Source organism: Astatotilapia calliptera, chromosome 15 (assembly GCF_900246225.1).
Source record: "Astatotilapia calliptera chromosome 15, fAstCal1.2, whole genome shotgun sequence".
Taxonomy (NCBI): domain Eukaryota; kingdom Metazoa; phylum Chordata; class Actinopteri; order Cichliformes; family Cichlidae; genus Astatotilapia; species Astatotilapia calliptera.
This window is the reverse complement of record NC_039316.1, coordinates 4,111,539-4,183,627: the sequence shown is the minus strand read 5'-3', so window position 1 is coordinate 4,183,627 and position 72,089 is coordinate 4,111,539. Positions and strand designations below refer to the sequence as shown.

Genomic DNA, 72,089 nt, shown 5'->3' with positions numbered 1-72,089 from the left:
AATGAAGTATCTACTTTGCAAGTATTGCAAGTTGCCCTGTTGTCATCCGTTCTCGTAAAGTATAACCAAACTTTTGAGCGTTTGAGCCGCTTAGGCACCGTGTTTCCTGCCAGGTAAATGACGCTCCGCAACGTGGTGACGTCATTCGTGGCGACTGAATTCGATAAGGGAATCGTTTGCAAAAATGGCAAACGATTCCAGGGAATTGAAACAGTGGGAACCGGTTCTCAACAAGAACCGGTTTTCGATACCCATCCCTATGTTAGTGTGTGAAAAAGAATCAAGCATCACTTAAGTCTACACGTCACTTTGACTTTATTGACTTTAATCTAACAAGCAAGTTATATATATTATATAAGCTATAATATATAACTATGATCTCTGTAATCATATTATAATGCATACTAGCATTAGATTGATCTGTGAAAGCAATTTGCACGCCCTGCGATAGATTGGTAACCTGTCCAGCATGTTCCCCGCCTCTTTCCCTATGAGAGCTCAGGTAGGCTCCAACCCTGCACTGGATAATATGAAGAAAATGAACGACTAAAGAAATCCACATACCGACTCCTGACGTATGATGGACTGGAAGCAGTGGAAAGTCCCACGATAGAGAGGTTTATCAGCATTCTGGACCTGCAGTCTAACCTGAAAGACAAGATGTTTGGAATGATCACCTCAACACTGGAAGACTAGAATCATGCATGTTTTACACATTATAAGCAACTGATTTCACTTTTAAAACATGCAAGGAGAGAGAGTGGGGGGGAAGAAAAAAAAAAACGGGAAAAAATGGCAATAACGTTGTTATTACCTACCTTTACTGTGTCAAATGGGTGTCCAACCAACACTCCAGCCGCACCTACAGACAATGAAACAATACTGGAATAATCATTTGGTTTTAATCTGGAGCAAACTGAAGCAAAAATAGGAAACCCTGAGAGAGGCACTCTCTGATTACACATGAGATATCCTGCAATTCATATGTAGCTATTCATTTATTATTCATATGTTTCTATTTAAAGCAGTCTTTATAACCCATATGGCCCACTTGACCAGTCTTTGAAGCTCAAAAACTCTTGCTGCAGTTGTGTCATTTTAGAGTCTACTGCCATCGCCTCTTCAGAGCCACCTCTCTGAGCATCAACACTCTCTAAAACTCTCTTCAGCATGCCTTTGAATGTTGCATAATCTGGGCCTGTAAAGCACATACCAATGTTGTGATGCCAGCTTGAACTTTTCACCTGAGCCTATGTTGTAACACGTGCTGATTATATCTCTTGAACTGGTGACAAACATCATTAAGTTTTAATATCGAAACCTTCACTAGATAACGTACCTGTACAGCAATCCAAGACGGTATCAGTAAAAACAAAATCTTTTTTTTTTTTTTTTTGGGGGGGGGGGGGGCCTTCACAAAATATAAATAAGCAAATACTTGCTTATTCTATGGTTTGAGGTTAAAAAAATGCAATTGAGAACCAGTTTAGCAAACATAATACTATAATGACTGTTTAGAAAACACACATGTATGTTAATCAACCATTTGTAGCACCATGGTAAACAAACAGAGTGTACTAATCCTGCATAATCACATGCTTTGTCACTTGACCTGTTTGTAAAATGAGCCCCTGGGAGCTCAGTTCCAGTTGTAAGCTGGGAAACACACCAAATCAGACATAACACAATGATGAGCAGTCACTGACCTCAATGCAACAAGGATATTAGAAAACAAAAAAACAGTAGGAATGTGTTCATAGTTTTAGCTTTTCTTTCCAAGCTCTTTAGACTACGATGACCTGGATGACTGAGAACCTTCACAGACATGCAGATATGATCTTTTTTTTTCCAGATAAACTTGAACACAGACATTCTGAAACTGCAGTAGCCAACTTCCAAATTTGTTTTTAGACGGTTCACTAAACATGGAAAAGCACATGATTTTCCACGTGACTCACTTTAAACACAACAAAAAATAGAATTGGACTGTAAAAGGTTGTGTATGGGTTGGAATGAGCCAAGCCCTTTACAGCAGGAAAAACTGGTGGTGCTTGTGTCACTGCTTGGATGCTTTCACTTCTCACTGAGCTAAACAAGTGACACAAGGGAGCCGTAAAGAAAGTTGGCATACATTTATAACTAGAATTTACTTGCAGCAAAACGACAAATGTTTCTCTGTGTTTCAAGCCTCGAAAGGTTCTGCCACACATTAATTAGTACAGAATAAGTTAATTTAAGCTACTGAATAATAATTCTGGAACACAGTGAAGTGAGTTAACCACATCTACATCCATAAATGAACCCAATCAATCGGTGGAAGAGCCATAATAAAATGAGGCTCAGTAATGCAGTTTCTTAGAAGCGAAAGCAAACTTCAGTGTCATACCATTAGTGAAAGTGAAACTACAATATTTCGTGCGTCATATAATCACACATTATGTGTGTGCATGCAAACAAACAAAAACATCATAGTAAGTTAGTTTTTTTAAATGTATATATACATTTTTTACACACGCACACACACACACAGATAGATAGATAGATAGATAGATAGATAGATAGATAGATAGATAGATAGATAGATAGATAGATAGATAGATAGATAGATGTGTGAGTGTGTGTGAGAGAGTGAGAGTATATAATCATATTTTTTAAATACGTTTTACATACACATGTTTTTATGTATGATAGTTTTTTTTAGCTGCTCAGTGTTTTGATGGTTTGCTACCATGACAAATATCAGGAACCGCAGTGGGTATCTGACACGGTAAAAACGAACAGAAGTGATGAGTGACTTACCTCCTAAGCATCCAGCAATGAAGTCCATCAATAATATCTAAAGCACACCAAAAGGTTCTCGATGTCTTTCTGTCTTTCTCAGCTTTTCCCCAAACAACCTTTACTTTAACGTTTCCGAAACGTGTACCTAAGCGTTTTATCTAGCTGATGGATCACTGCTAAATGATAATATCAGATAACGTTTGTCTTAGCTATCATTAGCTAGCTTGTAACGTGCCTCTCTCTGTTACAGTCACGAATCCTGCTAATAGTATTTTCTCTCTTTGTGCTGGTAAACCTCTCCTGTTGACCTACGCGCTTTATATGAACCTTTGCGATGTTTACAGTCAATGCAGACTTCCTCCACACTGTCTGTAATTCAGAAGTTCATTACATATGTATGTCAAAGGAGCTTGCGTCACAGGAAGTTGCAGGTAACGGTAGGACGGCCCGCATAGAATTGCTATCCAATCAGGGGAACAGACACCACCGCGTATCTTAACATTTAGAAAACAATAAATAAATAAATACACACTACAGCTTGATGCTACGGGTGATATGAAACTATATGTTTTTACTCATGTGGTATATATCGCATTTTGCACATTTTGAATGCTCTCTCGTTGAATAAAACAGAATTTCTTCTTTTAAAATGTGATAAACACGTTAAAGCGCGGTTTCCCGCATGGTAAGTTGCATCCACAGAAACTGGCAGGCGTAATCCGAGTTGGTACTAGTCAGCAAGATTTTGATTTACAGTCAATGCAGACCTCCTCCTGAATTTTGGCTAACTGGGTTTTCTGTACTACGAACGTGGTTCGCTTCTTACCGAGGTATATGGTAACTTGTGACCCAACCTGCTCCGGAGATGTTCTCCAGAAAATAGCGTCACCTGTCCTGGAAGGTCCCTCGGACCTCTCCGAGGAGCAAAAATTTTTTTTGCTTGTGTTTCTTTTTTCTGTTTGTTTGTTTTTTAATCGCATACAAATACACATATTTGTCGCATATTTGTCTTTGTGTTTCCCCTTTGCGTTTTAGTCACAAATAATATCGATATTTAGACGCAACTTTATTCCTTATTTCGTTCTATTTGCAGCAAAACAACTTCACAACAGTAGTTGCTCTTAATATTTCATAGAACAGGACTCCTACACTGTTCTTGCTGATCTGAAGTTTCATTTCTGCTCTTATGTTTCATTTTTACTCTCTAAGCCTTAAATACCGCAGTCTGCGAGAAGAATAAAGCTGTCAAGTTATTTTCCGTTTCGCTTTCAAATCAGCCGCAAGCGCTACGTCATTTCTTCAAATAAAGCATGTTTATTATAGAGTCTTTGCTCTGCGAATACTTTTACATGTGCAATTTGTGAAGCTGTACCTTATTAAAACTGTTGTCACGGGAATGTGCCCGTATTAATATGATTATTCAATCACATTGATTTCACGTTGTTCTGCGACAAACAGAAGGGATTTCCGCGTCTTCCTTATCAGACTCTGGGACAGTAAGCTTCAATGTTAAAATAAATCCAGTAAAAAAAAAAGCTTCAAAGCTCTAATGTGCAGCCCAGGGGCGTTTTTAGCCCATTCCTTGTTGACACTGGATTGCCCAATTATATTTCTAGAAGATCTTGTTTTCTTAGAAGATTTAAATAGTTATAAAGTATTTATGTGGATATTTTGTTGGCTCCATGCGGAGTTTCACATACTATACTGCAGTGATTCCTGAGATTAGGGACAAAACAGGTTTCAATTTTCAGGTTTCAATATTTACATATAATTGTTACACAAAGTTTTGGCTGTCTCACCATGTTTTGGTACAATCTCCCAGGTGTAAAAATTTTTTAATAATTTATGTTTTTGCTGGAGAAGTGCAAGGTTTTTGTCAACACCGTCAGACACAAAGAAATGCAAAAATATATATTTTAAATTAAGTTGTTTCAGCTATTTTGACTATTAGCAGATTCTCTATTCTATTGTTTATGCACATATGTTTTCAAAGCAAGTATACCACATTTAAAAGTAAGATTGTTTTGGCTTTTTATTATTAGAGTTACAGTCATACATATTTTGGGACTTTGTGAAAGAAAATCACAACAAGATGACATTCAGGAGTATAAATTGGTGTTTTGAAGATAAGAGTACAATGACATTGTGATTGAGCTTTAAAACAATTTTAAAAGCATACCAAGAAGGCCTCGACATCAGACTCTGCATGCTGGGGAGATCGCAAAGCTGTGTCGTTTTGTGTGTTCTGCCGGAGTGGCGAAAGGTGCCGAAGCGGGGGCATTATGATGCCTGCTGTCAGTGGGCTGGGGGAAAGACTGTGGAGTGGTGAGGGCTGTTTTAAAAAAGACCTTGCTCCCCCTTGTAAAATGTTGTAGATCCGCCACTGAGGTGGGGTAAAACGCTGAGAGAAAACAATAAAACGAAACTAAAAATAGATGCGGCACAATGTGACAAATTAACCATCATGTTAGATGCTGTTATAGCTGCTGCACCATGACAACAGTATCAGCAACAACTAGTAACCAGGTCTTACACTCAGAGGAGGGAAGATGAAGTTAACGTGGTAAAGAAATGGATGGAGGGACATCATTAGGAAGGGTGAGATTCGAGGATTCAGATAAAATGAATGGCAACTTCTACCATGAGTCACTAATAGCTAAAGTGTAGCTTTTAATTGTTGTCACATGTGCACTGTACAACTAAGAACTAACCCAACAACAGCTTTACCAATCTGAAGATATTTACCTGTGTATGTTGAGCGAGCTTCACAGTATAGCGCCCCACTCTTTTTTAAAGAGTTTTGGATCTCATAAAACCGAGCAGGACTGCTCCTCCGTGTGTTTTTGTCATTGTTTATCTCAGACAAAGTCATACTTAAAACACTCTCTTATTTCTCTGACTAACCAACCCTAATCGCAAGAATCAATCACAGCCAAGATTCCATCCATTTCAGGAAGAGAGTGACATAGAAAGAGAGTTTAGAACTTAAAATCAGTTTCAGCTGGTAAGACTGAATTTGAAAGTTCATTTTGAAAACTTCTTCCTGTGGTATATGATGACAACTACACAGATTATTCAGTTCAATTGAAATCAATTTTATTTAAGGTAAGCTAAAGACCCTGCAATAATACAACAAAATTCCCAACAATCAAACAGCCCTCTATGAGCAAGCACTTGGCAACAGTGGGAAGGAAAAACTCCCTTTAAACAGGAAGAAAACTCCAGTAGAACCAGGCTCAAGGAGGGGCGGGCATCTGCCGGGAGGGGAGTAAGATGGGGCAAAATGCACACTGTGCAAGAGAGCCAAAGATCAATAATACCTAACAATTAAATGTAAAGTGGTGTATAAAAGCAAAGATTGAAAATGCTAATTAAAGTAGGATTCAGGATCACTGGATCCAGCCCTAACTATATGACTTATCAAAAAGGAAAGTTTTGAGCCTAATTTTAGAGAGTAGAGGGGGTGTCTCTATCACAAATCCAAACTGGGAGCCGCAGTCACAAAAGAGGGGCCTAAAAGCTGGAGGCTCTGCCTTCCATTCTAGTTTTACATATCCTAGAAACCACAAGATATGCCTTCAGTCTGAGAGCGAAGTGCTCTGTTTGGGTGATATGGTGCTATGAGGTCTTTAATACAAGACGGAGCCTGATTATTCAAGACCTTGTAAGTGAGGATTTTAAATTTTATTCTGAATTTTAAAGGGAGCCAATGAAGAGAAGCCAGTATAGGTAAAATGAACTCCAGCAATGAATATTAAAACAATAGTCCATCCTACAAGTAACGAATGCATGAACTATTTTCAGCATCACTCTGAGACACAATTGTTCTACTTTTAGAGATACAGTGCAATAGCAAGAAATCAGTCCTACATATTAGGTTAATATGCACATTGAAGGACACATCTTAGCCAAAAATAAGACATGAGTCAGAGACCATACAAAGATCATTCACTAATGCGGTTTCGAAACTGTGATGAATTATGAATTCTGAGTGAAACTCTTCCTCTGCAGATGATCAGTTAGCTGTTTGACAGCTTCTCTGTTTTTGAGGTAAAAGGAAGGAGTCCTTGAAATTTAAAATGAAGTTGAAATGTAAATGAACTTATAAAGACATGTACCCTGTGTTGAAGGGTTTCAGTTCTATTCAGTCAGAAAAACTCCAATCATTTCACGGTCACCAATTAATTCTGTCAAGTCTGCTGTGGCAGACGTGTGGAGGGGAGAGAGAGTGTGGACCCAAATGCAGACACGAGCAATGGACTGAAACTGAAAACGTGCCTTTTACTGAGGCAAAACAAAAAAACACAAAAAAATCTCAGGAAGACTGACAAAACCTAAACAGGGAGGAAACTCCAAACAAGTATAAAGAAACTAAAAAACCTGAGATGTGAAAACTGGACCATGGGAAATGCAGTGGGTGAAATACAGAAAATCCAGGAACAAACAGAAGAAGACAATGGGCTTAAATACACAGAGAGATAAAGAGGGAAGGAGATACAGGAGGAGAGCTGGGGATAATCACACACAACAAGTCCGGGAGGAAGCAAAACTGCAAACACTAACATAGGACGTAAAACTGTCAAAGTAAAACAGGTAACAAGAGACATTCACAAAGGCAAAGACTTGACACTGAGACCTGGAGATATGACTGGGGAGGCACAGGAGATGCACAAACATAGAGACCGGGGTGACTAGACATGAAACATGAGGGTGTCCAGGATGGATGGGGTGCCCACAAATAACACCAAATCAAATAATATAAATTAAACAACAAACACAAAACACTGGGTCATAGACCCAGTATTGTGACAGATACTAATTGTTAACATCTGAACTATCTGTCTACTGAAGAGAAATCCACTCAGTCCAGTCAGAAAGAACCTCAAAGTAAAATCTGCCAATGACATGATTTATCTCTAATACAAATCTATTTGAAATTACCAACTGAAAATAACTATCAGAATAGAATCACAGATGAGTTGAACTGCAGTTATTGTTCCCACGGTGTTATCTCCACTCACTGTCATGCTGAAAACTGAAAGGTTTTGCTGTAGCTTAAAATTGCTAAACCTCCTGTAAGCCAGTTTTTACAATAAATGAAAGCTGATGTTTGTTTTTAAATGTAAGACCCTTTGTAATGTCTACTTTTAGAAAAAAGAAAGAAATATGGAAGTGTCAGTTAAATTCACCTAAAATAACCAGCTGGAATTGTTTCTAACCTTTAGCTGTGTTGTTGTTTTCATTTTAAAAACCCACAGTGGGGACTTGGTAATCAGCTGTTTGTATGTTATAACTTCTGTGTTTTTTGCATGGCTGGATAATGGACCAAGTACAGAACAAGCAAAAGCGTTGCAGTCTGCTGGTAGTCCAGGAAGGAGCCATCTGCCAGATTATAACTGTTGTTGATGGAGGCAGTGTACAAAGTATATGGCGCTCCTAGTCCGTGGAACATTCTTGTCTGTGCTGTTTTGTGGGCCGTGCAGAAGAAGGAAGTTGAAGAGCTGAAGTGAAACCGAATGTTAAAAACAAAGAAATTTTTCTACTGCAGCCATGGGTACTCTTAATGCTGTACTTCTGTTGTGGTTTTCTCGTTGACCTCCACTTTTGCTCCTTTCCCATTTCTGGCCCACATATCAGATGACTAACATTCGATCAGAATTCATGGTTCAGAACAGATGGTGCGTTGGCAGTCTGCTGAACAGTCTAGTTGGACCTGCTCAGATGAATCTGTTCTTACCATTATGGTAGATTGGTAACACAGATATGGGAGTGTTTTAAATGTGACTTTGCAAATGATAAACGGTGACAAAAAAAAACACCTGGATAGTCTTCTCCTTAAATAAACATTTGTTTTATGACATCCGTGATTATTTAAAGAAACATCCGTGTCCCCACCCAGGGATGCACACATGGTGAAAATAAAAATGAAAGCAAAACTAAAAGGAAAAAACCTGCAAAAACATTCATTAGGCTGCAAAGGCACACAAATCCAGTAGGATTAAAATGCAAAATAATCTGATTGATGTACATTCTCTATTCTTATTATCATCATTTTTATTTATCTATTTGTCTGTATATCTATCTATTTATATCTCTAGATGGATCTGCCTACATTCACACATACACAAAGTACACAGCATGTACTTGGGTATGCAAGGTATTGTACACATACTCTAATTACATAATATGTAATTATGTATGTTGTTTTGTTTGTTTCAGTCTGTGCCTTGTTCCTGCCATTTGTTTTGTTGTAAGTTTGGTGTCATGTTTACTATAAAATAAAAAAAAAATAAACAAAAGATGTAATAAAAGAAAAGAAGTGTTTTCTGTTTATTCGTTTCAAGCAGTCAAAGCAACATATTCTCAAGAGGTGGGGTATAGGTAAAATAAGTATTGAACATATCAACAATTTTCCAAAGTGCTATTGACATGAAATTTTCACCAGATGCTGATAAAAATCCATATGATCCACACATACAAATAAATCAAACAACAGATGTCCATAAATTGATTATGTCTAATAATGAGTCACAGGGAAAAGGTATTGAACACGCTTAAAATAATTAATTTAATACTTTGTCACAAAGCCTTTGTTGGTGATGACAGCTTAAAGACACCTCCTTATGCCTCCTTATGGAGGAACTAGTCATATGCTCCAGTGTGATTTTGGCCCATTCTTCCACACAGTCTTCAGATCTTGAAGGTTATTTGTGCCCCTTTCATAAACTCTGAGCTTTAGTTCTTTCCATAGATTTTTAGTTGGATTCAGGTGATTGGTTGGGCCATTATGGCAGCTTTAATTTCTTTCTCCCAAACCAACTGAGAGTTTCCTTGGTTGTGTGTTTGGGATCATTTTTTGCTGAAACGTGCACCCTCATTTCATCCTTATCCTCCTTGTAGACGGCAGCAGATTTTTATCAAGAATGTCTCGGCACATTTTTCCATTCATCCTTCCTTCAGTGATATGACACATGCCAGTGCTGCATATTGAAACACAGCCACACACCATGATATTTCTGCCTCTAGACTTCACTGCTGGTATGGTGCTTTTGGTATGACATGCAGTTCCCTTTCTTCAGCACACTTTAAACATTATTCAACATGGTTTTTCTTTAGCAATGGAGTCTTGCATTGTGAGCGTGGCACTTAAATAATTTGAAGTAATTGTACCTGCTGATTTGAGGTCTTTCTGTAGCTCTCCACATGTTGTCCTTGACTCCTCGACAACCCCACGTACACTTCTAGACATGCACTAAAGAACATGCTGGGGGAAAAAATATGAGGAGGAGAACAAGGCCAAGACTAAGCTGGAAAACTTAGAAGGAGTAGCCTGACTATGGACACATATCTTGGAGTTATTTGCAATTATGTGCTTGACAATGCAAACGTGGCTACAGTAGTTTCAGTAGTGTTGCCCCTCCCACAAGATGACACTGCTGAAAACATTGCAGCTGCTAATGATAATCACACCCTGCCCTAGTTACACAAACACCCCCTTTCTTTACTGCATTACATAAGTTTACAGAATCAACAGTCTGAATTACCAGTCAGTGCACCTTTCCAAGAATGTATTTATATAATTCATACAAACCCTATTTACACTCAGCGCATGATTATTGAGACACCATTTTGATGTCTTGTGTTTGGCCACTAGATGTCATTGAAACAAAGCTTTCAATGATAAGATAAGATAACTCTTCATTGCACAGGTCCTTCAGGGAGTGAAGAGGATGTCCCTTGACCCTTTGAAGTGCCTTTTTGTGTGCCATGTCGCAGCTGAGAACCGTACAGAGATGCAGCATGTCAGCACACTTTCAATGAAGCAACGGTAGAAGATGATCAGCAGCTCCATCTTCAGGTACATTATTCTGAGGATTCTCAGAAAATGTAGATGCTGTTTGGCCTTCTTTAAAACCGCTGAAGTGTTTGAGATCCATTGGAGGTCTGTGTCTATGTGCACACCCAGGAATTTAAGGCTGGAAACCCTTTCCGCGCACTCTGTGTTGATGCTGATGGGCTGCAGCACGATCGTCCTCCATCTGAAGTCGACTCAGTTTTTTTTTGTCTTGGTGGTATTGAGGTCCAAGTTGTTGTCTGCACACCAATCCGACAGCCTCTGAACCTCAACTCTGCATGCTGCCATTGTCTGGGTTGGTACTGATGCAGTCATGTGTGTACAGATTGTACAGTAGGGGACCTGGTACATAGCCTTGTGGAGAGCTGGTGTTAAGACTGAGGGCTGAGGACCCACTCTAATTCTCTGTACTGAGAGGAAATCTGTGATCTTGCGGCAGGTGGTAGAAGGAAGTCAGAGTCCGAAGTTTTACTAGCAGTCTATCCAAGAGTATCATATTAAAAGCAAAGCTAAAGTCAGCAAAGAGCAGCCTGGCGTAGCGCCCCTGTTGTTCCATGTGGGAGATGGTGGTGTGGAGAATAGAATAGAATAGAATAGCCTTTATTGTCATTGTACAGAGTACAACGGAATTGGAGTGCCACTCCCTTGGTGCAAGTTTCAATAATAAATATAAATGTAAAATATAAAAAGTACAAAAAAAAAATCGTAAGTACTCAAACAATAGTATGTACAATATATACAGGATAGCAGCATTAATATAATGACAGTATGAATAGCAGCATAATATAATGACAGTGACGGTATGGAATAGGTTCAATTGTTTTTGTGCTTATTTACTACGGTGATAGCTCTGGGAAAGAAGCTATCCCTGAATCTGTTTGTCCTGGTTTTATGTGACCTGTACCATCGGCCTGACGGTAATAGTTCAAACAGTTGGTTGCTGGGGTGAGAGTGGTCCTTGATGATATTGCCAGCTCTGCTGAGGTACCGAGAGTTTGCAGTGACCTCCAGGCTGGGCAGAGAGCAGCCAGTGATCTTCTGGGCTGTGTTGATGACCCTCTGCAGTACTTTCCTGTCTGCAGCTGAGCACCCTGCATACCATGTTGTTATGCCGTACGTTAGGATGCTCTCTATGGTGGCTCTGTAAAATGTCACCAGCAGCCTCTCCTCCAGGTTGTTCCTCCTGAGCACTCTCAGAAAGTGGAGACGCTGCTGGGCCTTTTTAACCACCGCTGTAGTATTTGCAGTCCAGGAGAGGTCATCAGATATCTGCACGCCCAGAAACCTCATGGAGTGTACCCTCTCCACACAGCTCCCGTGAATGTAAAGAGGGGCCGGGTCTGCTCTGCCCTTCCTGAAGTCCAAGATAAGTTCTTTAGTTTTCGTGGTGTTCAGTTGGAGGTTGTTAACTGAACACCACTCAGTCAGTCTGTTGACCTCATCTCTGTAGTCCGACTCATCCCCCCTTGAGATGAGTCCAACCACTGTGGTGTCATCCGCGAACTTTATGATGGTGTTTGAGAGATGGGTAGGGGAGCAGTCGGATGTGTAGAGCGTAAACAGGAGGGGACTCAAAACACATCCTTGTGGAGACCCGGTGCTGAGTGTGATGGTGCTGGACCGGTGGGGGCCGAGTCTGACAGACTGTGGTCTATTTGTCAGGAAGTCCTTGATCCAGAGGCAGATGGGGGTGGAGAGTCCCAGGTGAGACAGTTTCTGGACCAGGATCTCTGGGATGATATGATTGAATGCTGAGCTGAAGTCCAGAAAGAGCATTCTCACATAGCTTCCTCGGTGCTCCAGGTGACTCAGCGCAGTGTGGAGCGCTATGGTGATAGCGTCCTCGGTGGAACGATTTGTCCAATTGTAACAATGGCGTCTTCAGTTGATCTGTTAGATCAAGACAGGACATGATGTGGTGTTGGACAAGTTTCTCGTAACACTTATTTACAACAGGTGTTAGAGCAACTGGTCGGTAGTTTTTAAGGCTGCTAATATTGGTCAGTTTAGGCAGGGACAATTGTGGCCAACTTCAGTGTAGTTTGCCAGGCTTGTAGTTGGTTAGGTGCTGAACTCCCTACCATACCTGTCATGAATTGTTGATGCTTAAGTGGTCTTCCATATTCCTCTTGTGTGCTGCCTTGGCATCTCTGATACCTCTTTTCAGATCAGATCTGACTGCACTGTACCGTCACCAGATCTGAAAGCAGCTTCATGTTGCTTCAGCAGGACCTAAACCTCTTTAGTTATCCAAGGTTTCTGGTGGGAATACAACCAGAGACGTTAGTCCATAGTGACACTGTCAACACTGAAGATTATGTAGCAGAGCACTGATGTAGTATGCTCCTTGAGGTCCTGGTGTTCAACAGACAACAGTCCTGCAGCTAATGTGATGAACTTTCTGGACAGGTTTACAAAGTCTTTGTGGTTAAGGGGGGCTCTCCTCCTGACGGGAGTGTATGCAGGGATCAGCAGCATGGACACGTGGTCTGACAAACCTCGATGTGGTTGCTCTATAACTTTTTTGGATGTTGCTGTAGGCTTTGTCCAGTGTGTTTTTCCCTCTTGTTGCATGAATGAACCTATTTTCAATACAGCTGATGAAGTGGTTCAATACCGGTTCATTACTTCAATATGTACATCACAGATTTCAGATTATGACCATTATTAGAACTCAACAGTGCTCATGTAAACCTTCAGTAGTTTAGAAATTCTTCTATATCCAGTGCCATCAGTATATTTTGCAACAATAAAGTTGCAAAGGTCTTGAGAGGGCTCATTCATTTTACCCATCACAAAATGTTTCTTGTGTGACACCTTGGTAATGAGAGGCCTTTTTAATAGCCATCAGTTGGGCATGAACCAATTTGCACTAACTGGCAGGGTTGCTTCATAATTACTGATAGATTTCAGCTAGTGGCAAGACTTTCCATGCCTTTTTGCACCCCCCTTTCTTAATACGTTTAATACTTTTTCCCTGTATCATTTCTCCTTATTACATAAAACGTGAACGTCTATGCTTTGATTTGCTTGCATGTGTGGAGTTAAATAGTTATTGAACTAGCTGTACACACACACACACACACAGACACACACGCACACAATTTTATATATAATACATGGACAGTGTCCTACATAAAAGCGAACTGGGTTTATTAAGTTCACATGACTCTTTTTGGCATTTATAAATTTATCGAACAGTGTCGCTAAGCTGAGTTTGGTCATTTTGGCTAGGTTCAGGTAAAGTCGGAAAAAACGTTTTCCCTCGTCGGCATCGGCGGTGACGTTTCACTGTTACACAAATTGACGTAACAGAGCGACAGTCAAGGTTATGTAGCGCATTCAAGAGGAAGAATGGGCTCGCATATGGCATATATTTGTCGGTCAGTCACCAAATGACAGGATGCATTTGGCTGATTTCGTGTCTGGATCATTTGCAGGTGCCGGTTTACATTAATCTATCATTTTATAAATGAATGTAAGCTAACGTTAGCTGAGGAATTTGCTAATGAGCTAGCATGATATGAATTTGGACACCCTCTATAATAACAGCATATTAGATTAATGCTAACGCATATGATGCTTTGATCGCTATGTTTTGCCGTAAATTGTTAAAATAAATGAGTCCTGTCCTCACTAGCTAAACCGTCTTCTGTCCTGGTAAATGTTACGATCTTAATACTGATATGTTAACTAGACAATTAAAAAAAAAAGATATAACCTGGCATTATCATTATCATCATTATCCACAACAACTTTAAACTTTCCATGTCTAGCAGTTTGATTGCCACCTATGACAGAAAATGTTTACCCTGAAAAGCCTGTCAAGGTTACTTTTTTAAATTACACAAAACATCAGATCAGTAACTTCTCATTTCTGACCTTGCTGTCACCGTCCCCCATTTTTAAGTGTAGCAGTTAAAACTTATAACCTCAAACATCTATGTGTGTGCTATGTACTTGCACTATTTTCTTGTAAACAAACAGGGGCATGTGGAGTTGCAGTGGGCTACCCTCTGGACACTGTGAAGGTACGGCGAATATGTCTCAAAGCAATACAACATACATAATTTGTTTTTGCTTTTTTTACTAGATATTCTCAATCTCTCTAGGTTCGAATACAAACACAGAAGCAGTTCACAGGTGTATATCAGTGTGTAGTGGAGACATTTTCAAAAGAAGGGGTAAGTGGAACTTCTATAGCCTAACCATAAATGCCCAGTAAAGGTGTGGGTGTGTGATCTAATTCAAGCTAATGTGACAAAATCCAGGGATTCAGGCGGACCAGCTCAGCTAATAGAATTGTGGAAAAGCAGCACATGTGACAGATCAGTTTGTTACATTAAGTGTGCACAGCTACAGCTCCAGTGTTGGTGAAAATGGAACACTATAGTTTTCAGATCATTTAAACAACATATAAAATGTATCAAATACGGGCAGCTTGGGAGCGCAGTGGTTAGCACTGTTGCCTCACACCAAGAAGGTCCTGAGTTTGACTCCAAGGTTCAAGGTTCTTTATTTGTCACATGCATAGTTATACAAGTATAACACACAGTGAAATGTAACCTGACACGCTCCTCGACATGTGCAAAAAAAAAAAAAAAAAATATATATATATATATATATATATATATATATATATATATATGGGATAGAGGCTCCTCTTGAGTCTCTCTGTCCTTGCCCAGATGATGCGGAACCTTCTACCAGATTGCAGAAGTTGGAACAGTTTGTTGCCAGGATGGGACGGGTCCTTCAGTATCTGCGCTGCTCTAGTCCGGCATCTCCTGGTGTAGGTGTCCTGAAGCGGGGGGAGAGCAATCCTGCAGCAGCGTTCTGCTGTACGGATCACTCTCTGGAGAGCTTTTTGGTCCTTCACACAGCTGTTCCCAAACCACGATGTCATGTTCTGTGTGAGGATGCTCTCCACAGCGCCTGTATAGAAAATCCTGAGGATCTTTAGAGAGACCCTGAACTTCCTCAGTTGTCGTAGGTGATACAGGCGCTGCCTAGCCTTTTTGGTCTGGACCTGAATGTGGGCAGCCCATGTCAGGTCTGAGGAGATGTGGACACCAAGATACTTGAAGGTCTGCACCCTCTCCACCTGAGTTCTGCCAGTGAGGAAGTCCAACACCCATGCACACAGACGGCTGTTGAGTCCCAGATCCCTCAGCTTTGTGAACAGTCTGCAGGGCACTATTGTGTTAAACGCTGAACTGTAATCAACAAACAGCATTCTCACATAGTTACCCTGTTTCTTGTCCACGTGGCTGAGTGTGGTGTGCAGGACGTGGGCGATGGCATCCTCTGTGGATCTGTTGGGTCAGTAGGCGACCCATTTTCAAAACGTTTATTACTCTGTAGCATCGCCTCTTCTTTCCCACGGGGTTACGTCACCTCTTCTCAATTCAAAATGGCTTAATAATAATATAGCTGTATGTGGTGAGTATATTAGACTCCACCATCTAGCCAGGGCTTTTGTGTGTGGAGTTTGCATGTTCTCCTGTGTTCGTGTGGGTTCTCTCCAGGTAATCTTCCTCCAACAGTGCAAACTTAGTGGGGTTAGGTTAATTGATGATTTTAAATTGAATTGCCTCTTGATGTTAATTGTTTACCAGCTGTAATCTTAGATCGTTCAAGATTGAAAATGTACGTTTAGCTTTCAAAACTACAACTGCTTAGTCATTTCCATTTTCTGTTTCCAAAAACGTTGCATCTGGAGAATGTAGCTTAAATATACTCACCACATACAGCTATATTATTATTAAGCCATTTTGAATTCAGAAGAGGTGACGTAACCCTGTGGGAAAGAAGAGGCGATGCTATAGAGTGATAAATGTTTTGAAAATGTGTTGCTGTGTGTAATTCAGCATTAGTTTTCTGTGTTAGCGTTTGAGCGTTTGGAGTTACGTGATCAGTGGTTTCTCTTTTTATTCTCTAATCTCATCAGGTGCATGGCTTCTTCAAAGGCATGTCCTTACCCATTGCCACAGTCTCTATGACGTCCTCGGTGGTGTTTGGCACATACCGGAACTGCTTGCAGTGTCTGAGCCAGGCACGAGGAGCTTGTTGTGGTCCAAACACCAAACTGGAAGTCTTCCTGTCTGGAATGGCCAGCGGTGTAGCTCAGGTAATGGAGATTTCAATAACGTTTTGCAGTTGTACAGATTGTTTACATCAATGCTAACATGCAACATTTTTTTTGCTGAAGCTCTTGTGATATGCCGACCAACAGGTATCAGTGATGTCTCCAGGTGACATCGTGAAAGTACGTCTGCAGTGTCAGACAGAGTCCAGGCGAGCATTAACCAAGACGCCCACGCTAAAGTACCACGGTCCAGTTCACTGCCTGCTAACCATCGTCAAACAGGAGGGACTCATGGGGCTCTACAGAGGAGCTCTTCCTATCATGTTAAGAGATGGGCCATCATATGCCACTTACTTTTTGACATATGCAACTGTCTGTGAATGGTTTGCAGGTGGCAATAAGAAAAAGTTAGGTAAGTGAAGCAGGGGGCGAAAGCCTGCTATTGTTTTAAGTATGTGCAAATCTTCTTCAATACTCATCTGTGTCAGCTGTATCAACACAACCAGCAGTTGTGTGGTGAATTGTACAAGAACGATTTCTATAATTTGCTATATATAATTCTATAAAATACCTGCTTTAAATGTGGCTCCACACCTGAAACTAATTCAAATCCCTGTAGAAAATGTTAACCTGCTCATATGAGGAGCCTAACTAGCATTTACCCGATGATAAAAGTTGTGTAATGTTTCCTCTAGATTGGTATGTTGTGATGCTGGCTGGAGGAATAGCAGGAATGGCCGGTTGGACTATAGGAACACCCATGGACGTCATCAAAGCGCGCCTTCAGATGGATGGAGCAAGGGAGATAAAGAAATATAAGGGCTTTTTCCACTGCATAGCTGAGACTGCAAGAGTGGAGGGAACTGGGGTTTTCTTCAGGAGCCTAGGCATCAATTTGCTGCGTGCATTCCCTGTAAACATGGTGGTGTTTCTTACATATGAGGTTCTGACTGGTTTTTTCCAAGCTGGAGGTGAAGGCGTTGACCCGCCTCAGTTAGGGTTAGAGTAATATTTGCCAACCTCAAGGCTGAGTGCTTGATATGTAATAGCATTCTACTGCTTTATGCATTTTTGCATTGCAATATTTTAAAAGAAAGATCATTTCATTGGCACTGTTACATATAATGCATACATTAGTAAGTGATACAATACATTTTTAGTGTAAAGTTTAAGTGTCAAGCTACCAAGAGTTTTTGGCATGATCCATGTGACCACTAGATGGCCTCCCTGACCAACTTGTCACATTTTGGCCTTTGTTTTTCTGCTCTGCCTAAAAGTAAGAAAACAGTCTGCAGAGTCATTAAAGGACTTTTGTCAGTGACCGTATATTTGACTTTATTCAAGACCGTTTAAGTCTTCAGCTTAAAATGAGCCGCAGTACGCACAGTTTACAGCAATCATGTTACCTGTCCACAACCATGCCATGTATATGTTTTTAGTTAGTGCATTTTTATTTATTTATTTTTTTGCTGTTTCCAAAAATGTTACATGTGGATAATGTGACTTAAATATGCTGAACATAAATCAGTGTATTGTTAGGCATTTTTGAACTGAATTATTTATTAATTGAATGTCTTTAAAAATAGACTCAGGATTACATTCTGCATATCACCAAATAGGACTTTATGAGTCCTATTTAAATCTTTAAAACAAGTTATCTGTATCTATAATATAATATTGGAGCCTATCTACATTAACTCATACATTTCTGTTTTTCTTGCTTTCCCATTTCTTTCTCATTTCTGAAAATACAGCACAATTTAACTCCTGCTGGCTATGGTTTTATTTTGAGGTCTTGTGGGTGCACAGAAAAATCAGGGATCTTCAAACACTAGGAATGTTGCAAATTATGTATCTCCAGCAATGTGTTTGTACAGGTATTATGAGAATGTTCAATGTGCTTTCCATAATAAAGGAAGTTTGCAGAAAATTTGTTTTAAGTGTTGTGACAGTCTCCTCATTAATGCTAGTAATTAATTTCATAATTAAGTGTTAAAAGTAAGCGAAAGCAATTATTGCTCTGTCGCTCTGGTTTATTTACCTGTTCAAAATGTTGCTGAATTATTTAGTTATATATTATTTTTTGGGGGGGGAAACAAAAACACAGACATATATTCTCACCTATAAGTAAAGATAAGTCTCTACAAGTGGATATTTTCCAACTACTACACTCTAACAAGACTAGATGTCATGAAACCAAAGAAATCATGCATAAATATTTAAAGATATGTACTATAAATACTGTCAGTTATAACAGGAAACAAATTCACATAACTATCCAAATTAGTAAAGTTACCATAAGTATTAAAAATTTGATTGAATTAGATTGTGGATAAATGGTTCATGTTACGTTTCTCCCACTGAAAACGCTACATCCAGATGAACAGAATCAACTTTTGGAGACATGCTGTCCAAACTGTGTCTCGCCTCATGTACCTAAAAAACATGAGCTGTAAATTAGCCTTTAATTTTATTCGAGGAATTATTAGAGGAAGGTTGATATTTATTACAATAATTATACATTGGCATTATTAAATTGAAACGAAATTCATGCTTGAATGGACAAAAGAATGAACTTTGCATGCAAGGCACACTAACACGGCTTTTTAAATGTCCCCAGTTACTTGACAGAGTTCAAGTTTTTCAGTATGAGCTGTTCTTGAATTGGACACATTTAGCATCTCCCAAATGATTATCTAGAGACCTATACTACCAAAATAATTGGACAGGCTTGGACATACTTTACTCAGATTGGACCAAATTGACACATATTCTCTATTCTATTTTCAAATTGTAGGCTCTGGCATTTAAACAATGCTTACTTGCTATTATTGACCACAAAGTGTGGCATAAAAATATCCCCCAAGCTACAACCAGTCTGGCCTGTTTATACAAGGCAGGATGGAGTCATGTTTCGTGTTGTTCATGCACATTCTGACCCTATTATCCGAATCAGTGGTTGATCAGTGGTTGTTGATCAATGGTCATGAGAATTTGCATATTAATGATCAAGGAACTGAACGCCGAGCCCATTGTTTCTTCAATGGTGCTAGTTTTAGTCATTATGGAAATGTGCAAAGAGCTTGGACAGAAAAGTGTCTGGACTTCTTTAAGTTGATTGAAGATGCTTCACCTCTCATCTGAGCAGCTTTATCAGTTCTAAGGTCAAATGGTGGAGACTCCAAGATTTAAGCCCTATGGGAGTCCCATAGGACCCCCTAATGATCCTCTAGTTCAATTCCCTCACAAATTGGTACAGCAGCTGCACTGCAACCAATAAATTAAGGTCTGTAGATGTTCTTGAGTTTTAGTCAGAGAAAAGGAAAAATTAAAAGCAGGCGAGAATCAAACCTTCCTACCAAGAACCCCATGTCACAGAGTTACATCCATTTCAAAAGCTTCTTTTGAAGCTGGCACCTCTTCTATTCCCTTCAAAACTGAGTTAGGGGTATAAACAACACTATTGTTTGATGAAATGATTGGCTCAGTTAGGGCGATCGTGGCTCAAGAGTTGGGAGTTTGCCTTGTAATCGGAAGTTTGCCGGTTCGAGCCCCGGCTTGGACATTGTGTCCTTGGGCGAGACACTTCACCCGTTGCCTACTGGTGGTGGTCAGAGGCCCTGGTGGTGCCAGTGTCCGGCAGCCTTGCCTCTGTCAGTGTGCCTCAGGGTGGCTGTGGCTACATGTAGCTTGCCATCACCAGTGTGTGGATGACTGGTTGTGTAAAGCGCTTTGGGGTCCTTAGGGACTTGAAAAGCGCTATACAAATACAGGCCATTATCCCGCAAGTAATATCAAGTGGAATCCTGGAAGCATTTTAAGAGCTGAATGAATGACCATGCCGAGCAGCCCACAGACACTATTTCTGCAATAACCCCACTAATCATTCTCTCACTCTCCTTCTCTCTCAGGGTGCTTGTTGTGTGAACTGCTAATTATTCCACATGAAGTATGTGTTAAAGTGACAGTTTCATCTGTTTTATATGTGTAAATGTGTGTGGCTCATGCGTATCCACAATGGGTGCAATAAAGGCCTGTTAGAACTCAACTGTAATTATTTAATCGCAGTACAAATGACAGATTTATTCAGTGAATAAAGTGAGATCACGCTGGGTGAGACCCCAGGAGTTTTGTTTTCACTTGAGCAGACCTTTGGTTTACATCCTGCAAACATGAACAAATAAAACACATACATGCTTTCCTGTTGTGAAACTGCATGCATGTATTTACAGACAAGTCATTACACTGCCTGCAAAAACCAGTCTTAAACATGATTGATAACCAGAAAAGTTCGCAGTTTCCGTTAAAAATGACCTAACATAGCAATTATGCAAAGTTATGTGTAGTTCAATGCCTTTGATCGGCAAGGGTGAAGAGTTTAGCCAAACATAAAAGAAGGTTTTCTCAGTCTATAAGCCTTCATCTCAGTTCCAAGCCAGAGTGGGGATTCATAAACCAGGCGTTTCCACAATGAGATGATTGCTAAAATTCTAGGAACTGCCTTTCGTACTGTGAAACAAGAAAACCAGTCATGTTGTCTTTGTTAGCTGCTTTTAATTAAACCAGGCATTTTCCCCTCATGCAACAACAACACACAATTATGCAATGATTTAAAGATCTCCTTCAGTAAAGCTAGGCTGAATACTGAGTGACACCTTTTTCTTCTTCTTTTTGTGTTGCTATCTTTCAACAACATTGAAGGACGCAGGCTTAGAATATGCTGACATGACTCGATTATCGTATTTGTCAGTGATTAAAAGAAGATGTTTCTAACCTGGATTTTCCATTTTTGGATGGCACAGAAGATAGCATAACTTCTTATGCACAAAGCAGAGCATGCAAAGAGAATATTGTCCTGCTGCCACTTTACTAAGCTAATCGGTGAGTTTAGTTCTAACACATGACTCATGGCAAAGGAGAATTTCATGTATTTTAACTATATCAGAGCACATGTTATGTTTCTATGCTGAATATTCAAGGATCATAGGAGCCTGGTTTCTTTTTATTACTAGAACCAAATTATTAAGCAGCAAGTTTACTTTAATAGAATAAAGTGAATTCAGAACAATTGTTTCGAAGCAAAATCTTAGGAACTTCCAAAGGGCTGTCCAAAGTACAATGATTAATCAGCCAGTTGTGTGGGTGATTCATTAAATGATGCGTGTTCGCAAAATGTCTTGAAAGCTTCATTTTGTTGTCAGAAATGGTCCTTGGTAACTACCACTTGGGCCCCCTTTAACCAATTGCTGTTTGGGCTATTTTGGGAGCTCTGCGCTCCCCTGTTAGTGACGTGTGCTGCTGGGTAAATTTGCAGCTCCGGCGGCCTGGGCCTGCAACCTCAGATGGCATCAATCGGGAGGAAATAGAGGGGTGGGAGGGATGAGAAGAAAGGGTAAGAGCAAAGATACTAGAACGAGAGGAGGTGGACAGAAAAAACTAAAGAAATACAAATACTGTGAGATGATCCGAGGACAAGAGAGGGATGTTAAGTGAGATGCAGTTCAAAATGGGAAAAAATACAGTACACAAGATAATTAATCAGACAGAAACACTTTGGAAAAAACTCAATTATTTTTATTTGAATCTGAGTCATTTTAAATTAAGCATTGGTGAAATTCTGTTTGCATGAAAGGGAAGAGATGAAGAACACATTCATGAGGAAAAATCAACTGCTCTCAATTCTTGATGACTAACAAGTGTAGGGAAGAGTCGGGCGCAATGATGGAGGTGGAGGAGTGGGGGCGCTATTGTACTTCTTATTTGTTTGGAAGAAAGGATATACTGAATAAATCCCCTTGATGTTCAGCGCAAATTCTGTCTTAAATCATGCCTTTCAAGATCCATTTGTGGTACTTTTGCTTTATTTCTTGCACTGGGTAGACTGGGTAATTAAAACTGCATTTAAATGAGAAAGTTTTCACAATCCTTTTGCTAAAAAGTAGACAAGGAGAGTATTGTATATTGTTTAGCGAGTTCTTTAGGTTTGAAATTGATTTTAATTCATGACAGTAGTACAACGGATACTTCCACTGGCCTTACATTAGTGTCCTGATAGTGCATCACCTTCACCATCAAATCTTAAAGAGGGATGAACAGCAGTCCGTAATACACATAAATAAACATAAACCATCTAACATTTTTCTTCTTTGACTTTTCCAACAGCAATACTGGAAGCGACTCTAGAAAGTGCATATAAATAGCAGAGAAGTTCATAGAGTAGATGACAGGAGACCCAATATTGCTCCTTGGAGGACACCTTTCTGAGCTTCTAATGTGTTTGATTTGACAAGAAATCACAAAAACCATAAATTTTACAAGTGTGTAGGAACTTATTAACAGTAGTAGGTCAAAGATTAAATCCTGGTAGTTATAATGGACAAAAAAGGTTTGTGTTAAAGAATGATTCTAGGATTATAGTTAAACAGCAATGACGTCATCAGATATTTAGGCCACCAGTGTTACCATACCTTTACAAAAAAATACGACTTTATCTGATTTCCACAATGAGACAATTATCCCCAAACAGAGTTTCAGTCAGTCACACAATTGTTGTAGACAATATAATTAATCAGTGGTTGAAGTTTGTTTTTATCCCTTTCAAAAAAATTGCCTGTTAAAGCAAAGATTTCTCATTCCTTTAGTCATTTCAGTTTGGATATCCGTTGAAATCAGTTTAATCAGAAACATAAATTCAGAGGATCGATAAGTCAACCATAAATACCTTATCTCCTCCAGAGCTTCACTAATTGCAGAGGTGGGGCAATAAACACCCATAATCGCATTCCCTCGCGCACAGATGTCCTCAGTAACCTATTCAAATTCCTCAGGCTCTGGGAATCAGTACACAGTCCCCTTTCTCCCCTCTGTTCCATCAAAACACAGCTACTGTCATTTAAAGCACTGGCACAGAGCCAGCTTTCCATGCAGATAAACATCTGGTGCTGTTTTGTTTAACATCACATGCTTAAATTCCTCTTTTTTATGCAACAGTATAAAAGTGAGTTAGAATTAGTTACACCAGGAAGTGTGGGTTAAATGTCATTCCACCCATTTCCTAGAAATATTTGTACTCGAATTTCGTAGCATTGTAAAATCTGACATAAAGAATGTTCATACTTGTTGGTCCCCCCCTCCCACCATGCCCCCTCTTTTTTTTAACCGAGAAGTTTTTGCTACTGAAGTTTTGCTAATGTTTAACAGATTCACTATAAGATCGTTGCATTTAATTTTTTTATTCGAATATCTTTGTAGGTATACAGAAGGTACAGAAGCCCATTTTTAGCGACAGCCAGTCCTGTGTTTGATATGAAATTTTGTGTTACATAATGTAAGTTTATCATATTAATTGATCAACAGAAACCCCCCCCCCCCAGTTTCTACAACTGCCTTTTTGACAGAAGGACAGCAGTAAGCAGGAGAAACTTTACAAGGTGGTAGAGAGATCTGCTATGGTGTATGACTTGGAGATAGTGGTACAGGGAAAAAAATGGGAAAAGGAGTTGGCAGAGCTGAATGTGATTTCAGTCACTAAGCATGTTAACAGGTAAATCATCTATTACCTACCATCTTGGCCAATGTGATGCAGAGGATTTAGGGTGTGAAGAAGTTCTTGTTAACTCCTTTAGCATGTTAACAAAAAAAAGCTTTGATGATGGAGAGTGGACATCAGCTGCAGTGTCAGCTGGCAATGCAAATTGAGCCTGTTCAGATTAGCATCTCTGTTAAATGAATCAGCACAGTGTAAGCAGTTGTTTTTCAGTATTTTTCAGTAATATTTTAACCCCACTCCATGCCCAGCTGATACATACAGTTAATCATGACACACAATGCTAAGGCCTTTTCTTTCTGTTGAGATTTCATTTAATATATTTAGAATATTTTTTCAATCAATCAGCTGTTTTCAGATATATGTGGTGTCACAAAAGCCACTACAAATATGATGTTACAGAACATAAATCCATTGCTGGAGATTGAACAGATGTAAAGTACTTAAAAATCTGTATAACACTAATGATGCATATTCTTCTGTAGAATGGGCATTTACTTTTGATATGTTGTGTACAACCTGCCAGCAACCCAATTTTATGTGCAGGGTGTTTTTATACTGTTTTATTGATGTCACAGGATGAGTGTGTGAAAGTGAAATTAATTTAACCAAATGACTGTCTGTAGGGCAATTGAAAAAAACAAGAAGAAAACATTTGAGAAGGAAGAACCTTTTGCAAGAGAAGAAAATTAGTAGGGAAAGATGGAGAAAAATAAAGAGAGAAACAGCAGAAAGCAACAGACAAGGATAAGTGAGGGAGAAGGGATAAGGAAGAGGCAAAGAAAAACTGATGAGATATAAGAGTAAGGGTAGGTGAAGAGAACTGTCATGCAGTTCTAGAAGAGAGCCTTAGAGCAGCCTTAGTGTTGGCATCTCTGATCATCTACTCACACTGACAGCTTGGCGTCATGGTAGAGGGTTCAGACCAGGTCAGTCATCAGATGACAGATTATATTCAAAGCACGTGTTGACCCAGATATTGGCAGTGGATAAATTCCACACCCCCTTATTAGTTTCAAATGTGATCAAACTTCATAAGTTAAGGACTTTATTGCATCTTCCCTGCAGAAACTGCAATAGAAATAGGACTGCCATACCACACCAGGAACACTTTTTTTTACATAAAAAGTGCTGATAACCCTCCTGTAGGCCCACCACCTGCAAGAGATGCTGAGGTGATTCCCCGGCTACCAAGACTAGAGATTGGGACATGGAACATGACCTCTGGAGAAGTGGCCTGAGGTGTCACGTGAGGTTGAGAGGTACTGGCTAGATACAGATCAAAAGTTTAAGACCACAACTGAGAACATTCAGGGATAGATGGCAAGGGAAACACACACCACTTGGAGAAATGTTCCCATGCACCTCATGGAAACGCTTGCATCAAGTATGCCACAACAAATTTTTTAAGTGATCAACAATAACGGTGGGCCTACTCAATACTGAGTTCGTGTTTGGAACTTTGATTTCTGTTTTGGGTGGGTTTACAGGTTTTTTTGAGGTGTGGTCCTTTTGATCAGCTGCAAAACAGCCTGTTTCAGTTTAAGTGTTGTTTTCAATAAAGTGCATGCTCAAAAAATGTTTTGTCTCCCTCCCATTTCTTCTTGTTGCATGTTGATGCTCTACTTGGAAGCTTGTTAAGATTCAACCATCCAAAATATGATTTTTTTTGCCTTTTTGCCATTTTTCAAGTCGTCTTAAACTTTTGATTGGGTCTGTATAAACAGGCTCACCTCAATGCAGGCCTTGAGCTCTGGAACCAGAATCCTGGACAGAGGTTGGACTCTGTCCAAGTCTGGAGTTGGAATTTGGTGAGAGCCAGTGGGTTGGGGTGGGTATCTTAGTATTCCCTCAACTTGCAACTCTGTACGTTGGAGATTTTCCTGGTGGACGAGAGGGTTTGTTCCCTGTGCCTTCGGATTGGGGAAATGGTCCTGACTGCCATCTGCACTTTTGTGCTGAATGACAGTTTACAGTACCCATCTTTCTTGGAGTTCCTGGTTGGGGTGCTTGAGGGTGCTCTACCAGGGGACTCTGTCGTCTTACTGGGGGCCTCCACGTTCATGCGGGCAATGACAGTGAGACCTGGGAGGAACGGCCTGGCAGACCTGAACCCGAACGGTGTTCTGTTATTGGAAATCTGTGCAAACCACAGTTTGTCCATAATGAACACCATGTTCGGACATAATGGTGTCCATAAGTGCATGTGGCACCAGGACACCCTATGCTGCACATTGATGATTGATTTTTTAATCGAGTCATCAGATCTACAGCCTTATGTTCTGGACACTCGGGTGAAGAGAAGTGCTCAGTTCTTTTGGGAGGATGCTGAATAGACCTGGGGCACCTAAACATATTATGAGGGTGTGCTCCGAACACCTTGCAGAGGCCCGGTTCACAATATCTTCAACTCCCACCTCTGGCAGAGCTTCAAAAGCATTCTGAGGGAGACTGGGGACATTGAGTCCGAATGGATCATGTTCATGTTCAGACCGCAGCTTAGGCGGTGGCTGAAGCAAAAACTTGGGTGTGGGGGGAGTTCAGAGAGGCCATGGAAAAAGACTCTCAGACTGCCTCGAAGAGATTGGAACCCCACTAGAGTGGTTCACAGCTGAGTGTGAAGCGGCAGGAATGAGAATCAGCACCTACAAGTCTTAGGCCATGGTCCTCAGCTGGAAAAGGCTGGAATGCCCATTCCGGGTCAGGGACGAGTTACTGCCCCAACTGGAGGAGTTTAAGTATCTTGGGGAACTTATTCATGATTGAGGGGAGCGGGAGATTGACAGACAGATTAGTGCTGTGGCTGCAGTGATGCGAATACTGCACCAGTTCGTTGTGGTGAAGAGAGAGCTGAGCGTAAAAGCAAAGCTCTCGAGCTACCATTCCTACCCTCACCTATGGTCACACCAGCACACCACAACCCTTTCACCCTAGGGTGAAGAGTTTGGCCATCCAGGAGGGGCTTAGAGTAGAGCTGCTACTCCTCCACATTGAAATGAGCCATTTGAGGTCGTTCAGGCGTCTGACAATGACGCCTCCATGCCTCCTGGGTGAGGTGTTCCGGGTATGTCCCACAGGGAGAAAGCCCAGGGCGGACCAAGGACATGGAGAGATTATCATATCTTTCGGCTGGCCTGGGAACGCTTTGGTGTTCCTCCAGACAATGGAGGAGGTGGCTGGGGGGAAGGAGGTCTGGGCTTCTCTGCTTAGGCTGCTGCGCCCGAGACCCAACCCTGGAAAATAGATGACAAGATGGCTGGATATACATAGATATATAGCTATATAAAGCTATGTATATATATAACATTAGAGATTATAATAACTGAATACATGCTTTAACTGTGCAATGGTAACCCCATGAAAAGAATGTCATCAATGTTCTTTTACATACATTGATAAGTTATGTTTCTTTTGTGTTGAGCCTGCAAGTCTGTACTAGTTCCTGTGGTATTGTGTCTGACTGATAAAATCAGACATGGGGAACAGAAAGTGAAATTAGTCCACAGCTACTGCTTCTCATTGGAAGGTGGTCCTAATTAAATGCACTTGATTAAGTGGTAATCAGAAAATGTGGCCATCTATATAAAACCAGAAATTTTGGCACTTTGCTGACCTAGAGCACTCAGGTGTGTTAACACAGTAACACAATATTCCCAGCAAGCTCACCCCAAGGTCAGGACAGTTGTAAGAGAAATTGCCAAAAAGTCAAGAACTACATCTCAAACTCTGCAGGCTTCAGGTGGCATCATATATTTAAAGAGAGTATAATTAGAATACGACTGAACAATTATTCTGATTATTCTGAGCTTGAATTTGCAAAGTTAAATCTTAAAAAATTATAAGACTTCTGGAACAATGTCCTTTGACCAGACAAGACCAAAGTGGAGATATTTGGCCATATTGCACAGCACAATGCTTAGCAGCAAACAGCATATATAGAATTGAAATCCCAATGTATTTCTTTGTCTGTATTCCTGCTCTTGCTCTTGACGAAGGCGGTCGCACTTTTCTCTTCTCCTCCTCTCCCTTAGCTTCCTTGCTTAGCCTCTTATGTCCTTGTCTAGTCTTGTGTTTTTTGTATCACTTTTCCCTGGAACACTCTCTCACAGTCTGTTCTCTAAAACCTAAAAGAGGAATTATGGATTTGATCAACTGGTCCCTAAATGCAATTGACACCCCTTTCTCAACGAGAAGTTTGGGCTTGGGTGAGCCTGAGTGCTGAAGATATCTACCTATTCGGAACCATGGTAACAGTGTTCTTGCTGATCGGAGCTGGCTTGGCCCTGACTTATCGAAGAACTAAGAAAGCGGAACCGGCTGTTCAAACCCCCACGAGGCTGCCCGCTGGGATTGAAACGATGGGAAGAGAAGTGAGTTTCTCAAAATGGGCTCATTGAGTGCAGCACGGATAAGATCTTGGTGAGGCTTACTGCTGCCGTGAATACTCAGAACAAGACCTCTGAGTGCAAACTGGATTACATCTGGAGGGGCTCACTTGGAATAACATCTCTGAGTGCAAATTGGATGACATCTTGGGGAGGCTCACTGTGGTCGTGAGTTCTCAGAATCGGCTCTTTGAGCACAAGAATGACAACATCACAGAGGCAACGTTGATAACATCATGGAGAAGCTCACAGCTCTCCAACGGGAGATTGAGAGACCAGTGTTGGACTGTTAGAACAGCTTTGAAATTCATATGAGCTGTTCGCACTAAAGTAAAAAGCACCATCACTTCATGCGGATACCCTTTCGGCGCCAGCTGCGGTCGCAAGGCTGGAGCCGAACAAAAACACCCTGATAACAACTGTGTTTAGTCTGTTCCTTCCCATTCCATGCAAGGCCACCTGGGCTGGCTGGAAGACTGTTTACTTAGCCTAGCAGGGCGAAGGACACTGTCTCAGCTGAACTCTGGACACGCACACACATACATATACACTGATATGCACACACTCATCCCCCCTCCCTTTCCAAACGCCTTCATTGCTTGTTCCCTCCTGGGAACACGGCGGGTGTGAGCCCGCGCTGGAATGGTAGCGCTGGGCAGGATGGCTGCTGTGTTTGCTTCGGATTACTCCTCACCCCCCACCCGACCCTGTGGCTTGTTACGTGTTTCATACTGGTGTGCTGTGGACATTTATGTGCTTTTTTGTGCAAAGGAGTTTTTTTGTTTCCTGTTCTCATGCTGTCCTCCCAGGAGCCCAGCATGAGTAGAGGTCTCTTTTTTTCCTCTTGTACTTTCCCATTGTAGTGTATATTTCAGTGTTTTTTTTCTGTAACGCTACCGATCTCCGACCTATATCCCCATGTGATGTCTGTGTTGTGTGTGTAAGGTTGGGGGGGGGGGGTCCTATTTCACTGCAGGGCAACCTGCACGTGGCGAATAAAGCCTTGATTGATTGATTGATTGATTGATTGATTGATTGATTGATTGATTGATTGATTGATTGATTGATTGATTGATTGATTGTCTATCTAAAGAAGTATTATTAATGCTAACTTTTTCAAAGACTGTTTGAAAGTATGTGAATAAGACCATAAGAAGCATATTTTTCTATTTAATTACAGAAACTGTACATTTCTCCTTTGATGTGACTCTCATTTATTACAGTGGCTCATAGTGAAACTATATTCAAAACCTCCAAACTACTTGCGTATAAACAGGGGTATTGTAACAATCTAATTCTGTCCCAAAAGGTACAGTCTACACAAACGTACCATCTAAGGCTAATTGTTTAACTCAAAGGGAAATCTGTGTATCTTTTATCAAAGGCCAAAGATGTACATTTACAATTTGAGGCAGTACAGTACAGTTTCTTCTAGATTTTAAGATATAATATCAGAAGACAGCCTGTGCTCAGTTAGAAATTACGTAAAATATTATGGTGTGGGGGTGCAGCTTTAGCACTGTCACCAGAAAGTAGCAAGGTTCAGGGCTTGAACCACCCTGAACCTTCATTTGTTCTTTCTGTACCAACATTTCTGCCAAGATTTTAAGGCTATGCATATTATGTCAACTGGTAATTCTAAGAATTACCTTACCTTAGTTTTGCATTTTTAAAAGGTACCCTTAGATTTGAGTAAAAGATTGTCACCGGAGGTTCTCGACTGGCCTCTGTAAAGTACATATAGCGAAGATAAGTACAAGTACCCTCGAGGTTCAATCAGGGGGTACTGCCACAGAGATTGCCTCATTAAGAAACTGTTGTAACCAAAGGTCAAATGGTTATTTATTGTCTGAGAGTGTAGAGCAGTATTTAGACAGTGTGCAGTGTTTAGTTCTAAGATGTTAGATAAATGATCAATATCAGTGCAGGAAATAGACAAATAAAATATAAAGTAATTTCCATTTGAAGCTCCAATGCAAATGACAAGAAACACTCAGTTTATGAAACATAAAAAGTGTACCAGCCATAAACTACTGCAAAATTATTTACTTAACAATTGTTCTGTGTGAATGGGATTTGACCATAATGTAAAATAAAACACAATCAGATTAAACATCAATTTCTTCGAATGATTTGTTGTGTCTGTCCAGTATTTCAAATTGTATATTACTATATATTTTTTTAAATATAACAAATTATGAGCAGATGTGCAAATACACAAGTCAAAAGTGAAAACATTTTAGGAGGGATTTAAGCTGCCCGTCTGAGTAGTCATCTATGACCATGGTAGTCTTGAGACCATTTCAATCACTTCAAGCAGACTTTTCAGCTCTTAATCAAGTAACTGAACAGATAATAAGAGAAGGTGCATCAAATTCTGTGAGATTCATCTGATAATTGATAGCAGCAGGTCTTGAAGCTAGGAGAAAAGGAAACATTGTGGATATTCACAATATGTGAAAAGTAGAGACAAAGATCTCAGTCTTTCAAAGGCAGCCCAAAGTAAGTTGTCAGTTTACCCAATAATATCTGCAAATAGTCAAAGTTATCTGGCTGGATAGGTAATGGCAGTGCTTACATTAGCAGCTCAGTGTTGTTTACACGAATGACTGTAATCAGACAGAAAGCTTGATTTTTCTAAAGAGCTTTTTCCTAATTTTTAACAGCTGAAATCTAAATTTGAGTTTTTGATTTCATTCAAGGTGCACCTGTTCATTTGCAAATTATGCAGCCATCTGAAATGTGAAATGCAGCAAGAGCTTTCACACACTAGCTCATACAGTATATTGTCTAACCCCAATCTGTACTGGGGCTGATATGCTTCTGCTATCTTTTATGGCGTGGTCTGCTGGGGCGGCAGCATCTCTGCTGGGGACAGGAAGAGACTGAACAGGGTGATCCGAAGGGCCAGCTCTGTTCTAGGATGCCCTCTGGACCCAGTGGAGGTGGTGAGTGACAGGAGAACGGCGGCTAAGCTGTCATCCCTGATGGACAACATCTCCCACCCCATGCAGCAGACTGTGACAGCACTGAGCAGCTCCTTCAGTGGGAGACTGCGGCACCCACGGTGTGGGACGGAGAGATTTCGCAGGTCTTTCCTCCCCACTGCTGTCAGACTCCATAATAAAGACTTTAACTGATCAAGCACACACATCCATACATATGCAATAATACTAAGTGCAATAATCCTTTCTGTCATCGTTGTATTTTTACTCAGTTGTATATAGTATTTGTATTTGTATTCTATTTTTATCTTATTGTATATTTATTTTATTTTATTCTACTGTATATAGTATTTTATTCTATTCTATTCTGTACAGTTGTGTACTGTATTTATTCTTATTGTATTCTAATTTTTGCCTCATAACTTTTGCACTGTCCACTTCCTGCTGTGACAAAACAAATTTCCCACGTGTGGGACTAATAAAGGTTATCTTATCTTATCTTATCTTATATATTGTGTCCTCATCACTGTTAACACAGGGAGCAGCGTGTTGCTCAGTTGTTAGCATTGTTGCTTCACAGTGAAAATATTATAGAATTCAATATATTAGAGATTTCTATGTAGACTTTCCTGACACCTGTGTGAGTTCTACATCCAGTGCTGTAAAATATTTGCCGGCTTCCTGAGTTCTTAGTTTATTTTTGCATATTTGTCACACCTACATGTGTCATAGTACCGCCCACTCAAGGATCTGGCCACTGGGATGTGAAGGGTGTGGGCTGAAGGACCTTCAGGTGTATTAAATTGCCCTCAATGAAAAGACAGGGCAAGTGAAAGGCACCTAAAAGTTGTTTGCTAACCGCCATTAAAATGTAGGAGAAGAAGAAGGAGACAGGGCAAGTGTGTGAGACATGGGACGTTTGAAAGAGGACGCCACTCAAGCATCTCCGGGTTTCTGCTTCCCTCCTCTTCTTATTTAGAAATTATTATTTGATTTATATCTTGTAGAGCTGTTCATAGGGTGAAAAACTGTGACTATGACAAACTCAAGACTGATTGGACTGAGTGAGCTGTCCCAAATCTCTGGAGTAAAGACTGGGCGAGTGGAAGCCAGGTTCATGACTTTACAGTGTGGGTCGTTTGCCTAATGACCCTGGAGCCGTCCAGGTAAGACCACACTTCTTTCCATCCCTTGCGGCCAGTATCTTGTACCTGTTATGTGCAGCATCTCTCTGTGATTGCCCTTAGAGTGATGCAAAGCAAATCTTTATGGACATGGCTCGACGACTGTGAGACATGCTTCAGATCATGAAATAAATTTTAATATTAGTCCAAGAAAACCCGATATGCAAAATGGGGTTTTTAAATTATGATTTTTTTTATTATGGACAAAAAGGTCCAAACCGTGGAAATGTGAAAAGTAATTTTCCCCTAAACCTAATATTTTTTTTAGTTCTTGAACTTCGGTTAATTCAGTTTTACTTATATAGCGCCGAAATTACAACAGGGTCTACAATAATGCAGAGAAAACCTCGACAATCTGATGCACTTGGTGGCAGTCAGAAGGAAAAACTCGAAGGACCCTCCACCAGAACCAGGCTCATGGAGGGGCAGCCATCTGCCACAACTGACAAAAGAATCACTGTGGAGGGTGCCAGAGATTACTGATAATTAATGATCAAATGCAGAGCAGCATATAAACACAGAGTGTGAAAAGAGGTAAATGAAAATAATTTGGTTGAGTCATTAACAATGACCTTAGCTGAGGCCAGTGAGGCCTGCAGGTCTTTCAATGTTGTTCATGGTTCTTCTGTGACCTCCTGCATGAGTCACAAACTCTTGGCCTCTCCTGGGAAGGTTAACAGCTGTTCCTCAATTCAGGGCATTTTCAGGCCTATAGCTTGTTTACTCCAGTCTGAATAATCTTTTTCTTTTTGTATAAGTTTGTGAACTTGGAGCTTTCCCCCCATGATTTACTTTCTTTTCACACAGGCAAAAATCCAAGTGAAACACAAGTTACTTTTTCACATAGGCCCAGGTAGGTTTGGATAATCTTTTCATTAACAAATGAAATCATCATTTTAAAAACTAGAATTTGTATTTATTCAGGTTATCTTTGTCTAATAATAAAATTTCTCCACACCTGTCAGCTCTGTACTAATAATGAAATTAAATAAATAAAAGGAAAACAAAGGGAAAAAAAACAAAAACAGTAATGACAGGAGGATTTATAGAGCAAAACAAATATGTTTGGCACAACTGTGCTTTCAGATGATGGTTCTGTTTGCAAATGCTGCCATACAAGACAGATTTATAAAATAAACAAAAAGTAAGAAATTTGCTTGATCATCTGAAACATGTGTGACAAATGTGCAAAAAACCCTCAAGAAATCAGAAAATATTTTTCACAGCACTGCACATCTGACACTGGCAGGATCTAAAACTATGTGATCTAGAGACTTCAACGCCTATTTATTTAAATAGCACCCCGCTGTTTATCCATTGTTTGCTAGGAAGAGCTCTAATGAATATAATACTGTGTAACTTGCATTCTTATTAAATGGAAATAAAAGTAGAAGGAATTTGTGAAGTGTTTAAACAGAATCTAAAATCATCACGTTATATAAGATCATCACTTATATAGAGAAGTAAATGGCAATTTGAGTTTATAATACACAGTTATAATGCTATGAAATGAAGTTTTTCAGTGGATTACAGTTGGTTAACTGTTTTCCTGTTACAGTTTACCAAGGAGTAACATGAACAAAAAAGAAGCTACTTAAATAGTTTTGCAGTCACAGTGAAAAAGGACAAGCTCTGGTGGGAGCCCTGGAGGTGTTTGAGGATGGGAAGGTTTGCTAACCTCACATGAACCATGTAATTCCAACACAGCTCAGGAGGAAATTGGGCTTCTTGACAAAGAAGCCTTGTATATTCTGTTGGAAGACTGCATGAGGCCACGACCTTTTGTTTCCATCAGCGAGGCTACAAACTTCTGTTTGAAGCAGACCTCCACTCAACATCACAATAAAAGTCTGGACCCAATTAATTACACAATATATCAGATCTTCTGCATATGCTTCCATTTTGTTGTGATGCTCAATTAGACATTGTTGGCACTGGCAGCATCACTTTAGCTTCTTGTGAAGTTATTGTGTGGTCGCACATTCCCGTGCCTTATTTATTATTGAGCCCATCACAAAGGTCAACAGTGTTCGTTTTAGACCAGGAGTAAGACTGTCTCTGACACTCTGGAACTCTGTCTCAAATTATTACCAACAACTAAAGACAAATTTAGCTTCCACTGAAAGAGAAAGAAAGAAAAAAGTTAATTTCATTGTATTGAGTTAAATGCGTCATGGGTCACGAAATCCAGCGGCTCATGACGCACAAAATTGAATATAAAGAGGTGCAACATTCCTCCAGAGATGGCTTTCACTGTCAGATAATGGTGACCTGATTACAAATCAGACCTTTGCTCTCTTGTGCCTTTGCTGTGGTCCAGTTGACCTACTCACGGGGAAAGAAAACAGAGTCAAACGGAGTACAGCTAAACTCAGCAGATAATTTAGAGACTGTCGTCACGTCAAGAAACGAAAAACACAAGTAGACGTGTAAGAGGAGCCTGACTAGTTTTTGTACAGTCTTTTGGGGTTTAAAGTGCATTTAAACAGGCTTAAAGTGTCATCTGACCCAAAAAACCTGAGGGAAACTATGATAATTATAATTGTCCTACGTAGCTCACACAGACAGTGGGATTATATATCAGTCTGCGGACTTTTTGATGAATTTTAATTAGTTGTTTCATTGTCTCACAACTAAACAATGAATCATCTACAAATCCACAACTGTACACCAGCTGGCATTTCTTTGAATTTCTTTTATTTATAATTCTGGGAAACAAGATGTTGTGAATGCTTTGCTGCTGATCTAATTCAGTCTGCAAAACACTGTCTGAGTGCTGTTCTGTGAATCAGAGTGAAACTATGGTGTGCCTGACTGGGGGAGTGTTAGCACAGGATGTATATTTCTTGGAAACATCAAGTTGAGCATACAGTAGGAGTCATTTGCACCTCCAAATTGTTTGATTTTTGTTTTTATTTTTTTTAACTTAGTTGGTTGCTCAAGTCTCCAAATGTTGTACATATCTGGAGGTGTGACATTCTCCTTTCTACTTTATAAACAGTAGGGGATTTTTTCTTCTTCTTGTATTTTATTTTTCACAAGAAGGAGGTAGACTTGTTAATTTACATTAAAGTGTTCTGCCTCTAACCATTTCTAGAGCCCACAGCAATGCTATGACATGCCATTTCGTGTCTTCACCTTTTCAGCACAGTTATTAAGTGACAAAGGAACTAACCGGCATATCATTACCACATAATGAGGTTAATATGATAAAGTCATGCATTTAACAACATCCCCACAGACAGCTCTGTCTTTGTTGTACCTGTTATTGAAATACAATCTCATAATTACATAATTGTGCATTCCAATGAGTATTTTTCATTTATTTGTAGTCTGGAGAAAAGTTTTAAAGCGGCTACAAAATTAAAAGAAAGAGAAAATAACTAGAGGTCATGCAGAGCTAAGCCCAAAAATGTTAATCTACAGAGACTGAAGCTTTAGATATATTGCACATATGCTTGAGTGTCCTAAAGGAAACCGTATAAAATGACAGTTTTTTTTGGGGGGGGGGGTTTCATTCGGGAGGAGCCGTGCTGCTCTCTGGCAGGAAGCACCATGCCCTCCTGTGTTTTAAATGCACTTTAGAACAGCAGGCAGCAACACTACATATGAGCGGGCGGAGGGAGGTTTGGGGTCTTCACTCACCCCCGTTCTGTTAACCGTTGGGGCTGGGGGGCTGGGAGGAGGTGCTGGCTGTCAGATTGGGGTCTGGGATGCGGGGCCTCCCTGCTACTGCAGATAAGGAGGCAGTCTGCTTTCCTCCACCCCAGAGAGAAGGGTTACATCTCCTGGGTGCGGGTACAGTTTGCCCTTCTGGGAGTAGGGGTACCCGGACCTGGGATATAGAGTATGTTTGGGGAGTGTGGATGTGTGTACAGTGTCTATTTGCGTCTGTCTCCATGTCAGGTGAGTGCCGAGTATTTGTTTGTGTATATGGAGGTGGGAATGTGTCTGCGTGCGCCTGTTCGTCTGTGTCTATATGTCAGCTTGGGTCTTAGACTATCTATAGACATCTATAGTGTTGTGTTCTGTCTTCCCATGTTGTGCTCTAACTACTCCCTCTCATTTCAGTTGTAGTCTTTTCTCCCATCATTTGGCAACTACTGAAATGCCATGGATTCAAAACGTTAGTCCACTGTTGGTCAGTATGAAGACTGGCAGATCTGTTTGTTTGCAGTGAATTTAGTATTTATTGGGTGTCTTTCTTCTTGGTGTCAAATCAGTCAATAAGTTGCCCCAGTATAGTAGACTTTCTCCCTGTTTCTAGATTATCTTTGCCCTCTTTGTGGCAAATGCCTTTGTTTTTGTCAGCCCCTTGTACGCTTCAGATGCCGCATGGATGTGGACAACCTCTGCCAGACAGCAGGACAAAAGGTGACAGAGGAGAACAGAGCTGAATGAAATGAGAGGCAGGTCAAAAACAGTGAGCAGGCTAAAAGAGTTGCTCATAATTGTGGGACATTTTAATTATTATCACAAGGGCATCCTAATGATAATGACCACTACTAAGACTGTACAATGCATTGTTTCTGTTTTCCTCTGAGACAAGTGACAACAGCTATGCTTTAATGATTTGGACAATAATGAGATTGCCTAGCCATACATTCCAATTACACAATGGGCACAAGCATAACTCCAAGCTGACTACAGCTGATGCTGGTGCTTTTGACAAGTTGGCAAAAAGCCGTAGATGTTTAAAAAAAGACCATCTTTGCTCCATTCAGCGCTTTTAGATCTCACTTCTAGGAAACCAGGCACAATTACAATATGACAAATTAACCAAGTAGTATTTTTCTCTTTTAACATTTAGAAACATGAGAACAAATGTGGGGGCCTTATTACTCCTAATTGTCACCAAGATTCTGTTTTGGCAGTCACAAACACAAACAGCCCCGCTGATTGACTTTGACTGAAATAATTTGTTTGGGGGTCATTCCCACTTCCATTAGGTTCGCTTAATGAACCTTTATCTCTCTGACCTGGTTCAGCCTTTGCCGCGTTGCTCAATTTGCTTGTTTGTCTTGTGGCTGTATTTGACCATACAGGGCCTTATTTTGTGACTAGCAATCTGTCAACAATGGGACTTCAATTTTTTTTTCATTAGGAGACCACCAAACCAAACCTCATTAGGAAAGAGTCACGCAGAACCCATAAACTGCCCATAAAGAACTGGGGTTCAGCTAAATTACTGAGACCCATGGAGAGAGAGGGGGGGAAAGGAGAATAAACAGGAGAATAGTGGTGGTGGTGTGTGTGTGTGTGTGTGTGTGTGTGTGTGTGTGTGTGTGTGTGTGTGTGTGTGTGTGGGGGGGGGTGGGGGGGGTTAAGTTTTAAAATAGATTAAAGTCCAAAACTGTAAATTCCCATCAGTTGATAAACTTCATAAACATTCTTAAATAAAATAAGATTTCTTTTGTAGCTTTAAATATAATCACTAAGGTAGGGTTTTTTTGTTTTTTAATTGAATAAATGAAAATAAAATAAATGATCACAGATGTCAAAATACCTGTGAGACTTTACATGGTAGAAAATCTGAGAAAATTTGGCCATGTGGCTAAAACAAAACTCCGCTCTCACATTAGCCTTACCCGTAACCCTAAACCAGCAATGTCAGACATAGAGCCTCTGGGCTAAACTGGTTTCAAGGTTCAAGGTTCAAGGTTCTTTATTTGTCACATGCATAGTTATACAAGTATAACACACAGTGAAATGTAGTCTGACACGCTCCTCGACATGTGCAAAAATTGGGGGGGGGGGGGGTGTAGAGGAAGAACATTATATATATATATATATATATATATATATACATACATATAGTATATACACTGGGTGAATGTGCAGTAGTAGCAGCTAGCAGGTGAATTCTGTACATTAATATGAATAGACATCTGACTATTTTACAGGATAGACAATATAAACATATTTAAAATTAAAGGAATTGAAATGTACATTGTGCCTTGGTTTAGAGTGTCTGGAAGAGTCCTGTCTCAGTCAATTATAGATGATGTGAGAGGGCGGGTGTGTGTGTTTAGGGCACGGATGGCTTGGGTGGCCACACAGTCTGAAGTGTAGAGGGAGTAGAGCAGTGGCGAGAGGACACATCCCTGAGGTGCTCCTGTGTTGATGGTGATGCTGTTGGAGAAGCACCTGCCCACCCTCACCACCTGAGTTCTGCCAGTGAGGAAGTCCAACACCCATGCACACAGACGGCTGTTAAGACCCAGATCCCTCAGCTTTGTGAACAGTCTGCAGGGCACTATTGTGTTAAATGCTGAACTGTAATCAACAAACAGCATTCGCTGTTTCAATTCAGCCCAACCATTATGGAATCTTGTTTCCACCAAGACAAAAAAGAACGAAAAGGAAAAAAATGTCATTCATAAGTCACGATTTCTGACTATCATCTTCCAAATTTAGGTTGTATATGTCAAAATTTCTGGGGTCAAAAACAAAGGAATGTCCTTGATCATATAGTTTGAACCAAGACTTACAAATTTAAGTACAATAATGGCAACATTTAACAATTTGACTCCAACAGTCTATCTTCTGTGGACAATCAGTCCACTGGACAAAGACATTTGTGCACATGTGACAAAGGAAACTGTGGGCTGCTGAAGATTGAAAGGCAGAACTCTCACTTCTTCTTTTCCTCTTTTCTTCAACAGCTGTTTCTCGGTAAGCTTTAAACTTGAGGCTGCCAGCCTTTTCTGTTTCCTTTCTTACTAGTCACCTTTTTCAAACAGAGTATTAGCAGTCTCCAGCTCTCCAGCTTATGACATGCCTCACCCTTTGGAACTACAGTTTCACTTCACTTCAGTTCGGAAGATTTACTTTCTTTATGCCTCACTGAAGACGTACTTCTGCAGTTATTGCTCTTATAGTGTGTAGACATTGTTGGTGAAATTGCATATATGCATTTCTGTTTCATATTGAAACATGATGACTACAATTGCTCGGTATGCTTTTATGCTTGTGGATGTGTACAAAGAGTCTTGTCACACTCTTCTAGCAAGGCATCCAAAGAAGTTGTTGGATTCAAATTTATTGGTGACTGTGATTAGACATTACATTGGACAATCCACTCAGACAGCTTGGCACCATCAACAGCGTTGTGTTTTACAGGATGGCACTGATATAAGACTTATTTCTTCTTCTTGGTGATCCAAAAGGCTTTCGCTGTCTTGGCAAAGCAGCTGATATGTATTGTAGTTCCTCGTCTGTATTAGGGTTAAGGGCGCAGTCATCAGCAGACATGAGCTCCAAGACCAGCTGGTCTAGCTGCACAGCTGAAGGTACAGGTACAGGTCTCAACTGAGGTGTCATGGAGTACCATACTGAGTAAGATGGGGTTTAATGTTGAGTGAGTATACACATTCCACTATTGGACATGGGAAGCTGCCTGACAGAGAGCCAGGTACTTTGACCTGTCCCAAATGATGTTCATGGACCTTGCGAAAGATGAGTGAAGGTGACATTGGGGTTACCTTCACTGCTCTTTACACTTCTACTCATCGTATTCATTCAAAAGAATAATTCAAATGCACATCAGTATTTAGGAACCTACACATTACACTTGTGCAATGTATGTCCCACCATGGAAACCCATGCCATGAAGCTCGTAGTGCTGTTGTTAATGCCAGAGGAGATCTGGAGTTCTGCAGTTATTGAGTCAGCAGATGGACTTGACTTTTACACACTATAAGCATCAGCACTTTATGGGATCTGCCAATTAGTGGCTGAGTTCCTGTGGTTCCTACACTCTTGAGCTTTTCAATAATACCACTCAATGTTCACCATATGTCAGACTGAGTTGCTGCTAACTGAAGTTGAATTTTTGCAACAATGGAATCCTATTGCAGCACCACATGAGAATTCAAAGTCTTACACGTAAACTGCATAGCTAGGTGCTTGATTTCATACACTTGTGGCAATGGAACTGAAAACACTTGGATTCATTCAAGAGCCCAATAAATCTGTCCATATAGTGTATGTTCATTTTTTCTACATCTGTAATTAGTCATATCTACCTTGCCTTGATGATTTTATTAAATTCAGTTTAGTCAAGTCAGCTTTATTTGTATAGCACATTTAAAAGAAAAGTGTCAGCCAAAGTGCTGAACAGAGGGATAATTTAATCAAATAAAAGAGAATTAAAAGAAATGAGGTAAAAGAAAAATACAAAACACACACACACACACACACACACACACACAGACACGTACACATGTAGACATAAATACATGTATACATCACCCAATGATATAAAAGACCAGAATAGCTAAAACAGAATAAAAGCAGTGTCAACGAGATTCAAAAGCCTTTGAAAACAGGTAGGTCATCAGATTTGATTTGAAGATTTCCAGAGAGGAAGAGGATTTTATAAAAGAGGGAAGACTGTTCCAGAGTTTAGGAGTGGTGCCTGTCACCTCAGGATTTTGACTGGGAGCGTGGAACCAGTAAAAGCATCTGACTGGAGGAACCCAGAGTTCGAGTGGGTTGGTGCAGGCTAAGGAGATCTGAAATGTAACCTGGAGCTAAGCCAGGAGGCTTTAAAAACAAAAAAATAAAACCTTGAAATGAATTCTGTATTTACCTGGCAGCCAGTGTAAAGATGCGAGTATCAGAGTAATACTTTCTCTCTTTCTGGTACCCGTCAGGAGCCCTGAGGCTGCATTTTGAATAAGTTGCAGGTGGGACAGGCTCGAGTGACAGATGCCTCAATAGAGAGAGTTACAGAAAAATTAAGGCATGGGTAACGGTTTCCAGATCTTTAGATGACAAGATAGTTTTGAGTTTAGAAATGCTCCTGAACTGGGAAAAACTGCCACGAACAACTGAGTTTATTTGTTTGTCCAGCTTGAGGGTAGAATCGAAAATGAAACCAAGATTTTTAACATGGGGGTGTACATTAGCTGATAGTGGGCCCAAGTAATTGCTTATGAGACTAACAAAGTCTTGGTTGCCAAAAAGTTATAATATCAGTTTTGTCATCGTTTAGTTTGAGAAAGTTCAATGACATCCAGCAAGACAATCTGAAGCTTTCTGCAATGTACCATCAGCACCTGGTTTAGAGAGAGAAAGAACTGGGTATCATCTGCATAAGAATGATAGGAAATTTGGTATTTCTGAAAAATAGAGCCCAATGAGGGCATGTATAGAGCCAAAATAGAGCCTTCAGGTATTCCACAAGCAAGTGTAGGAGGTAAAGAGTATTTGTTACCCAGCATCACGGAGTATGTTCTGCTCTCTAAGAGTTAAACCATTTTACAGCAGAACCTTGAATACCAACACATGTCTTCAAATGGTTTAATAGGATTGTGTGGTCAACAGTGTCAAATGCTGCACTCAGGTCTAAAACAATTAAAACTGTACTTTTTCCAGAGTCAGTAGCAAAAAGCACATCATTCAACCCCTTAAGTAGAGCAGACTCTGTGCTATGGAAGGCTCTAAAACCAGACTGATATTTATCCAGAATACTATGTGTATCTAAGAATGAGGGCAACTGGTGGAGGACAACTTTCTTGAGAACCTCAGACAAAAATGGCAGCTTGGAGATTGGTCTAAAATTGCTAAGAACTGACGGATCCAAACCAGCCGCTTCAACAGCTTGTTTAGAAGAACGCGGAACAATTCCATTTGAGATGCTGCCATTAACAATAGCGAGGATGTTAGGGCTGTTTGTCTGCAGCACATCTCTGAGAAATGGCGTAGGTAACACATCCAAGGGACAAGTAGTTGGTTTCATGTGCATTATTATATCAGTAAGATGGGATAATGAGATTGGTTTAAATTAAGTAAGAAAGGAAGAGCATGTAAGTGGTTCAGAAGGGTCTTGGGATGGGAGCCGGATATGTGCCCTGATATTAGCCATTTTTTCAGTAAAGAACCTTTGAAAATACTCACAAGTGTGTGAGGCAGTCTCAGATATAGCTGTAGTGGTGGGATGCAAAGTTGACTGTTGAATAGGACTTCAGGTTTACCAGAATTCTTTGTAAAAATCTTAAGGGAAATAATTTGCTCTTTCTATTTATTTATTTATTTATTTATTTATTTTTTTTTTTTTAATTTGCTCTTTCTACCTTGACATGGAGCTTAGCTTTCTTCCATTTTTGTTCTGTTTTCCTGCATTCCTGTCTGACGGCACAAGTGACATTATTTAACCAAGGCTGACTTTTACATTTTTGTTGTCTACATTTTAGAGGAGCAATTGAGTCCATAGTGTTGGTACAAGCCAAACTAAAGCATGCAAGTGGTTCATCAGGGTTACTTTCATTAAAGAGAGAGCAAAATTGGGGAGCAGTTTCAGATGTTATGGGGGTATTTTGAATAGTGCATTCCGTCATCCGCTTAAAGGTCCAAACCTTTGGTATGGCTACAAAGAACATTGCATAGTCCAATAGTAAAGCCAAGCAATGGTAGGCATATCAAGCATATGGTTAAAAGGGGAATCATAGTTTATCCATTTGTTCACACAGCCATGTAAGCCAGCATGCCACGATTACAACCCAGTGCCAGAAAAGTAGCTGCGATTACCTACCTGGTACTGTACATACTGTGGGCAACTTGAGAAGGCAGATGCTCGAGTGCATTAACCAGCCAAACAGTAGTACGTGGAGAAGGCCAGCAAGGGCTGCTAGGCTATGAGTAATTGATAACTTGTATAGGCTGGTTAGAATCAGAATCAGAATACTTTATCAATCCCGAAGGAAATTAAGGTTACAGCAGGCAGCACGCTAATGGCGCATGCGCACTTACAAAGGAACCTTCTGACCAACTTTACACAAACATCACATTGGGGAGACATGTCAGAAAGGTAGGCTGATAGGAAAAAAAACAACGAAAATACATAACATGAGGTAAGAGGAGGAGAAAAAAACTCCACTCAGACTGAGCTCCTAGTGGGAGAACAGTTTGATAACAGAAAAAACACCTCAGCACAAAAAGCACATGACTATCAATACACCATAGAAACACAAGACAAGCAACAGGGGCGGGTAAAGGGTAAGAGAGAGCCGGTGTAGACAGCAGGTGGCCTTGCGTGGGATGGGAAGAACAGCCATAACACAGTCGTTATCAGGGAGTGATTGTTCGGCTCCAGCCTTGATGGGGGTCCACAATTTTGATATTGATTTTGTAAATTTCCATGCGAGCAGCCCAGGAGAATTTTCAGGCTGCTCTTTAACACTCTGATGCTGGTCTCTCAATCTCCCGTTGGAGAGCCGCGAGCCTCCCCATGATGGCATCAAACTTCTGTTCCATGGTGTTATCATTCTTTTGATTCTGAGACCTCACAACTGCAGTGATCCGTTCCACGATGTGTTCCAACTGTCGCTCAAGGGTCTCATTCTGAGCAGGCCTCTCTCTGATGTATCCCCCCATACGCTCAATGGTGTTATTTTGAGCCTTCACAGCAGCTGTAAGCGTCTCCAAGGTGTTAACCATATTACGTTCGTTGTGAGAGGTCGCGCCTCGTCCCATCGCTTCGATTCCAGCGGGCAGCCTTGGGGGGGTTTGAACAGCCGGTTCCACTCTCTTATTTCTCCGATAAACCAGGGCTAAGCCAACTCCGATCAACAAGAACCCTGTTATCACGGTTCCGAATAGATAGATATCTTCAGCGTCCTCGATCGACAGTCCCGCCAGGCACATGACCCTCCAGTTCTGCCACCCGTCCATCGTGTAACCGGCAGGGAAAGTCCCTCCAGGGCACTCGGGCTCTCCCAAGCCCTGACTTCTCGTTGAGAAAAGGGTGTCAATAGCATTCAGAGACCAGTTGATCAAATCCATAATTCTCTTTAGGTTTTAGAGAACGACAGTGAGAGAGTGTTCCAGGGAAAGTAATGCACACGAGACAAGACAAGGACATAGAGGCTAAGCAGGGAAGATAAGGGTAAGGAGGTACCCAGGAGAGTCACAGGTAAAATGATAAAATCCAGGTTTACCAGGATCAAATCAAAGGGAAACAGTAAAATCAAATACTTTAGTGTAAAAATAAAACTGAACTAAGCAAACGAACACACACGGAGAGCAGCGGCAGAAAGTCACGCCAGTGTATGCTCACTGGGAAGCACAACACGAGATTTAAGCATTTAGCACCAAATCCCAACAGCAGTCACTTCAAAGTGCTTACATTGTAAGGTAAGGACCCTTTAATTATATAGAGAAACCCCAACAATCAGACAATGAGCAAGCACTTGGCAACAGTGGCAAGGAAAAACTTCCTTTTAACAGGAGGAAACCTCCAACATAATCAGGGGCAGGGAGGGGCAGCCATTTGTCATGACTGGCTGCACTGTAAAAAAATATTCCGTAGAAAAACAGAAAATGTCCTGGTAATTTTCTGCCAGTACATTTTCTGTTTTTTTACGGAGGTTTGACGGACCTTTCTGTAAATGATAAAACGGAAAATTCTGTAGATTTACAGTATACTCTCTGTACTATTTACGGACATTTCCTTCAGCTATAAAACAGAAAATTCCGTTTATTCACAGTATATTTTCTGTATCATTAACTGATATTTTCCGTTAATAGAAAAATTGAAATTTCTGTTTATATTACTATTTCCAAGCACTTCTTTTCACTGTAACTCATTAAATATAGTTCTTTATATCCTTAAACGTACATTTCTATGCAATTACAACCTAGTACACCATGTACTCAAAAATTCATAAATTAAAACTTAAATTAATTTGTGCTTCGTACACAACAACATTGGTACAATTAATGTTAAATATTCTTTTATTCTCCTTAACTCAAACACTATACTTAAATATAATGACAGCATCCATCTTGTCATAAAACTACTAAACAGCTGATACATGAACAAAATAACTCACAAGCTTTCAAATTTGAGCATTTTTATTTCCTTGAAATCAGGTTGCCCTCATGTAAATGTGTTTATTTACATTCATTCAAGTGGCTACCAAGTGTTTTCTTCAAACAGGACACCTGACAAACAAAAAATGTCATATTTAACGACATGTTCACATTTAATAATATCCAGAGTACCTTTTAGTTAGAATCACTGCCTTGTGGTAGTTTTGCCTCAGCCAAATGGTTAAGGTGTGGTTTACATCCATCTCTGTCCACTTATGATACAGTATACACATGTAGTCAGTTATAGCCAAACACCTTTGATTACTGAATTGCATTCACTTCATTAATGAAGTGAATGTAATTCACATTTGCGTGAACATTTGTCTGAGATTAACTCTTTGGGCTCTTTACCTTACAATATAACATACTTGAGTCAAAATTTGTTGACTGTTTAAGTGGTGCCACATGAATACAACTGAACAGATCTAAAGAAGATGTTCCTGAACTTTGGGTTTATTCGAACAGGACTGATGGATAACCACAGGACTTTTCCCCATATGATAACTACAACACATAATAAATTAAGACAGATTACTGTCCCAAACTTAAAGATAAAAGTGTATTTACGGGACTTGTTTTGTCAGTGAGGAGCAAAGTATAATTAGAAGTGCTTGTTCTGATGAAAAGTTAAACTGTAAACAGCAGCATAGTGAATAAGGATCTGTGTCCACGAATCCTCAGCAGTGACAACACTTAAACATCATAGTTCAAAATCCTTAATGCACACCTTTTTCTCCACGGTGTTCAAATTCTCTAAGCTGGTTAAGTAGAGGAAAAAGTCTGACATATTTCATGACCATTAAATGTTAGACAAGGCTCTGAAAACGAGGTTACACTTACAAACAAAAACCTCTGCTTGTGCGCACAGACCCTAAATCACAACAAATAAGACAATAGTAAGACAAATTACTACAAAGTCTTGTTACCGCTCTTCATATAACAGTGTGACAAAGTCCTGAATGCAGCCTGCATGTTAGTACATCAAGGTCCATCTGAGCTTTAAGTAAAATACACTCAGCTTTTCCTTGGATTTTAAGAGTTGCTCAGTTCATACAGGAACTGCAGCAGTCGGAGTTAACGTGTCGCTGTGTTGCTCCTCCGTGTCAGCCATTGAGACTAGTCGCAATTTATTCTGAGGAAAAAAAGAGAAACAACAAGACATTTTTAAAAAGTTTGTATTTTTATAATTTTTTTTTACCTAGAGCATAAACAACATAAACAAAAAAAGGATTAGGGCTGTGCGATATGACGATATATATCAGATTACGATATAAAAATGTCTATCGTTTCATATTATACACTATTCTTTGTTTTGTGGTGTTGCAAAATAAACTGTTTACGGCAATATTTTTTTCATGGTTTTGATGGTCACTGTAGTTGCTATATTATTTCTTAAAGTTCTCTCCTTCTCTTATACTTAAAATAACCACACTATGGACGGACAAGTGACTGTTTTTAACGCGTACTTTCGTTACCAACAATGAGGATAAAACCATCGTGTGGCTCCGCCGTCCGCTTGTTTATTTTCCACATAAACCTTTCACAATAAAGCTCAAGTTTCTGTTGAGACTTTTCAAACTAAACTGAAATGATATACATTATTCTCAAACATAAAATTTCAGAATATGCATCAAACAAATGACCTCAAATAAAAACATCAAGTAACTATAAATGGCGCTTACAGTCACCACGCAGATGAAGGCACAGAGAATACCAGCATGGCCAGCAAGGATGAGGCAGAACCAGAAGGACCAGTCAAAAGAAATTGAGGACCTTATTGTTAAATGAGGGGCTACCTCTGTAGCATGGACATGGTTTGGTTATGAAAAGTCTGACACGCCCCAGAAAACTGTACTATGCAAATTATGCCACAAACTGGTCCCCACCACCACTCGAACACGACAAACCTCTTTAACCACCTTTCATGCATCGGTCAAAACACTCGACTCCTGGTACACGACGCCCAACTGAAAACATTTCACATAAGTCGAGTTGCCCGAGAATCACAGAATTTACAGAAAATGCACTATTTTGTGATATATATCGTTATCAGGAGAGATACGTCTTATATTGGGATATGAGACTTTGGTCATATCACGCAGCCCTACAAAGGATTATAATTCACGTAGAGTTGCATACACATAACACCATTCTGTTGCAACAAAAGCAGTTTATAATTAAAGTAACATACATACCTTGAAAAACTAAATCAACCACAACATTAAACTCACCTTGTGTTTGTAGAGAAGGTGATCAGGGTTTTTCTTCATTTCCTGAGACCAGCTGCTCTGGATCATCACCAGCTTGTATCTTCATCTTTTTTTTCACTCGGGGAAGTCTTTCCTTTTCTTGGCCATTGCTCTGCACTGGAAAACCAAAGTGTGTGATCAAAGGTGAAATAAGGGATATTTTTCCACTGCAGGACTTAAAGTGCTTCAAGTAGTGATAGCTGTTGATCCATTTCTCAAATAATCTGTAAGGATCTGGATTTTTAAGAAAGATACAAATATCTCTGCTTATATTTGGCTAAAAGCTTGATATAGACAAGGCATATAGAGCCCCTGCACACCAGCACTGCGCTTACATTATAGTTCAATCAAGAAATAGTTATTATTGATTTATTATTGAATTTTTTTAGTAATAATTTTTAGTATTTAATCACATTAGCACAGTGGGGTGACAAAAATATTCCACATACAAGAAATGCTGCTCAGCATTTCATAAATTACATTTTCAACAAATGTTGGAGTAAAAACACAGTTACAGGGAAAATGTGTCTGTCTGTAAATATTAACTAAACATTTCTATGTGCTACAAAGTAGACATACTGTAATTGTAAATGTGCTGAGGTGAAACTATACTTTCAATAATTTTACCACTACAGTCTGTTAACCACCGAAATAATCTATGCTGGTCAGCTAGCTAAAAGTCTTTACTTTAGCAGCCCAAATCAGAGGCTAACATTAGCATTTGCTAGCGTCAGCCAGGAAGGTCTGAGGCTTAAACTAGGGTTAGTGTAACTTTGCCTGAAACCCTTTAAAGTGTACAGTAGAGCCAACTGTAAAACACAGGTATTGATACAGTACTTATTAGAGTCCTAGAATAATTTCTAGAACCATGAAGCTCTCACTTTCCCAGTTATCCACATCGCTGACTTTCGCTAATTAGCTAGTTAGCAGTCACAGCTGTGTAATACCCAGAGAGACACAGACAGCTAACTATAATATTTATGAAAACTGGTTCAGCCACTGAAGGGCAAAACTGGTGGTATCACAGTAAAAATTATTTTAACATTAATTAAAATAAAGCTTAAGTCATGTTAAACCTAAATAACAATTATTTTAAAAAATGAGTCAGCAAAATATTCCTGACTTGTCTGGAGACAGCCGAAACCAGTTAACAAATAAATTAACAATTCTTTCTAAATAAAAACACGGAGTCTTTTGAAAAACATTATTTTAATAAAACGAAACATGAGTTTTAATACTTACCACAGAAATTTGAAGGCAGTTTCTCCAACTTCAGAATCCAAAATCCAGATGAAGCCTGAAAGAAGCCTAATGGCTGCTCTTGCGCTTACTTTTCCCTCCTTTTCAGGTTCTTTTTCCCACAATGCATTGCAGTAGTTGAGAAATACAGAAAAATACCTGTAAATGACTAATACGGAAAATTCCTTCACGTTTATACAGTAGATTGTACTGTATTTTTACGGATTTTTTTTACAGTGTGGGGGTGAGACATAATGAGAAAGTGACTGATAGACTATGAGTAATTGATAACGTGTACATTCTGCATTTTTATTAGATTTACTTCTGCATCAGCTGTATTGCCTTTAGCCTTCATTATTTTTAACTCCTATTTACAGTTCAAATTTGCTTGTCTCATGAGAAATATACTCATCTAGATCTACACTCAAAAAAATTAAATTGGGTGGTTGTTACATTTACAAGAGTCTGCCTTGCAATTTGAACAAAATAATTCAATGCTTCTGTGGTAAATTTAACTAAATCATGTGGTGTCTGCATGAAATTCAACAACTTATTCTTGTTGAGATGACATGATACAATATAGTAAGAGTAGTTAGTTCCCTGGACTCGCGAAATTTCACAAGATCACATGTATGCTATTGGTGGTTTAACCTGTTAAGGACGAAAATATAAAGAAAATTCTGTATCAAGCCTTGTAATCATATCTTTCCTACTTTAGCACTGTTACCTCAGTCTGAATCCAGCATCAGGCTGGGGCCTGTCACAGTATTTGTTTCCATTCTGAGTTTAATTATATTTGACAATTGTTGTTCCTGGTTTGATTATCTTTCGTTTATGCTTAGTCATCTCAGTCCTTCCTTCCTTCCTTCCTTCCTTCCTTCCTTCCTTCCCAGTAATACTCAAGTGGGGGTTCTGGGGGTTTAGTTCCTGTGCCCCTCATTTTTAGTGTAGATTTAGTTTAGCCTTCATGTTTATTATCTTGTTCCCCACTGTTAGTATCAAGTCCGTGCCTTTGTGTTTGTCGTGTGTTTCCTGTTTTATTTTGATAGTCCTTGTCTTGTACCGCGACAGTGCATCTAGTTTTGCTTTCCCTCGTCTCTTTGTATCTGATTATTCAAGTTTTCCTGTTTTTGTTTTTGTTTTGTAGTGTTCAAGTGTTTTACAGCAAAATAAAGCTGCCTTTTTGAGTTCATCCCTGTGCACTCAGAGTTCTGCATTTGGGTCCTTCCTCCTGCCTTCCACAGTGTGACATGACAGAGCGTTTCTGTGTCCCCGTGTTTGAGTGGGTTCTCTCTGGGTATTCTGGCTTCCTCCCACAGTCCAAAGACATGCAGTTAGTAAGGTTAGTTTAAAAGGTGATTCTAAATGACCTAAATTAGTGTACCCTGTCTCTTGCCCTATGACATCTGGGATAGGATCTGGAGCTAATACCACCTGCTATATGTAAAAACTCCCACCAAGTTTACATCAAACAATAAAAAAACTCTTAGTGATCACACAATAACTTCACACTGGACCCCTGGGCGATGAAAAAGTGATTAAACCCAAACTTACTGGTAGTTCAACTTTTTACTCAATATGGAAGTTATTTTCTTTTGTTATCCGTATGGTAAACTTTCAAATCATCTTGTACAAAGATAAAACAGTCCAGGGCCAGAAATGAAGTTTGCTGAAAGAGAGCCACTTCTAATTGTAATTTATAAGACTGAATATTTTACATCAAAAAAATTCTAAATGCAAAGACAGAAGATCAGTATAAACATTAGGAGAAAGCTGGCTGAAAGGCCTTTGAATTACAAAAGCAGGACACATGACACCATATAAGGAAAGGCCTAAAATTTCGGATGAAAGAGGAAAGAGTACATAACAAAAGGGTCAGCTTTGAGTTCAGCTCTCCCCTCAAGTTTAAGGGCCATGGAATGATCGACTTTCGCATTTCACCCACATGGATTATTATTTTTACAGCCTTTAAGTCTCTTTTAGGATTAAGCAAATTTCAACACCTAAACACATGGTTCAGTAAGCATATTTAAACAGTTACATTGCAAAAGGTACACAAACAAGTTAAGCTGCTGTTAAAATTAAATGGGTAATTTAAATTCTGTGTCAACTGAGACCTGTAGGTCAATATTAATATAATTTAATAAGGTGCATAAAGCTGTTAATCCAGCTGTAATCAGCATGAATTAAAACAAGCAAGTATACCCCCCACCCCAAAAGAAAATGCTTCCAAGTGCCGTATAACAAATCCCATCATTATAAAGTGGTAATTGGTTCCGTGATCATCAAAAAAACAAAAAAAACCAAAACGAAAGTAGACATACTTCAAAAACAATTTAAAAGAGTAATGACACAACGATTTGTACTTAAATGGGGCGATCTTGGCTCAAGAGTTGGGAGTTCGCCTTGTAATCGAACTCGCCTTGTAATCGGAAGGATGCCAGTTCGAGCCCCGGCTCGGACAGTCTCAGTTGTGTCCTTGGGCAAGACACTTCACCCGTTGCCTACTGGTGGTGGTCAGAGGGCCCAGTGGCGCCAGTGTCCGGCAGCCTCGCCTCTGTCAGTGCGCCCCAAGGTGGCTGTGGCTACAATGTAGCTTGCCATCACCAGTGTGTGAATGTGTGCGTGAATGGGTGGATGACTGGATGTGTAAAGCGCTTTGGGGTCCTTAGGGACTAGTAAAGCACTATACAAATACAGGCCATTTAAATTATCTGAGTTTTATTGAGAAAACCAGATTTTTAACAAAAATCTTTATTAAAAAGTTTTAAATGCACGAGTATGGCATGGTATACAGAGTTTTTCCAATGTAAGAGTAGCACGTAAAATGCAACAAAAGAGAGAAAACAAGGTGTCACAGCCAGTGATTATATGAAGGAATGTAAATAAGAAAATAAGATCCTGGAGGTTAGAATGAAGGATGCCTGCGACACCAAGAACCTCCAACAACCTCCAATAAGGGTTCCAGTGCTTGAATGATTTGGCAGGAAATCTGTCTGATATTTAAACACGGCAAAAGGTTTATCACAACCAACCATACTTTTAGCACTCTAGCCTTAACCCTGACTTACTTTTTCATGTGAAGAACACATGAAAGGCTGTTTTAGTTTAAATTCTTTGAATATTATAGTAATCCGGTTAGACATTACCGATTAATTCCCATTTGCACTTGTCAACACACTCGGAGCAGACAAAATCCCAGACCAAATGAATGAGTGGCTGCAGGGGCAGCTCATGCTAATTCATTTTTATTTATCTTTTTATTGTGTTAACCATCTGTGCACAATATCCCAAGTAGTTTCATGTCACTATAGTGTGTGTGTGTGTGTGTGTGTGTGTGTGTGTGTGTGTGTGTGTGTGTGTGTGTGTGTGTGTGTGTGTGTGTGTGTGTGTGTGTGTGTATTGTGGTACATGTGTGAGAGACAGTAGCAGAATGAGGTGATTAAGGGCATCAGTGAGGTAGGGTTCTTGCCAGCCACCCAAGCACTATCAATTGCATCCAAAGTGAATGAGAAATTAAAATCTGTGTCCGGTGTCCAAACTGATTTTCCTGGAATCATAAAAATGGCAAAGCTAAAACCCATAAACAAACTTCAAGCACAGATTTAGAAAATTGGTTAAAGGGAAGCTGTTGCTCTGTAAATTAACATTTTTATTCAGATTTGATCTGAAACACTGTACTGCAAACATGCAAAAGCCAAAAATGGAATTAATATTAATAGGGTTTGATACATGGTTTTCTTTTCAGTCACAAAAAAGCCAAAAATCAAATCACTAATCATTACTGGGAATGAAATTTTACAGTCATTAGACTGTGGAGACATTTTGAAAACTAACTAATTTTCCCTTCAGTGCTTTAGGCATTCAGGTCAGATTGTGTCTATTGCCTCGTACAGCTTTTACACAGGCTACGTATTTGCTATCAGCACAAAAGTATTTTCATGTTTTGCTTATTGAGTCTTTCCTGCGTGGACACTGAGCCTAACCTTAGATGACTCAAGATTTACGAAAGAATAGAGTTCTCGGTTGCCAATAGAACACACTGTGTGCATTCCTATAAAACCTTGTCGTTTATCTTATCTACCAGAATTATCAAATTTTGATAAATCGTTGACCCTTTAATAGAATTTTATATAATTAATGTTATGCTTTTCCTAATATAAAGTATGTTATTTTTTACATGGCAACTTGATTCCTTAGATGAATGGACTATGGGTATAATAAGGGTAGAACCCTCATTACATCAAGCATTGTTTCATTAAAATGCTAACATGATAGATTCCACACCAGAAGATGGGTACAATGTGGTTATAAAGGGATGAATGTGGTCAGCAACAATACTCAGGCAGGCTGCAGCAATGACACAAGATATATTTCTTACTAAGGAACCTAAATAGGTCCCCCATACCATTACACCACCAGCAGCAGCCTGACCATTTGTTACAAGGCAGGATGAATCCATGCTTTCATGTTGTTTGTGCCAAATTCTAAGCCTACCATCAGAATGTTTTAGCAAAAATTGAGACTCATCGGACAAGACAAGATTTTTTGCATATTTCACTGTGCAATTCTGTTGAGCCTGTGTGACTTATAGCCTCAGTTTCCTTTTCTTGGCTGACAGAACACAGCGTGCTCTTCTGTTACTGTAGCCCATCTTCTTCAAGGTTCAACATGCTTTTATTTAGAGATGCTCTTCTGCTTATCTTGGTTGTAACGAGTTATTTGAGTTATTTGCAACTGTTATTTGAGTTACAGTTAACTTCCGTTTGGCTAAAAGCAGTCTGGACATTCTCCTCTGAACTCTGGATGAAAACATCTTGTTGATGCCAAAGAGGTAGGTGTTTTTTCTTTGGACCATTCTGTGAAAACCTTATAGATGGTTGTGGGGAAAATCCCAGCAGACCAAGTTTCTGAATTGCTCAAGCTAACCACAAACAACCATGTCTCATTTAAAGCGCCTTAAATCAACTTTCTTTCCCATTCTGATACTCAGTTTTAACCTCAATTGGTCGTCTGCACCATGTCTATGTGCCTAAATGCATTGAATTACCTGATCAGAATCAGCATATTTCATTAATCCCTACAGATAATTGTGATAATAAGCAACTGAACAGGTGTACCTAATGAAGTGGCAGGTGCGTGTATGAGTAATTTTAATGAGATATGATAACTATATAGCAAATTGATCGCGTCATTGAAAGACCCCATCAATTTTTGAGTCACTGTTTTACTACAATAACAAATCACAATTGCACCTTTATTAATTTGTGGTATTTTGTATGTTTCAGACTCAGTGGTTGTGTCCACTATGTAATTGATAGTGCCATATATTTGCAGTCCACCATTTTAATTATTAAGGCTCAGATTGAGTCATTTCTTTTATGTTGTTCAAATATTACTAGAAACACTGGCCTGGACACTTTCTGCTTAGGATGCATAGGGAGACATCCAAAAGAAGGATGTTACCATAAAACTGCATGTCTCAAAGTCAAGTTTATCTTTGGGCTTCTTTTCAGAAAATAAAGCAAGGCCTTAACCTTAGATTTATGCTTTAAAGGAAAAACTCAGGGCCACTTTGTAATTGAACTGAACAAGAGAGGGATTTTGGGCTCAGCGGAAATGTGTCGAAATTATTTTTAAATGCTAATATCAACACAATCACCACATTCTTCTTCAGTTCCAGAAGAGGGCAGTCACCAGCTAATACAATACATTGTCATGCCCTTGACCTTGAAATAATGGTTGGTTGATTAATAATAGAATCAAAAGCTGACACAGCCTTGAAGTTGATATATATTAATGAGCAAACAATATGTAACTACAAAAAGTACAAGTATTCTTGAGCATTTTTTAAAATTCAGTGAAAGCAGTTTTTCATTACTGATGCAACTGTTTTCCAGTTACAGTTGTTTGTGTGCTTTTCAGGGTCAGTTCAGGTGAATTGTTGACATGCTCTGGTGACGCTGCTTAAAAGCCACATCAATAAAGGACATCACCATCAACAGAGGAATTAACACTGGGGTCATGTCCCCTCTGTTGGCTCAAAGAGTCCTTTTTGGGTCCAAGAAATCTGGTCGTTCTGTGGGGAAAGACCTGCACAGAGAGAGTATGGGAGGCAGCAGAGGTCTGGATACCAGTACAACAGTCCACATGAGCAAGTCCACATTTCTCTACCTACAGAACAAAATTGAAAATTAATCTTGTTTAAATGACAATGTAAAATCAAATAACTGAGAAAATGTCTGAATATAAAAGTGAATTTATGTACAGATATTATGTAGAATCTAAGCTTTATAGATTTTTATATAAAGGATTCTCCATGAAGTAAAACCAAGTGGTTTAACAAACTTTGGGACCCCAGCCAAAGAGGAAGGAAAGAAGGCGAGGCGGGGATAAGACGAGAAAAGAAAGGGCAGAAGAGGACAGGACGAGAAAAGAAAGTAAGGGAGGATGTGACGGGGAGTAAATGGGAGCGCAGAGGAGAGGTGAGAAAAGAACAGTGAATAAGAAAAAAGGAATGGAAAAGCAAAGCCGTGTTTTCTCTGTGGATTCATTTATTGTTACAGCCGAGTAATTTTGTGGTGTATTCACACACTATCTGGCATCCTCCCCCTTAGAAATGACCATTATGTAACATCAACACAAGCACCTAAATTATGCTGTTAATTAGTTGCTGTAGGCAGAGTAACACAATACTAAAGCTTCAGTCATTTGAAGGAACACTACATAACATCTGCTGCACATTCACAATAGCAGCCCCTGTGGCCAGAAGCAAGTTTTCCTGAGGACTAGAAATTCAGGCTTTTCACTTGCCTAAATTCAATGGAAGTGGAATCCTGACCACATTTGGCAACATACAAAAAACTAAACTTAAGGTAAAGTAACAGTAAATTTATTGAGGTATCTATCTAGGAATGAATTCACTTTTAAAATGGGAGTACTTTGTTGACCATCAAAATATTTGGACCTTTCTTAGATATCAAGAAAATGCAGCAGCTAACCCTAACCCCTGACCCCGAGCCTGGTTCTGACTCCCTAAGGTCTTTTCCTTCCCACTGTCACAAAGTGCTTGCTCGTAGGTGGTCATCTGACTTTTGAGGTTTTCTCTGTCTCACTAATAGCTAAAAGCCAATTGGGGATTTACTCTTCATTTCTTTTTTTTGAACCCTCGTGACTTCCTCTGACCATATGGTCTTATAAACTCTACTCACCCATGCCATGATAACCATACTGAAATTTTCCTTATTTCATGACTGACAGAACAGACATTACTGAGCAAGTCTATCAGAGGTATTATCACAAAGACATGGCCAATTTAGAAATGCTAGTTAACCTAACCCATGCATGTAGGAGGAAACCTGAGTAGTCAGAGAGAACCCACATAAACACATGGAGAACCCACCAAACAGGATTCAAATCTAAGACCGTCTAGCTGTGATGGAAAAGCGCTATCCAGTTTACCACTGTGCTGCCAGTGTACCCTGAAAATGTTTTTTTGCTTTGAGTGTCCTCCCCCAGAAAATTCAAGGATAGGTTACTTGAGCATGCTTTTGTGATGTCCTGTGATTACCTTTTAAAGATAAGAGACAACTACTGGTCCAATAAAAACCCTGAAATACCGAAAGTTGATTTTTGCTGCACATTTTAGTGTTGCAAAATAGTCTGTTTTGACTCAAACTTTGATCTTTTCCCAGCATTAACCAAGCCTTTTCTTTTTTACTAAAGCTGAATGAAAATGAAAGAGAACAATGATTGAAAGTGAAACTTGTAAGTTTCATGGTTACCACATTCTCCAGCACCTGCCCAGCATTTTTATCTGTTGTTTCCCATCTTTCCTGCCCTCTCGGGGGCCCTTAGTTGTTTGTCTTGTGCTTGCTTGCTACAGAAGATAAGCACAAGTTTCTGGCTCCTGGTCCTTACTTGCCTCTTGCTTAAAAGCACTGGCTCATCCATCTGTTCTCCACCAGATCATGATGTCTATGTGACGTTCAGGCTCTTGGCTACTCTAGGGAAATGTAGTTTCATGTGGATGTCATCCTGCCTGAGATGACATCCATGTCTCTCTTCTCCTTTGTCACAGACTCTCAGTTGGCTTTTCTTAAAAACCCTACCTGCACACTCTGCAGTACCTCTGTTAACTATTGTCATGAAGTGTTAAACTTTTGCACTAAGTCAAGAATCTCAGGTTTTTGTATCTATAAACTTCAACTGTCCAAGTCAGTTTTATCCATGCTTAAAAGTGAAAAGGGCATATGTTTTTTTTTTTCATTGAGTCTTACCAAATAATTGTAACTATATATGACTTTTATTTATTTATTTATTTATTTATAAGGAGATGACTGATTTATTGGGAAGGATTGTTGGTTATTTAAGGTAAATACTTTTTAATGGACAGATCTTTCTTTGTATGTTTTTAACCCTGACAATCCTGTAAACCACACCATCATTAACCTTTGGATTCTGTCTTATTCCTGTAATACTGCACGTCAATGCGTAGGGGATCCATAAAGTTCAACCAAGGTGATAGATTTACTTTCAGCTGGATGGAGTGAGCTAAGTTCAAACAGTGATACTCAATAAGCACACGTCTCACATCCTGAAAAACCAGGACAGCCTGCTCTCATAAACATCATAACAGAACAGGGGCAGAGGGTGTTGTAATGTGTGTCTGATGCATGCCATGACTCATCTGCAGCCTTATTTTCAAAACACCTTTTTGCACACTGCCTGAAAATGTTGATATCTGCCTGTTTTGCAGTTTCCAGCATGCATCACTTAAAGTGATTTCAAGCCAGTTATTATTACATTATGAGCTTTCCACTGAGCACATAAGGATCTTTTTTTCTCTGGAAGAGGCTAAATTCCTCTTGGAAAGGATCCAAGGAAGAAGAAAGATTGTGACAGATTAGAATTTTACCTAATTAAAAGTTCAAAAATGTCAGACATATTCTAAATGAGAATGAGTTACACAACATACGTGTGCAGAAGTTTTTCTCTTACGAAGTCAACTCTCATAAGATGTGTTCACAAGATGTTTATTTGACACATTACTCGTGGCCAGCCGCTGAGCTACATTAAAACCTAAAAGTCCGGCACCTCCTGGGGTATCAGAATTTCCCCAGCCAGATACCAAGACAAGGCCGTCCAGCTAAACTCTCAGGCCGAACAAGGAGAGTGCTTATCAGAAATGCAGCCAAGAGGCCCATGGTGACTCTGGACGAGCTGCAGAGATCTACAGCTCAGGTGGGGGAATCTATTAGTCGTGCACTGCACAAAGTTGGCCTTTATGGAAGAGTGGCAAGAAGAAAGCCATTGTTAACAGAAAACCATGAGAAGTCCCGTTTGCAGTTTGCCACAAGCCATGTGGGGGACACAGCAAACATGTGGAAGAAAGTGCTCTGGTCAGATGAGACCAAAATGGAACTTTTTGGCCAAAATGCAAAACGCTATGTGTGGTGGAAAACTAACACTGCACATCACTCTGAACACACCATCCCCACTGTCGGATATGGTGGTGGCAGCATCATGCTCTGGGGGTGCTTCTCTTCAGCAGGGACAGGGAAGCTGGTCAGAGTTGATGGGAAGATGGAGCCAAATACAGGGCAATCTTGGAAGAAAACCTCTTGGAGTCTGCAAAAGACTTGAGACTGGGGCGGAGGTTCACCTTCCAGCAGGACAACGACCCTAAACATAAAGCCAGTGTCAGTGCGCCTCAGGGTGGCTGTGGCTACAATGTAGCTTGCCATCACCAGTGCGTGAATGTGTGTGTGAACGGGTGGATGACTGGATGTGTAAAGCGCTTTGGGGTCCTTGGGCACTAGTAAAAGCGCTATACAAATACAGGCCATTTACAATGGAATGGTTTAAAACAAAACATATCCATGTGTTAGAATGGCCCAATCAAAGTCCAGATCTAAATCCAATCGAGAATCTGTGGCAAGATCTGAAAACTGCTGTTCACAAACGCTGTCCATCTAATCTGACTGAGCTGGAGCTGTTTTGCAAAGAAGAACAGGCAAGGATTTCAGTCTCTAGATCTGCAAAGCTGGTAGAGACAGACCCTAAAAGACTGGCAGCTGTAATTGCAGCAAAAGCTGGTTCTACAAAGTATTGACTCAGGGGGCTGAATAATTACGCACACCCCACTTTTCAGTTATTTATTTGTAAAACATGTTTGTAATCATGTATGATTTTCATTCCACTTCTCACGTGTGCACCACTTTGTGTTGGTCTTTCACGTGGAATTCCAATAAAATTGATTCATGTTTGTGGCTGTAATGTGACAAATAGTGCGAAAGTTCAAGGGGGCTGAATACTTTTGCAAGCCACTGTAGTTTAGCAGGCAGACTCGTGGTGTCTGCCAAGCATTTTCTGTGTCCCTTTGGAACGTTTTTCTTCTTTGTACCCAACTTGCAAGTTGTGTGCATGCTTCTGGGCCACCCAAGATCACATCAATGCTGAGACAAGGGAGATCTTTATTGATTTTTTTTACATTTATTTATTTATATGGGGTTTTTTTGGGTTTTTTTTTTTTATGTCTGGCCTCTATGAATGAATATAATGAAATAGTTGGTCCATTGGGGAAAATATGCAGATTTTCTTTCCTGGAAATAGAAAAGAAGATCAAGATCCCATATTTGTCCATATGTTACACAGCTGGATCTCACAGCTGCTTTACAGCATGAGGATTATCTGGATTTAGTTACCCTGTCCCCAAAGGGACAAAAAAGAGAGAGAAAAAAGAAAAAGGAAAAAAACAACAACTGCAGTTTTAGCTTGTCGGTAATTGAACAGAAGATACAACATGTTAAACAAGTCTTTATGAGAGCCTAACTGACTGCTTACTCTAGCTTCACGGAGCAGACGCATGTGACTGTGACATCAATCTCCTCGTCTAGCTGTGAACAACACAGTGAATAAGTGCACTATCCAAACTGTCAGACTGTTCCTTTCTTAAACGGATTATTTAAAGTCCTTAAACTATTCATGACCTAACCACATGGCTTTTTTTAAAAGAAGAAAAAAAACAAAGTGACATGCTGATGTGGCAGACCTTGATGTGACGTGTATTTTGGGTGTTTCTGAACAGATACAGCAAATCTCAGCAAAGATAAGGATATCTGTTAAACACGTCTCCTTGTAGTCTATAACTTTTCTTTTAATACAAATGAAACACACTCATTGTTTTGCAGTCTTTCCTTTCTAGATCGCTTTCTTCTTTATCTTTGCAAGTTAACGTGTTGCTTTTTTTCATGACGTAAAAATGTGTTCTGACAGTTCTTTATTAGTCTGCATTATCCATTGAATGCTGATAAGAAACATTATTAAGAGACATGTTGTCTGAAGGAAGAGGTTAGCCGAGGTAAAGCTAAGATAGGCCCAAGTAATAATAGATAACAGGTAAGGTGTAAATGAATTAAAATGGCAAAATAATTTGAAATTTTCACTAGAAATTCATATTTTGTTGATATTTTATTCCAGTAATGGAAATGGTTACATAGCAGCAACTCTCAGTTTTGTCAAAATGTGATATTTGCCGGCAACAAACAGGACAAATGGAATGATATTAAATACCACCTCTCTGCTGTAAGGGGTAACACGCCCACGTTACAAGACTGACGTTATGCAGGTCGCACATGCAAATTCAGTGAGTTCTGTCTTTGTTTCTGCAAGCTGTTATTTATCTGCAAATGAGCAAGATGCAATCGTGAGCACTTGAAAAGAGCAGGTTTTTTATTATATGTATTTATGCAGGTGCCCATTTTATAGGCTGTTGATAAAACTCTGTTAGGTATTGTGGACATTCTCAACAAATGTTTAGTTTGATTCTTTACTCTGCCACATATATTGAACCACAGTGAATGTGGAATGACCCTCAAAAACATCATTTCCTGTGATCCTAGAAGTCAGGGGAGAATTGAAAAGATTTTTTTCAAGCATTCACATGGACGTCTTTATCCAGTGAAACATTATCAATAATCCACATGTCACGACCTGAAGACATTTTATAATGTATAGCAGGATTTACCTTATCACAACAATGTCACACTTATGACTCATGCAGTCTGAAATCTTTGCCAGTCAAGCTTTGATAAAGCGAGTAACACGATGGCAGAGTGGATTCAGGCAACCGAATACTATAGTATGCGGATGGTGAATGTTGCTACTTCAGATGACTCTGAATTAGTGGTTGATTGAGGTTGCATAACACACATCAACAAACACGGCATGTCCCGGCTGAGGTCAGAGGAACGCACAGGGGCCATTCGGAAATGTTCAAACAGGGCACAAGCACAAACACGCACAGACACGCAAACAAAAGCTGATCCCGAAAATGAAATTGTGAAGAAACTTGTACGAGTGTTTAGAGACACTGAAACGCAGCTGCTCTGATATTAAAAGTGTTTGCGAGCACGCGCACACAAAGTTCCGTTCCAGTTCATGCAGCGTATCATGACGCACACTGAGGGCTGACAGGTTGGCAGCTTTTCAAAAGGGAAATCCAGGGCACAGCAGGGCACACTGCTTTTATCGTGCCCTTCATGGACAGCGTTACCTCAGATGAACTTTCTATTACCTCATTCTCTGAAATGCTTTCATTTTCTGCTCATTACTCGCCACCTGATGTGTAGATTAATGTATGAGTGAAAAATAAAAAGTGGAAAATGCATAAAAGTATCACACACTTTTGCATGCACAATGTGAATTTTTTTTATCTAAAGTGCATTTTAGTGACTTTTTTGTTGTTTCTGTTTATATGTCATCTTCAGTATGGCTAACTTGACTCAAACACGCCATTACTTGTTTCCCTAGAAGGAGCTGGTTTGGTCATGATTCAGGGCCTTTGGAATTTTAGCACATCCTACTAGACAATGCATGTTTTAATAGCTAACGTAGGCATACTCAAAACACACACTAAGATGCTGTTACAAAAAAATGATTATTTAGAACATATTTATTTACTATTAATCTCAGGAAAGTAAAAATCCTTTTGAGACCATAACATTGATATTCTTTGTGGCTTTATCATTACATTTTGATTTTTATAGTGGTGCAAATACTCTAAATAATATGGTGATATCTTTTGATGTCACTGAGATCAGCGGTTTAACCTGTGATTTACACCGGGGTTGAATAAGGTGAATTCTATATATGGCCCTTAACAGTCACAAGAGCTTCTAATCAGCGGGAGGGCATTTTTCCTTTACATAGAAAAAAGTCAAGGTTATGGCTTGAACAAAAACAACAAGGCCTTCACCTTAAATGACCACACAAACAATATAATCTGTCCCTACCCTCTGTTACCCTCTGTGCAAATGACTTACATTTATAAAATCTCACACTACAGAACAAAGTGTCACGTTTACAACGCTTTATTAGATTCAGCGCATTCATTTTGACCATATATGGGATGTGTAACTAGGAAGGAAAACAGATTGTGAAATATTTAACCAAAGATTGTCAGGGAATGTCTTCCATTTCCCGTAAGTGTCTGCATGTTCACGCTGCATGGAAATGTGTCACAGTTGTTTTTAAAATACCTCATGTCACTAGGTCAGACCACATTAACATGTGGCATATGTAACTAGGTGAAGTAACCTCTAATAGAGCCATAGTTACAAATGTGACCTTTTGGCCTGTTTTCTTATACTTAAGGTGGTCAAATGCTAATCTAATATATGTACAGTAGGAGCAGGCAGGGTGATAGGATTGTCTGGGCTATTTCCGTTGGCTTGATCAGGATTACACTTGTATACTACACTCGCACAGCATGTTTACCTTGCTTGCCTTAATCCAATCTGTTTTAAGTTACCTGAGGAAGGATTTAACACAATAAGAGCTCAGCTTGATGATCCTGATGAGCAGGTGGTTCACGTTTCTCTACTTTGTCACAGAAACTTTACACTTAAGAGCAATGAGGAGTTGCAACAGGGTTCAGAGACTTAAAAAGAAACTAAAAGAAAAAAACTGTGGCAACCCCAATACCAGTATCTATTTATATTGGCCTAGTTTAAGATGCTATAGTACGTGACACACTAGATTTGTGCAAACAGTAGATTAACTAATGAATGTATACTCTTTACTAACCTTTTTTACATGTTTGTTTCAGTCTATAGATGGTCAGCTCGTGTCCTACTTGTGTGGCTGTTTTCTAGGTTATGGTTACATATTAACACTGCAACAGTGCAAGTATTCAAACAGCAGGATTGGTTCTGTGAGTGCTAATGTGCTCATAATACATCACGTCTAACACATTACTATAGGATAAAGATTATGGTAAAGCCTGAAAAACGCTCAGTCAAGTGAAAGACCAGGAGATTAATAAACCTAATAAACATTTAACTTAACCTAAGCTTAATCTTTGTTTACTATGTGGAGAATAAATATTGAATGGGATTATGGAGGGTGACTATAGGCAGCTTCACATGACAAATAATCCCACGCGATAAAAATAACAGCAACCCATGTTACATAAACTTGCATTTACATGCCAACTCCTAATTACTAGAAAGTTGTCTCTAAATGTCTGACAGTAGTTTCCACCATGATTCCTCAGTTACTTAAAACTTCAAACTAAATATTTATGAAAACAGTGAGACTGACATCCGTTTTATCAGCTGTCAGATTTTATCACATCTATCGTGCGAAAGACGAAGAACTGGGTCGAGAACTTGTCTGAAGCTTTTTTTCCTCCCACTTGTAACAAACGGGAATATTCTCCTCCTCAGAAGCTTTGCCACCATTGGAAACACTCTGGTGTAGACATACAGGCAACAGGATGCATAACACTCGCTCACTCACTGTACATTTACTGGATAATAACTTGCCCGCTTCTCACATGGCCACAAAAGGATATCACGCTGACTTTGTACCCGCATGGAGGGAGGGGGTTGGGGGCAGGTCAAAGTCTGACCTGACTGAACTGCACATTTGACTGCTCACATATAACTCCACCAAGTAATTTGTACTAAAGTTAAGGGACTTATGGATTATGTAAATACTGCAGGATTGAAATCTCATAATAAAAGAGCAGTCCTTCTTGTACACAGTGTGCAGTTGGCAAATACAGCCTTTTCAAAAGAACACTCAGTATGTCTTTTTTCTCATTAATCTCTCTGTACTTGTATATATCTGCTGAGTTCCTGCTGACAATGCCCAGCTCAAGGACTGCACCAGACATGTGCTCCATTATTTATTATTTATATCGCTTTCATCTTTTTTGCATCTTCTTCTCTCATTGCTAACCTAACCCCAGTGTTATGTAATGCCATCTACTAGGCCAAATGAATTAATCTGTGTTCTGACAAGTGTCCTGTGGGTCTAGTTTTATCAATGCTCACAAATACCACAGATCAAGCATTACATCCTGCTGTGTGTTTAGAGCATGTTTGTGTGTCTGTGTGTACAGTCCATGTGCTCTCAAGCACAACACGCAGTAGAGCTTAAATACGTCACCGCAGCTGGCAGCATGACTGGAACTTTCCTCCCACCCCCATACAATCCAGGGCTGAAAGTCACAATCTTTCTTCCTCTTTGCCCCTTAAACTAATTTGTTATTTATGCTGTCCCACCTGCTCACCTCCTTTAACCCCATTCTGCCCACATTGTTTTTTCTTTCTTTCTTCCTGTCACGCATAGCACATATACAACTGTATTCTTCCTTGTATGCAGCAGTTCCACAGAAATACCATGGCCTCATGTGAACCTGAGCTTTCTGCGTATTTTCTGCCTCCATGCCCCATCCCTCCTGCTGCTTTACCTAAGTATCAGAGCAAGTGCCTGCTGTTAGATAAAAAGGCTCTCTCTCATACACACATCCCTCTGCTTTGCAGCTAGACTTTAAACTTCAGTGATGACAAAAAGTTAAAAATGTAGAATTTGAGTGTCTGATTTATATTGAATCTTTGTTAGAGGTTTATGTTTTAATTATTCATTTCATCTACTCTAAAATAATCACTTTTAAATAATGGCATCACTTTGAAATGTAATAAGGTGTGTTATCACATATGTAAAATGTGGGAAAACATATGCTAGCATACGTTAGCTAATAACCACTGAATTAATACGGCCTGATTGCACTACCAATATGTTCTAATGAGAATTAGTTGCAATTTAATGAATGTAAGTTTCAAAAATTCCATAAAATGAAGAACTTTGCTTTGTCATATAAAATTGTGAGCTTTTGTCTTTCATTTAGGTTGGTTCTGTGAATGCCCAGATTTTCTACAAACTAAATACCTGCAGTCCAGCATACTATTGTTGCTTTGCCATATTTCACGAGCTTGCATGCTGCCTTTGGGCACTTAGAAAACATTTGCTTCCAATTTGTTGCTCTGAATGTTCAATAATTAGGTCAGCACTTGCAGTCACATATAATGCCATGTTAGTTCATGCTTCTCAGTCACCAATTAAAGTTTAGTTTAAAGGAACTGAATAATGACCTTAGTTCCAGATTAAAATTTTTTTTAACTCAAACTGAAAATGTGCTAGTTCACATTAATAGTAATCTTCTGTCTCTAGTTCCTCTATAATTATAAACACCTTTCAAACAAATGGAATTACTGTTATTTACTAGTTGACAACAAAACTGAGTTATTTTAAATGCAAATATTGATTTAACCACCTGATGTGTCATAAAGCCAATCAGCTTGCAGATATTGAACATATACATTTTTTTGCAGTTATTTGCAAAAATTGGTATTGATTTTGATTTCTTATAATTTAGCCATTTGGCAAAATGTCAAAACCAACTTATTGTTTCAATTATTTGTGGGATTTAATATTTGGTGCTGGTGTGGCTGACATTCAGATTTCTTTTAAGGAGCATCCACACAGAACCTGACTGGACACTATCTTTCTCCACTGTTTAACGCTGAACGCTTGATGCCCCACTCCGTCATCGGGGCTTTCTTTGTTAAGGTTCTAAAGGAATTATTAAAAAGTTCTTCACATTACATTCTAACTCCTGCAGATCTTATATGTTGGTGATTAGTGAGACAAAGCTGTTGATAAATGATAAATCAGAGTGGTCATTTACTTGCTAATTATAGCTCTGTTTCCATACAGGCAAATGATTTCAAAACAGTAAAGGGTGAGCTAATCCAGCGCCAGCTTTTCTAGCACAAGTTGGCACTGGTCCCACCATTTTTCAGTAAAAGACCAGAGATTTATCCATGATGCACTTGCAAACACAACCAGAACAAGCTCCTGATCGCTCAGCTTGACAAGCTCAAGTCGACACAGTTGCCCATTAGGTCAAGAAGCAAAAAAATAAATGGTGGATAGCAATATTAAGCCTGCTTCCAGAGACAATAGCCAATTGTAGTGACAGGATGGCAGCAATTCAATCCTCTGGAGTCAACAGAGCAGTGCACTAAAATCACATCATCAATTTAACATGGTCTAGCAGCCAAATCCAAACAGTGCAGTTATGCAGATTTTATTGACAGTTTGATGTATATAAGTCCTACACCATATAAATGACTGAAGCCATGGTTAGGCTTTTTATGCTGTGGACACATCTTACTATAAATAAAAAGGAAGACTTTCAAACCTTTTATGATATGATAATGATATTGTTAAACTATAGAAAAGAAAAGCAAACATGTTCTGAATCACATTTAATTTTATATTTTAAATTGTTTCAGTAGACATTTGGGATTTAGGTATTTGTTTTAGTTTGATACTGAAAAGCACCATTTGCTAACAATGGTTGGTGCAGCTCTCCCAAAGTGCGGGTGGGATAAGGGTTAGGGTTAGCACATATGATTACTGGTTTGCAGTGATTGTGATATGTAGTAACTCCACTGGGTAGCTCGTGCTAGAAAAGAAAACAATCTTCATGACATTACTGAGCAGGGGCCTGTCAGTTAATTTTTCGTCACCAAGATAAACTAAGAACATATGAGCAAACAACAAATAGGTAAGTGTATATGTTTTGAGCAGCATCAGAAAAAAATCATGGCATAGCAGTTATTTTATTAAATATAAAATTACCAAAATATTGTATAGTATGTGCCGATCATTACATAATCTTGAATAAACCTGAAACTATATATCCAGATAAACTCCACAGGACTATTCAGAACATTGAAGGCTACGAGACAACACACACCGACACGCTCTAGGTGGTTAAAGCACACTTCTCTTTTATCCTCAGAAGGATGAATTTTAAACTTTATTATATAACAGAGAGTGGAAAGGCATATCTCCATAGTAATAGTTGTTTAAACACTCTGTAGCTTGGTGTTGTGGTAACTGAAGCTGTTTGCATTCAACCCCCCCCCCCTCTGATTTTATAGAGGCACTGATCTAAAGATGCAGAAGCCTGAGGGTCTGAAACAAAGGGTGATCGTAAGAAATGCAAGTTAAAGTTTTGTCAGAGGTTTTCTGATGAAAGGAATTGAAATCAAACAGAGAGGATGACACTGCTGTACATCACTAAGAACCTTAATAATGGATTGCATTTATATAGCACTTTTCGGGGCCCTCAAAGAGCTTTACAGTTCCACTATTCATTCACTCTCACATTCACACACTGGTGGAGGCAAGCTACAGTTGTAGCCACAGCTGCCCTGGGGCAGACTGACTAAGAACCTTAAGCAACTCTCTCTCAGATTTACCACAATATGTGCCAGTATAAGTACAGTATGGGTCTAGAAGCACAATTTAACAAGCTCCTGAATAAAAAAATTAAAAAAAAGCAAAGTGGATTGTCTGAAGAAATGTAATACATATTTTGCAACTTCAAAGGGAGAGAAACCCCAGGACATCTTCAAAGGTATGCCCTTAAAAATAGACCATAGAGAAGTCCAACTTGTTTTCAGACAAAAACACAAATACAATAAAGGTAATGAAACTAAAGTAACAAAATAGAAGATCCACATACACAACTAGATTATTATATAGATCACAGCTTTAATTTTTTTAAGGCGTGAATGGCTTGCATTTGCTAGCCTCTAATTTTATTCAACTATTGCACCCAAAACAAAATGACACATCAACCATCACTGCTTTTCCTCAGATAAAATAAAGGCTCTATCACAAGTGATGTATGATTTTTAGCAGTTTTAAATGTTATATATTGCAATTAAAATTCTCAGAAGAATTATGTGCACTTTGTGTCAGGTTTTCTGCAAGATGTTGTAAATCATGTATGTTATTATGGTTCGACCTGAGATTGTCATCCAACGTCCACCATGGTTTTGAAGACTTGGCTGATGAGATATAGTGGTGTTCAAAACATCAACTGTCCTTTTATTTCGGCTGGGACACATATTGTTCTTACATTTATAAATCTTACCTATTCATCAAATATCACTGCAGACTTCTTTACAGGGCATAAATATATTACTGAATTAACATATTGAAATATACACCAATGAGCCCCAACATTAAAACCTGATTTGGCTCTGCCGACTTCTTGCAAAACATGCCACCATGTTTGCCACCCCTTGATTTGCAAACCCCCATTTTCAACTATTGTTGAACTGCATACCAGTTGTTTTACCAACTATATGCCATTCAGAAATTGTCACTAATTGTTTTTTGAAATTTGCATTCTTTTATCAATGTGTGCTCAAATATGGGACTTTGCAGAAATGCTGGACCAGAAGGGCTGGATATATACAGTAGCTACAGTCAGCTTCTTCAGCCAGTAGGTGGGAATCATCTCGGGGCCTAGTGCTGTCCAACTCTTCATACTTGAGACCTTTTCTTGGATATCTGCCATTGTGATGGTTACTGGACTCTATTCAGGGAGGTCGCTGTGGTCTGCTCTTAGATCCATTAGCCACGAGCATTGCCGTTATGTGCTGCGTCCTTCTCCCATATGCTCTTCCAGTGTTGCTCCATTTCCAGACTTGGTGGTGCGGTTCTCATATTGTTCCCCTGCCACTGAGAGTAAACCTTGGCTGGTTCTTTGGAGAACATCTGGTTTATTCTCCTGCCTTCTGTCTCTCTGATTTTTCAAGCGGTTGGCCAAGGCTGTGAGTCTTTGCTTGGCAATTTCCAAGGCCTCAGGTATGGACAGCTTCCTGTACTTCTTAGGATGGACAGCTTCCTGTACTTCTTGGGCACCTTCTTTATCAGACCTTTCTGCAGCTATGCTCCTTGTGGCTGTTTAATTTGTGGCTAAGCATCTCATCTGTCAATGCTGCTATAGTGTAGATCAGCTGATGAAAAATGGTTAAAAAAGAAAAAAAATCCTGTTTTTTTTCATGGTTGGATCTGAACAAGTTTCTAAGTAGAGCTTCAACATGCAAGAACTGGGAGTGAGACAAGCATTGAAAACAATGCTTAAAATAAAAACAGGCTGTTTTACAGCTGATCAAAAGTTTAGGACCACATGCCTTTAAAAGAACAAATCTGTGCAAAAATGTGGATTCACTGTCATTTTCTGTCAGGTAGCCACACTGTCATGATGTTCTGATGGCAAAGGCAAAAAAAAGTTCCCTTTTTGAAAGTGGTCGGGTTGTTGAACTACATAAGCAGAGTTTTTCGCAGTGCAACATTGCTCTGGAGGCGGGACGCAGTAAGACAGTAATTTGGAATTTTTTTAATAATCCTGAGGGTTATGGAACAAAAAGGTCAAGTGGAAGACCCCAAAAAATTTAACTAGCACTGAGCCAGAGGATCCAATTGGCTGTCCATCAAGGCACTGGACGATCCTCAACCCAAATTAAGGCTGTTACTGGTGCCGACTGCAGCCCCATAACCATCAGCTAGCACCTGAGACTGAAGGGCTTCAAAATCAAAAAATTCCTTGACTCATTAAACGTCACCGAATTAACCGTTTGGACTTTGCAAGAGAGCATCAAACATGGGACAAGGTAGAAAGGTGGAATAAAGTTTTGTTCTCTGATGAGAAAAAATTTAACCTTCATGGTCTTGATGGTTTCCAACATTACTGCTATGACAAGCAGATCCCACCTGAGATGTTTTCTACGCACCACATTGGAGTGGGCGCGTCTGGTCTCGGATGCTTTTTCCTTCAGTGGAACAATGGCGCTCCAGGAGGTGCAGCTGCTGGCTATATCCAGATGTTGCCAAGAGCATCATGACTGAGGGCCCTCGTCTGCGTGGTAGCGACTGGGTTTTTCAGCAGGACAATGCTACAGTACACAATACCCGCAGGACAAGGGACATCTTCCAGGAGAACAAAATGGTGTTCCCGTGATCTAAATCCAGAGAACCTTTGGGGGGATGGCCACTGAAGTTTACAAAAATGGACAATAGATGTCCTTCAGAAATGCTTGCATCAAGTATGCCGCAACAAGTTTTTGAAGGGATCAACAATAACGGAGCTACGCATTACGGAGTTCATGTTTGTTACTTTGGCAAAAATTAAATCTATAAAATAACTAACCACTAATCATACATTTTTGAATGTACTGTATGTATCCCTAAATTGCAGATCCTGTTTCATTTTGATGGTGAGAAAGACCAGTGAAATTTTCAAGCTTTTATCTTTAACAGTCTTTGAGATTTTTTTTTTCAAACATAAAATGGAGATGATTGCCATCTTGGTGTTTTGAAGCATCCATTGTGAATGCAAGGTTGATCTGATTGATGATCCTTATTCTTGTATAGTAGAGACTTGGCCAACCCTAAAGCTTCCTCTTCTTTTCCACTCTATTTTTCTTTACACAATTAACAAAAAAAAATACCGGTTTAGACTATGAACTCATTACTCAGTTTTCAGATAAAGTGAGGCGGAGGTCTACTTCTAGCCAGTAGAAAAAATGCAAGTTTAAGTCCATGTTTTTATTGCTGACACTGACCACTGATGTAAGAAAAAAATGGGCTTGTCAAAGATGCCAAAGGCTTCCAATTGCTGTTAGCAGTTGTCAGGTAACAAATAAACAAAAACAACACTGTTATACAAAACCCTATGCAGCAGATCATAAATTAGAAAGCAGTAATCTATTTTTTTAAATTATTTACTTAGTTTTGTATTGCAAAACCCCAGTGAAGAGTAACTGGTAGACCAGGAAGTGCTAACTTCCTTTTTTGCTTCTGTATGTGAAGTATGTCAATCATTCATACAAGGAGCTGTGTGCATGCACAAATAATAACCTGTCACCAAGACTTTATCACTTCACTTCTCATGTGCTGGTCTCCTGCTGCATTCTTCTTAAGACAAACAAGTCCACATGTCAGTACTTGTTCCACATTGTACCCATTTGCTGTAGTGTTGTCTTAGTAAGACAGTTCATTTCCTATATTTTCCATGTAATCAAGCTCAAACCCATCACTGAATTTCTCAATAATGTTTGTGCATGTTTCTGTCCAGAAGCACAAATGTTCTTAAAGATGCAGTCAGTCAAATTTAATTTATTTATTTTTATTGAGTGTTTAGTTGTTTTAATTTAGATGGAGAAATTTGTTGCAGTTTTATTATCTGAAAAGGGGCCCCTTTTATCAAAGAAGGGAAAACATGAAGGAAAGAAAGAACAGAATCGGCATCTGGATAAAATGTCTGTTTTCTTAACCCCTAGCCTCATCTCTTTCACTGAAATTAAGGTTATAACAAATGAAACTACGTATAAACATTTTTATTTATTCCCAATATGGTAACAATTACTAAGTCTCCCATCTCTTGATAGCTGACGACAAGCCAGTCAAACAATAATAGCTGTTTTTCGGCTAAAACTATGCCGGCTAATGTTGGGCTCAATTGTCCAACAAAATTACACTTTCTAATAAAAAAAAAATTACATTCATACATTGTCTGAGAGTTTATTTGCTAAATGTTAAACAATTTTATTTTCTACTTTAAGGATAGTTTCACTAATGGTGGTTAACGTTAGCTAACAAAGGCTCACAGCAGATAAGCCAAGCTAACAGCAGCTAGCTAATAGCTGCAAAAATAGCAGTCCTTACCAGCAGAAGTCCAGAATACCCTCAACAAATCACCTCAGTATCAAAGTTATGGGACAG

General features: G+C 39.5%; 2 protein-coding genes and 2 long non-coding RNA genes across 4 annotated transcripts in view; 2 read left to right on the top strand and 2 right to left on the bottom strand.

Annotated features, from left to right (window-relative positions):
- Positions 1–3,238, bottom strand: part of LOC113006980 (mitochondrial basic amino acids transporter-like) — a 7,945-nt gene extending 4,707 nt beyond the window's left edge. The window contains exons 1-3 of the mRNA XM_026143259.1: positions 2,800–3,238; positions 819–862; positions 565–648 (exon numbers count right to left, since the gene is read on the bottom strand). Coding sequence (XP_025999044.1) covers positions 565–648; positions 819–862; positions 2,800–2,827 — 156 coding nt within the window. The 5' untranslated portion in view covers positions 2,828–3,238. The remainder of the gene's footprint in view (positions 1–564; positions 649–818; positions 863–2,799) is intronic.
- Positions 3,239–13,900: 10,662 nt separating this feature from the next.
- Positions 13,901–18,664, top strand: slc25a47a (solute carrier family 25 member 47a). The gene is made up of 6 exons (XM_026143356.1): positions 13,901–14,076; positions 14,624–14,667; positions 14,749–14,820; positions 16,587–16,766; positions 16,872–17,136; positions 17,420–18,664. Exons 1-6 carry the CDS (start codon positions 14,040–14,042, stop codon positions 17,731–17,733), a joined length of 912 nt encoding a protein of 303 aa, XP_025999141.1. The 5' UTR covers positions 13,901–14,039; the 3' UTR covers positions 17,734–18,664.
- A 13,788-nt stretch (positions 18,665–32,452) lies between these two features.
- LOC113037637 (uncharacterized) lies at positions 32,453–55,316 on the top strand. Its single transcript, XR_003274644.1, has 3 exons — positions 32,453–32,766; positions 53,904–53,982; positions 55,074–55,316. It is a non-coding gene; the product is annotated as an uncharacterized LOC113037637 (long non-coding RNA).
- Positions 45,738–49,373, bottom strand: LOC113037636 (uncharacterized). Its single transcript, XR_003274643.1, has 3 exons — positions 49,152–49,373; positions 47,892–48,026; positions 45,738–46,792 (listed from the first exon to the last, which is right to left on the bottom strand). It is a non-coding gene; the product is annotated as an uncharacterized LOC113037636 (long non-coding RNA).
- Positions 55,317–72,089: the final 16,773 nt, after the last annotated feature.

Coding starts and splice junctions, on each gene's coding strand:
- slc25a47a (XM_026143356.1), top strand. CDS start 14,040: ATGCATTTGGCTGATTTCGTGTCTGGATCATTTGCAG. Junction 16,767..16,871: donor TGGCCAGCGGTGTAGCTCAG/GTAATGGAGATT, acceptor GCCGACCAACAG/GTATCAGTGATGTCTCCAGG. Junction 17,137..17,419: donor TGGCAATAAGAAAAAGTTAG/GTAAGTGAAGCA, acceptor TGTTTCCTCTAG/ATTGGTATGTTGTGATGCTG.